At 48.6% G+C, this 69583-nt stretch overlaps 4 protein-coding genes across 6 annotated transcripts in view; 2 read left to right on the top strand and 2 right to left on the bottom strand.

Moving 5' to 3' along the window:
• Positions 1-3487: 3487 nt before the first annotated feature.
• Positions 3488-13372, bottom strand: MATN4 (matrilin 4). 3 transcript variants are annotated; one of them, XM_063110978.1, is made up of 9 exons: positions 13294-13372; positions 11842-12411; positions 9060-9182; positions 8837-8959; positions 8631-8753; positions 6231-6644; positions 5982-6134; positions 3627-3734; positions 3488-3546 (listed from the first exon to the last, which is right to left on the bottom strand). In XM_063110978.1, the coding sequence occupies exons 1-9, from the start codon at positions 13370-13372 to the stop codon at positions 3488-3490; spliced, it is 1752 nt and encodes a 583-aa protein (XP_062967048.1). The 3 variants fall into 3 exon arrangements, with proteins under 3 accessions (XP_062967048.1, XP_062967057.1, XP_062967067.1); XM_063110987.1 differs by lacking the exon at positions 9060-9182; XM_063110997.1 differs by lacking the exons at positions 8837-8959; positions 9060-9182.
• A 1375-nt stretch (positions 13373-14747) lies between these two features.
• Positions 14748-24398, top strand: RBPJL (recombination signal binding protein for immunoglobulin kappa J region like). The gene is made up of 12 exons (XM_063092950.1): positions 14748-14769; positions 15934-16042; positions 17333-17458; positions 18718-18788; positions 18972-19087; positions 19350-19524; positions 21470-21607; positions 22025-22134; positions 22388-22540; positions 23471-23626; positions 23752-23855; positions 23966-24398. Exons 1-12 carry the CDS (start codon positions 14748-14750, stop codon positions 24237-24239), a joined length of 1554 nt encoding a protein of 517 aa, XP_062949020.1. The 3' UTR covers positions 24240-24398.
• A 7394-nt stretch (positions 24399-31792) lies between these two features.
• SDC4 (syndecan 4) lies at positions 31793-51772 on the bottom strand. Its single transcript, XM_063102815.1, has 5 exons — positions 51639-51772; positions 39444-39582; positions 38269-38315; positions 37227-37425; positions 31793-33975 (listed from the first exon to the last, which is right to left on the bottom strand). The coding sequence occupies exons 1-5, from the start codon at positions 51705-51707 to the stop codon at positions 33824-33826; spliced, it is 606 nt and encodes a 201-aa protein (XP_062958885.1). The 5' UTR covers positions 51708-51772; the 3' UTR covers positions 31793-33823.
• A 13523-nt stretch (positions 51773-65295) lies between these two features.
• Positions 65296-69583, top strand: part of SYS1 (SYS1 golgi trafficking protein) — a 4812-nt gene continuing 524 nt past the window's right edge. Inside the window, exons 1-4 of the mRNA XM_063112109.1 lie at positions 65296-65433; positions 65648-65812; positions 67618-67685; positions 68890-69583. The exon at positions 68890-69583 is cut by the window's right edge and continues 524 nt beyond it. Coding sequence (XP_062968179.1) covers positions 65651-65812; positions 67618-67685; positions 68890-69130 — 471 coding nt within the window. The 5' untranslated portion in view covers positions 65296-65433; positions 65648-65650 and the 3' untranslated portion in view covers positions 69131-69583. The remainder of the gene's footprint in view (positions 65434-65647; positions 65813-67617; positions 67686-68889) is intronic.

A 69583-nucleotide genomic window follows, 5' to 3' on the forward strand; every position in this document is an offset into this window, starting at 1 on the left:
GAAAGGCCAAAAACTATGGGAAACAGAGAGCCAGAGAACATAGAGGTGAAATTCAGAAAGGGAGTCAGAGAAATTGGCTGAGGTTGCAGGCCTCATTCTTCCTGCCCTTCACTTTCCCATCCAAGGCCACATCTAGTGTGTGTTACCAAGTATAAGCACAGCTCCATAAGTGACCTCTCTGCCAATCACTGCAGAAAATATTGTCCTTTTTCAAAATCTCCAGGAAACCAGAACAGCTCAGGGCACTGAGTTCCCTCCAGGGGACCTGAGCTCAAGGCTCCGTAAATATGTAAGCTCTCTGTGCCCAGACTTATCCGGCTCTGAAAGCCACATAACCTCCCCGCTTTCCTAAACACTAGGAGGCTCAGGCCAGGGATCTATACTTGGGCTCTGTGCCTTCTTTTGACCTAAGCTTTCTTGGCAGTGTTACTTTCCCCCAGCTATTACTTGGGTTCTTGCCTTCTGTTCTTAGGTTAATAGACATTTGTTATATTAAATTGATGAGTCATTCGTAAGTCTTCTCCTTCTTAGCCTGCAAGGGCTATTCTCACGTGGGATTGTGGCTAGTAATCAAAACTTCTGTCCTATCTAATAGGGTAAAAGAGGGTAAGAGGAAAGCAAGAGGAAAAAGGGAATCAGAAGGTGAGCAAGGGAACCAGTACCTGTCAACACTAACACACACTCCAGGAATGCGTAGGAACAGAATGAACTTCTAGGCTGCGATGGTGGGGCCCACCAGAGTGGGGGAAGGGTGTTAAGGAACAGGATGGTCTTATGGAGAAGGCCACGTTCAAAGGTCCAAGTGCCAGGTGCCAAGTGCCCGCAATTACTCTCGGACCCAGCACCAAATCAGAGCTCCAGGCGCCATCCAGTGGCCATCAGGGATATTGCAGGAGAAATGAGCAGTGAGAAAAACTCTGGAGAAGGCAGAGCTGGACAGCACCATAGAGGAGGGAAGAAAGGAGTCTGGCCTTTGCCTTTGGGTGGCCCCCATCAGTTGAATTCCTTGTTCCAGTCTAACCGTTTCCCCCTCCCCAGGTTCTATCTGGTTCAGCTGGTGTTTTCTCACTGCATGATCTTGGGCAGGCAACTCTGTCCTCTAGGCCTCAGTTTCCCCAACTGTGAAATGAAGGGATTGGGCAAGTTGAGGTCCCATGCCAGGTGCTGTATGTAGCACTTTAGCTCATCTGATCCTGATGTCCAGGTAAGATTTTGATTATCCCCATCCCCGCATGTCACTCCTGGCCACACACATTGATGATTAACTCACCTGTAAAATCCTCCATGGCCACCTGTGGAAATTCCAGCCATTGTTCAAGGCTTGGCTTGAAGATATCCTGCTTTGGGATTTCTCCCTCCTTATCTGCCCTTTGCTCTATTCTGTCATCCCAATTTCCCTCTTTCTGCGACAGTTACAGTCAGGTGGACCTCATCCCCTCCAGCCCTGAGCTCCCCCCGCTCAAGGGCATTTCTCAGTCACAAGTTTCTCCCTCTTCAACCAAGTGTAGCAAGGTGCCAGGCACTGAAGTGGCCACTGGATGGCACCTGGAGCTCTGATTTAGAGCTAGATCCCAGAACTCTTGCAGGCATTTGGCATCTGGCACTTGGACAGATGAGCCTGTCTTTCTCCATAAGACCACCTTAAGAGCTCTTGCTTAAGAGCGAGCACCTGCTCTGAAGACAGTCTTGCTTTAAGTCCTGGGTGGTAGGCAGAGTAATGCCCCCACCTCTCCAAATGTGTCCACATCCTCATCTCTGGAATCTGTGGATATGTTACCTTCCGTGATAAAAGGGATTTTCTAGATTTGATTAAGTTAAAGACCTTGAGATGGGGAGATTATCCAGGTCATCCCAATATAATCATGAGGGTTGGGTCCTTATAAGACGCAAACAGGAGGGTCTGAGTCTGAGAAAGAGGTGTGATAATGTAAGCAGTGGCAAAAGTGATGTGGGGCCATGTGCCAAGGAATTCAGGTAGCCTCTAGAAACTGGAAAAGGCAATAAAACAGAAGCCTCCAGAAGGAATGCAGCTCTGCCAACTCATCTTAGACTTCTGAACTCCAGAACTATAAGGTAATAAATTTGTGTTGTTTTTAGCCACTCAATTTGTGGTAATTTGTTATAGCAGCCATAAGAAACTAATACATCCTGGTTTTGCTTCTTTCTAGTTATGTGACATTGGGAAACTTACTTAACCTCTCTGCTTCAATTTCCTCATCTGTAAAATGGAGATGATAATGGCAGTAATTCTTATCTCACAAGGTTGTGAGGATGCAGTGAGAATACCTGCAAATCACTTAGAATAAAGCCTAAGACTAAATATGTTAGCTATTATTATAAGGACAACTAATACCTATCATTAGTTGAGGTCCTAATATGTACCCGACAGAGTGTCAGGTGTCTTAAGAAGAACTTACTCGATTCTCATCATCACTCTTGGCGGTAACAATTTCAATCCTCTCTTACAGATAAGAAAACAAACACAGAGCAATTTGCCCAAAATCACTCTAGAACGTAAGCATTTTAAACTTTGCAGTTTCTTGCACGCAGCTGGGAAATGGGGGCATTTGTGTTCTTTACTGATAGAGGATTTTCGGGGGGAGTAGGGAGGGGAACAGGAGGTGTGGGAGGTGGCAGAGGGAGGGGTCACAGGCTGGACAGACAGAGGCCCGCTCTATGCTAGGGTTCCTAGCTGATAATATCTCTTCCTACCAGTGCAAGTGGGAGATAAAATAGAGATGAAAATCATCTGTCCGCCCCCACCCGTCCATTCAGTGGCTCAATTACTGCCTCCTTCCTCGCCAACTCCCCACCACCACCACCCCCGCCCAGTCCTAGCAGCTTCTGAGCCAGGTTTGAGACACCACGAGATAGGCATGCCCTGAGAGCGAAGTGTTCAGTTTGCTGGGGGATGGTGGGTGGCGAGCGCAGACGTGTTCAGACCCCAGGAGTTTCCGTTGAGCCTCTCCCCACAGCCTGCATAAGGAGCCATCTGTTCTCGGCTGAATAAACAAGGAGGGCGCAGCAGCGCCGGGTCCCTTGCCCCCCAGCCCGACCCCCGCACAATGTGCCTTTCTCCAAGGAGACGCCACCAGGGCGCCGCTTGAGCGCGCTCCGTCTGGCCTCCCCTCCCCCTGGCGGCACAGCAAGACTCACAAACCGACCCCATGGAAACCAGTTTTCGTTTTCTGTTTTTTTAAGAAAAAGAAAACAAAAAAGAAATCCAACAAAGAACTGAGCGCGGCACGTGGCGAGGGCCTACGGGTCTGGCGCGCGCCTCCCACCCAGGGCCATCCCTTCTCCACAGTCCAGCTGCTGGTCCAGGCGAGGCCAGCTCGAGCGCAGCGCTGGGAGCCCGCCAGCGCCTCCTCCGCGACAGCCCAAGCCCGAAGGACACAGGTCCTACCCGGAGCGGGCGCCCCGACGGCGCGCGAGGGGCGCAGTCCGCGGGGCCGCGCCCCAGCCCGGCTCTGGCCACCAGCGGCCCTCACTTCTGCTTGGCCAGCTGGTTCTCCAGATCCTCCAGGCGCGCCGTCAGCTGGGCCAGTGAGCGGTTAAGGAAGCCGTTGGGGTTCGCGGGGGTCCCTTCACCCCCTCCAGCTAATGCCCTCAGACCCAAAGGATATGGTCCTGCGTCAGGCTCTCGAGCGCCCCCAGCGTGCGGCCCTGGAACTCCACGAGGCTTTCGCATTCGCACGGGCTTCGGAGCTCTGTCCCGGCGCTGATGCCCTCCTCTGCAAGCCAGGCACAGACAGACACAGGAGAATGAGAAACGGAGGCCAAGCCGGCCCGGCCTTAGCACTCGGATTTACCTGTGATTGAGTGTATGGGCTTTGGATTCAGACAGACCGGGGCTGAGTTCCAGCCAAGTAGCTATAGGATTGGAAAACGCACTTAACTTTCCTAAGCCTCACTTTCCCCATCTGTACAATGAATATGAGAGAACCTATTCCTTGGTGGTTGCAAGAATTCAATGGTGTGTGTGTGTGTGTGTGTGTGTGTGTGTGTGTGTGTGTGTGTGTGTGTGTGTGTGTGTGTGTGTGTGTGTGTGTGTGTGTGTTACAACTTACAAGAGTGTTTCTCAAACTTTAATGCTCATTGGAATCATCAACAGAGCTTGTTAAATACCGATTGTGATTCAGAATAGGGAAGGAGCTGAGAATCCACATTTCTAATAAGCTCCCAAGTGATGCTGATGCTGCTGCTCTGTGGGCCACGCTTTGAGTAGAAAGAGTTCAGAGCAGCACTCTCCAGATGAAACTGTGCAATGATGGACATGTTCTATATCTGCTCTCTCCAATGCAGTAGTCACAAGCCACATGTGGCTACTTAACACTTGAAATGTGGCTAGTGCAACCGAAAAATTAAATTTTAAAATTTTAATTAAGTAAGCACAGGCAGCTACTACTTACCTTATTGGAAAGCACAGATCTAGAATACTGACTGGCACAAGTAAACACTTTAGAGTGCATTTCAACTAGACCAGCAGTTTTCAAAGAGTTGTTGCTGGACCAACAGCACCAGCATCACCTAGGAATTTGTCAGAAATGCAAAGTACTAGATCCCACACAGGCCTATTGAATCAGAAAATCTGGAATTGGAGCCCAGAAAATCGTGTTTTTAAAAACCCTCCGGGTGACTCAGATGCAGACTAATGTTTAAGGACCACTGACCCAACTCTATCTCCCCACACATTTTAACATCTCTGAAGAAAAAAAAAAGAAAAAGAAAAGAAAGAAAGTCTTACAATTAAATTTGGCACCCGTTTTTTTTAGCAATATATAAAATAATAAACCCTAACGTCATGGACAGAAAAACCAAGGGTCAGAAAGAGGGGAGGGTCTTCCCAGGGTCACACAGCCAGTTAGTGAAGATCTCAACAACAGAGCCCAGCCTTCTCTTAGAATTCTAGAGCAGGAGGCAACCTTGGGCAGCCACCCTCCCCTGTTATACAGAAGACAAAACTTAAGAGAGGGGTGCAGGTTAAGTGAGCTGTCCAAAGTCACACTGCAGGGGACATAGAGTAAGGACGGGAAGGGCCCTGAAAGAACAGCTAATCCAGTGCCATCTAACAGCTAATCACAATACCCTGGCCAATTATTAGAATTACCCTGGAGAGAGAGAGAGAAAAAGAGGTAAATAGATTAAAATGTGTGTGTATATATGTATACAGGTACACACACACATATATACATATATACACACACATATGTATATATATAAAAAAACTACAGGCGGTCTATGCCCAGCCCAGCTCTACCAAAGCTCTACCCAGCTCTATCTCTGCAGGTGAAGCTTGATAATCTGAAAAAATAGTCACAACTTAAGCCTGGATTACAGCCTAAAGACCCTATGGTAAAAATTGCCCTTGAGAAATTCTCCATACCACCTATACAGCACACTACACATGGTTCAACAGGCTGCTTCTCCTCCACAGTTAGAGTTGGCACCTTTTTCCTAGTAGGTGAATTTCATCTATGGCCTAGGTTGTCCAAAAATATACATGTGTTTGAGTACTTAAAACATGCTCAGTCCTGCCACTTTGCCAAGTCCATAAAGTTGAATTCCAACAAGTTCAAATAATATATGCTATGATTTCACTTACAAATGCTGAGTCTGGTGTGCCTTTTTAAAAAGTTCCCAAACTATTCTGAACATTCAGTAATCTGGAGGACAGGTAGCCTAGTCTAGTGCTTCTCAGACTAATATACTTACAAATCACCTGAGGGTCTTGTTAAAGTGCAAACTCTAATTCATTAGGTCTGGAGAGCAAGGGAAATGCTTCAGCTCCAACAAGCTACCAGGTGACCATCCTGCTGCTGGTCCAGCGGACCTCGCTTTAAATAACAAGGCTCTGTGTAGTGAGCCCATCCCTTGGCTACAACTCTACAAAGGGGTGGGGGTGGGGTGAACAAGAACTGGAGATATCAGAGGCTGGGCAGTGGAGAGAAGGGGAGGAGGCCCAGGCGAGATGTGCTCACCGGGGCAGATGCTGCCTTTGAGGTTCTCCAGCAGATGCGTCATGGTGCTGAAGTCCGGGGAGTAAGACACGTGCAGCTCCGCCGGCTCTGAGGCAATCTGGCGCAGCTCCTCCCCTACCGCCTTGCCCACGCCCACGGCGTACATGACGATGCCTGCATGCCGGGGGACTCAGAGGGTGTCCTGGGCCTCGGGAAAGGTGCTTCCCCCCATGTCCAACCCCAACCCAGTCTGTCCCACGCAAAGCCCACCTTCCTCCTTGGCGCGTGCTGCCCACACCGAGATGTCATCCTGTGAGCGTCCGTCAGTGAAGACCAAGCCGACACGAGGCACGTTGAGGGCACGGGGCCGCGCGCCCTGCGCCTCTGAGAAACTGTGCTCCACCATGTGGCGCAGCGCCAGTCCTGTCATGGTACCGCGCTCCATGTACTCCACCGCCAGCACCGCCTGTTTCACCTCGGCTGCGGTGCCGTAGCGGCCCAGCGGGAACTCGGTACGCACGCGGCTCGAGAACTGCACCAGCCCCACGCGCGTGCCCTCGGGGGACACGTCCAGAAAGTCCACGATCTGGTTCACGAAGCGCTTCACCAGCTCAAAGTTCTGCGGGCGCACGCTCTTGGAGCCATCCACAAGCAGTACAAGGTCCACATGGCCTTCCCGGCACCCTGCACAGTGAGAAGGGCTTGGATGGAGGGTCCCTGACTAGCAGCATCTATCTATCCATCTAGTCCTTCATTCGCAATATAATCGTTTACTGTATAACAGATACCATTTACTGAGTCCTTGCTATGCCTGAGAGTGTGCTAAATAAGAATCATCACCATCATCATCATTATATCATCACCCTTGACATTTATTGAGTGCTTCACACAAACGGGGCACCTACTAAAAGCATCTTTTAAAATACTAATAACAACAAGAATAAGCACAACAGCTACCATTTATTGATCATATACGACATATTAGGCACAATTCTAAGCACTGTACCAGTATTAATAATAGTAATAACAAAAACGTTATTTACTGACAGCTTACCATGTGCCAAGCACTGAGCTAGGTGTTGCTATACAAGAGGTCTTCAAAAAGTTCATGGAAAGATTCATATTTTAATTCCATTTTTCCATGAAATTTTTCAACTACCTGTATAAATTCTCAGTCCTCCCAACAACTTTCAGTATTATCCCCACTTTCTGTAGTCTGAGGTTCTGAAGGATAAAGTGCTTTGCCTCAGATTCGATACAGCTAACTGTGCCAGGACTTGAAGCCAGGTCTGTCTGACTCCAAGCCCATGCTCCTAATCACTCTACAATGTTACCTCCCCTGTTCTGAGCCAAGGACTTCGCTAGACCTTGAAATGGGTTCATCAATAAATAAAACAATCCTGATCCATAAGGAAGCCAGAATAGAGCAAAGCAAGTTAGGTATGCCATATGCTACAGTCAAGGAAAGTGCTAGAAGAGAGGGGTATACAGGGAACCAAAGGTAGGAATATTTCATTCTTCCTAGAATTGTTAAGAAAGGCTACATGAAGGTGGTGACATGCAATTTGCTCTTTGTTATGGACTGAATGATTGTGTCTCCCAAAATTCATATGTTGAAACCCACCCCCTAATGTGATGACATTAGAAGGTAGTGTCTTTAGGAGGTAAGTAGGACTAGACGAGGTCATGAGGGTAGAGCGATCATGAATGGGATTAGTTTCCTTATAAGAGTTGGAGAGAGCTTGCTTCCTCTTTCTTCCATGTGAGGACACAGTGAGAAGACTGTCCTCTATGAACAAGAAAATGGGCCCTACCAGAGATCATATCTGCTGGCTCCTTGATCTTGGACTTCCCAGCCACCAGAACTGTGAGAAATAAATGTTGTTTAAGCCACCCAGTCTACAGTACTTTGTTATAGCAGTCTGAATGGACAAAGACAGTCTCCAGGATAAGTAGGAGTTTGCCAAAGCAGGAAGGGACATTCTAGAAAGTGGGCAATGGCATGTGCAGAGGCATGGGAGCTGGGAAGCTCTGGACACATCCAGGAAGGGGCAGGCCAGTATGACTCAAATGTTCAAGTGTGGCAGGAGACAGGCTGATGTGGTTGGCTGAAGCTAGATTGCAATGAGCTAAGGTGGTGGTTTCAAAATTTTGACCACAACCCACAGTAAAAATAATAATAATAATAATAACAACAGTAATGTTAATACAAAATGACACACTTCATATGTTCACATATAGCTATATTTAAGTTTCATGAAACACTAACTGCATGCAATAAACTCTATTTTCTCTTCCATTCTTTTCTTTTTTTCAACACTGGTTATAACACACTAATTTGATTTCATTATCCACTAATGTGGTTATACCCATCATTTGAAAAACTCAGGGATAAGACATGTGATCTTTATTCTGTAGGCACGGATGAGCCACAGAAGGATTATGAGCAAAGGACAAATGTGATCAAATACGTATTTTTTAAATTAACCTTGGCAGCAGGGTAGAGGATTGAGGGGAGGCAGGGCATGGCATATCCTCCAACATAACCCCACGCCAACACACACACATTCACACCACATCCTTGGGTCACAACAACAGCAAAGACAGGAATGCTCAGAATGTGGGCAATGGGGCAGAAGCAAGCAGAACACCCTCCCACCTATCACTCACGGTTGCAGCTCTTGCCATCTGCCTGCAGTTGCCGCCCCTCAGGGCACAGGCAGCGGTAGGAGAGGCCCTCACTCACACATTGGAATTCACAGCCATGGTCCACACCATTGCAAAGGTCCCGGACTGAAAGAAGAGACCGGTCAGGGTGGACTCCACCAGCTAAGCGTCCCTACCCCTCTGCACAAATGTAGGAGACCCCGCCTCACTCTGACAGCTCCTCCCATCGGGCAGCAAGTCATGGCCCTCTCTGCAGCCGCATTGTGGCCCACCAAGGGTACTAACACACTCATGCTGGCAGCTGTGGTTCCCGAAGCTGCAATGGTCAATGGCTGGTGGGAAGGAAGAAACAGCAAGATGTCACCTTTGATTGGAGCCATCAGAAGCCTCAGTCCAGGGTGCTGGTTTTGGGGGGTGAGGGAGCTTACTCACCCCTGCAGCTCCTCTGGTCTTGCTGCAGTATAAAGCCAGCTTGGCAGCGACAGAAATAGAAGCCCCGGGAATTGACGCAGTGGTGCTCACAGCCATGGGTCCCTTCAGCACACAGGTCAATGGCTGAAGAAGAGATGAAATCAGTCTTTGCCCAGGGCTGTACTTCTCAGCCCTGGCAGAACAACCACTCGAGGAGCTTTTAAAAAAATATCTATTCCTGGGCCCAACCCCAAATATCCTGACTTAATTCGTCTGCAGTGGTACCCAGGCATCTATAATTTCCATAAAAATAAGCCTTCTTCCTATGGGGCCAGGTGACCCTCCCAACTCAAACCCTAGGTGCATCCGAGAGCCAGCATGCCCACTACTGAGCCAGGCATAAGAACGAGAACGTGCAGTTGTAGGCCCCCTGTTCGCCAGATGCTCACTGACTTACAGGGCAGGACCAGTCTCAGCCACTTTACCTATCTGAGCCTCCTTTTCCCCATCTGCAAAATGGGAATATAATGGAAGAGAGCAATTGTTATTTACAACTTCCTTCTAAGGAGGGTGGAGACCTATTGGCCCTGTTGAGCATCTGGACAGTTTGGATGTGCAAAGAAGGCCATGAGCTGAGCTGTGGAATAGGGACAGGAGAGAGGAGTATTACCCTGTACAAAAAAGTGACAATTTGGGCTTCTTGGAAAAGAGATGGGGGTGAAGAGAGGCAAAAAGAGAATAAGAGAGATGGTGTGAAAATGAGAAACTCTGTGGGTTGACACCGCCAGTGAAAAACCCCCTGTTGTGGTCTGACTAAGGACTTTTAGAAACAAGAGTGTCCAATATTCAATTATAATGAGTTTTTTTCTTGTGTATGTGTGTATGTTTAGCTATTTAGATGTAACTCATACTTCTGTTTACTCCCATCTTTAGTAAAAGGGACATATGAACACTTACACGAACACATACAGGCCCTGGTGTGCACACGTGTGTAAACCAAACAAGAGGCTGATATACATGCACAGGACAATAACAGCATTGTGGGGCTGAAAAAAAGACAAAGGACCCATATATCAAATGAATTAAGCATCAGCTCACAGCAAGAGGTGACCACCAGAATGTCAGTCCTTGGGGTAATTCCCAGAGATCTTGGGGAGAGATTTGATTTTCATGGTCATTACATGGAGTTCAAGCCGACCTTTTTAAGTTTTAGAAACAAGAAAACCCCAGCTGACATCTGGGTTATTGGGATCACATGACCTCTTTCCCAGGTTGTTGTGAGGCTGAGAGATAGCACGTGTAATGCTCCTAACACAATGCCTGATACTAACTTGGCACTCAGTAAATGAGAGCTGCAACTATGATCACAGGACTAGATTCACATTCACACCAAAAAGAAAAACCCAATTATGTAAGCAAGGCATTGTGCACCATAGCTTTCAGAAGGTGGAAATGAAAAACCAGATCTTGAAAGATTTGCAGAGGCAGAGAGGAATGGCAAGGAGGGCCCGGGTGAGCAGCACAGAAAGAGCTGAGGTGCAGAGGCAGGAATGAGCAGCAAGTGGCGGAGATCCACCCAACTGAAGACCCCCCAATAATGTCTAAATAACAGAAACTCTAAGGATGTGCTTGTGAGAAGACAAACAAGTTTGAGAGGTGCGTTGGAGCCAGGAAGGAGGCTGGCCTGAAAAAAAGGGGAAAAAAGAGGTAGAAAGCCCACTTAACTGCAGGGTCAAGATTTCTAACTTTGGTCCACCAAGGACTTATGTGACCCCAGGAAATACCTCCTCTTTCTTAGGCTTGTAACATGAACGAGGTGGGCTTTTACTTCCAAAGGCCCTTCCAGACTCATCTGTCTGATGCTGGGGCAATGAGGAGCCAAAGAAGGTTCAGGAGCAGTGAAATTGCAGGGCAGGGGTAGCTCTCACCCAAACAGCTCTTGTTATCTGCTGCTAACTTGTAGCCAGGGTTGCAGGCACAGTGGAATGTGCCCAGGGCGTTGACACATCGGTGTTGGCAGCCGTGTCCCCCCTCAGCACACAGGTTCTTCCCTGAGGATACATAGAACTAGAATCGGCAGGGGACAGATGGACAGAAGCCTCCAACAAGCGATAGCTGGATGGGGATGGGCTCAGAAGCAGGCACCATCCTCAAGTATGGCCTTAGGTGGGACATGAACTCATTTGAGAAGGGCCAGTCCACGGGAGAGGGCTCTGGGAAAGAATAGGGTTTGGGTAGCCCCTGTGATCGGGCCCACAAGAGGGGGCCCCTGACTAGATGTGTCAGTGGGATAGGGCAGGACTACACAGGGGGTAGGGTGGGGTAGGGAGGTGAAGAGGTGCTAAATCAAGGCTGGAAGAATAACTCAAAATGTGACTAAAACAGATCTTGCAGCCTTTGTAGGAGGAGTTAAGATGAAAGTGGGAGGAGTCATGCCCATGTGGGCGGGGAATGACTGAAGCAGGCGCTTCCCCTCAGCTTTAAGGGGCAGGGCTTCTTTGTGTTCAGGGGGCTGGTATTGGAGTTTGACAGTAAGCCTGTGGTAAACCACAACAGCTAGCTCATCCTGGTGGGCAGGGCAAGCTAAATGTTGCTCCTTGTGGACGGAGCCTAAGCAAAAGTGGCCACAGCTGGAATATGACACAATCTGCAGTAGGCTGGAGCAATTGGACTCTACCTGGTGAGCAGAGTAAAGCTGGAATCCCGCAGGGCCACGCCTGATGGGATGGGATTTACTGTGAGGGGAATGGGAATCCGAGCAGCTGGAGAGTCTAAGCCTCACTCTAGCACCCCCCTAACTCACCACACAGCCGGCCCTGGAACTGCAGGCCAAACTCCTGAATAAGGTCGAAGGACTCAACGAGGAACACGTGCTCGTCCAGAGGGGGCGACGCCATGGTGCGCAGAGAGCCCACGTCTGCACGCTGCACCCCCACAGCATAAATTTCAATGCCACGAGCACGCGCCTGCGCTGCCACCTCGGCTACGCGATCCTGTGGCCGCCCATCGGTCACGATGACAGCGACGCGTGGCACGTGCTCCTCCAGTGGACGGGCGCCCTCGGCCACGCTGAAGGCCACGTTCATGGCGTACTGGATTGCCAGCCCGGTCATGGTGCCCTGTGCCAGTGGCACCAGGGCACGGATGGCTCGCTCCATGTCCTCGCGGTGTGAGAAGGCACCAAGCGGGAAGACGCTCTGCACTTGACTCGAATACTGGATCACGCCTACGCGCGTGGCGTTGGGCCCCACGTCCAAGTGGCGGAGGAGGCCCACCAGAAACTGCCGCATCGTCTCGAACTCGAAGGGGCGCACACTACGGGAGCTGTCAATCACGAATACCAAATCCAGGGGCCCAGCATGGCACCTGGGACCTGCAGGGAGATCAGGGAGGACTTTCCTAGTCCAACAAAGCCTCATGTCTAAGGTGACCCCAGAGAAACCCAGGGGAAATGGTGTTATCCCGGCACAACAGCACCTAGCACAGAATGAACCTAGCAGGCTGGCCCCGTGGCTCACTCGGGAGAGTGCGGCACTGGTAGCGCTGAGGCCACGGGTTCGGATCCTATAAAGGGATGGCCCGTGAGCTCACTGGCTGAGCGTGATGCGGACCACACTGTGCGAAGAGTTGCGATCCCCTTACCGGTCAAAAGTAAATAAATAAACCAGCAAACGCAGATTAGATACCTTCACTCATCCAGCATTTTAAGACCTGGGCTAGGACATTTCCCAACCCCCCATCCTACAGCTCTGAGGGCTATTTTGGGAAGTTATCTATTGGGGGAGGGGGCGGGCAGGAGGAGATGTTGCAAACTCAAATGCCTATAGGGGCCAGGCAGGCAACATGAGTGAGTGAACTGGTTGGGTTAGGACCATGGACACCCAAAAGTGGGCAGCTACAGACAAATGTTGCCACGTGGCCATGTGGACTGGCTGTTAGCAGATGCTTGGATTTTTCAAGAGAAGTCCAAAATTAGGATTCTCCTGTGAAATCTCCTGATTTTTTTTTTTTTTACATTTTCAATTAATTTTTCAAAATCGAACACCAAATGGGCAGTTCTGCATAAGCCCAAAACTAAACCACATCCTACAGATGAAGAAACCGGGGCTCAGAGAGGTGAAGTGGGGAACTCAAACCCAGCCTGGTATGTTCCAAAGCCCTGGCTTTTCTTTCCCCAGGAGGCCTACCTGGCTGCAGATGGAGACCCTGCTTCTGCTCCCCTCCTCCCACAGGTGAGGGCTGGGCCCCAGCTCACCTGAGAACTGAAGCTGGGTTTCCCAGGGCTGGAAAAGCAGCAGCAGCATGGTCAGTGGCAAGCAAAGAAGTACCTTCATTTTGCTTGGGGACAGAGAAAGGTGTCAGAGCCTGGATGGGGAAGGAAAATAGTAAAGCAGTATTTACAGGGCTCAGTATTTACAGGGCTCTTATTAAGGCCCAGTATTTCCAGGGCTCTTATTCTGGGTGATGAGCACCTGGAGGGGGGGAGAGAGTGATGAGTTTATTTTGCTAATGTCTCTCTTTTTTATGTATGTTTGAAATGTTTCATAATTTTAAAAACTTTCATCCCAGTGGGATTGCTGGGAAACACAAGAGACGCTTTGTAGAACTGCAGAATAGTAAATAAATAAAAAGTAGATAAGAATATACAAAATGTATAACAGGTACAAAGTTATAGGTAGACAGGAAGAATAAGTTCTGGCATTCTAGGCCTAGACTTAACAATATTACATTGTATATTTCTAAGTAGCTGGAAAAGAGGATCTTGGCCATAATCACCACAAAGAAAGGATAAATGTTTAGGTTATGGACATGCTATCTAGCCTAAGTGAATCATTGTACAATATATGCATGTATTAAAACAATAGAACTGTACCCCACAAATATATACAATTAAAACTGTTTTAAAAGAAGAAAAAAAATAAAAAATATATACAAAATTTAAGAAGAAAAAAGCTTTTGCCAAATGCCAGGCATAGTGTTAAATGCTTTTCATGCATTGTGGCATTTAATCATCTCTACAATTCTGAGACTAAGGCTGTTATTTTTCCCATGATACAGATGAGAAAACTGAAGCTTAGAGAAGTTCAGCTCTGGTACCCAAAGTCGTGAGGCAAGAAAGTGGCTCCGCCAGGATACAGTTCTACACCCATCTGGTTCTGTGAGCCAGTGTTCGGTGCCCTCTTCTCCCGCGAGGCGAAGCTCTGCAGACGGAAGCCATTCCCCACCTCGGCCCCCTCCCCTCCGCACACAAGGAGCTTCTGTGTGACTGTCCTTGGGACCACTCCCGACTCATATACACGCACAAGCACAGACATGCACCGCCCAACCGCAGGCGGCGGGGAAGGGCCGCGCCTGTTCTCGGGGTTGAGTGGGAGTGGGGTGGGCCAGTGAGTGCCAAGACCCACCATGCACCAGCACCCGCGGCTTGGCGCCTCCGTTTCCCGACGGCTCTGAGGAGAGGCCGCCAGGGGGCGCCTGCCCGGGTCTGGCTGCGACGGTAAGGTGGCCGTGGGAAGCCCACATCTGCCCAGCAGGTGCCCCTGCCCAGAGCAAACAGGAGGCCGGGAGCCCCGGGGCCTTGGTGATAAGGCCTGGACAGGTGATATCCTGCGCGAGGGCCAGGGACCAGGGTGTACAAGGTTCCGGGGACGACGGCACTGGACGTGCCTAGAGGGCGGCGAATGAGCGGCCTGGCCTCGGAGCGCGGCCATGGACCCTGTGGGGACAGCAGGTGAGCACTCACCCTCCCGCGGCCCCCGGCGACGCCCCTTGAAAATCACTAAGGACCCCACTGTACGGATGGGAACACTGAGGCCCAAGAAGCCGGCCCGCCGGGCTGCGAAGGCAGGACTAGAGCCTGGGACTCCCGGCTCCACTTCCTCCTGAGCTGCCTGGCCCCTGGGGCCTAGGAGTCACCAAACCTCTTTTCCTTGCATTCCTTACCCCCGCCCCCACGCTGGGGCTGGTTAGCCATTTTTCTGCGGCTGTGTCTTGGCAGAGAAGGCCAGCCGCCCCTCACCCGCCCGCAGCCCCGCCCTCCAGCTCCGTGAATAGACCTATTCTCAGCAAGGTCGGGTGCCTGCCGCTCCCTCCAGGAGGCCTTCCCGTCCCGGATTTCTCTCCGCCTTCGTCTTCTAGGCCTGGTAGAGGAATAAAAATCCCTCTGGCAAGGCCCGAGGGCGGGAGGAGGGAGACTAAGCGAGATGCGCCAGCTGCTGGTGGAGGTGGGAGGGTGGGGAATGCCTTCTCTAGCTTGGGCCATGGCTGAGGCCAGCCCCCCTGGGTAGCATGGGGGTAAGGGCACGAGGGGCCTTTGCCACCCGCAGGGTGCCTACCCGCAGGGGCCTCTGGGCCCCCAGATCTTGATTAATGTCCTGCTCCTGGCCTGAGCCAACATCTCACTTGGCCCTACCACCACCCTAGGAATCCTAAAAAGTCGAAATAGCAACTGCCTCAAGTTTATCGCCTTTCCAACCCCTTTATTCTACTGAGGAAAGAATTAGGACCAGAGAGGGTATTGTCTCACCTAAGGTCACACAGAAACTCGGTGGCAGGGCTGCCAGGAGAACCCAGGACTCCTCTGAGGGGTTAATCCTTGTGTTAAAGAGAAAAATTTGGAGATGCCCGGGGGGCGGGGGGCGGCGGGGGCGGGAGAGTAGGTCTGTAAACAATTCGTCAAGAGTTGGCCGAGGAATGAACACCTTGGGGACGTTCCTGGAAGTCCCTGGAGGGACCCCATTTGTGCGGCCTTCCTGGTGGGGGCTCAATTTGGAAAGGACCCTTCAGAAGTGGTGAAGGTCACTGCAGGTCAGTTGGGGCCACCGTAGGTGGTGCATCCGCCGTTAAATACGGTCGCCTGGTCGGTCTGGCTTGACGCCTGCCTGCTCCCCTGCAGACCCCTCAGCGCCCCCGGGCCCTTTGACTCACCTGAGCTTGCCGGACAGCTTGGAGGCGCGGCTGCAGAGCGGAGCCGACGGGCGGAACCTCCCGGGCAGTTGGACCAGGTAACTGCGTGGGCAGCGTGCCCTAGGTGGGGACTGCCAGGCAGCTGGAGCAAGCAGAGGCGGCGGCCGCATTTAACTCAGGCTGGCGGGTGGGGAGGGGGAGCGCGAACAGCGACCCCTCCCACCGGCAGGGAGACATCCAACCTCCCTTCCTCCGAGGGCTGGGGCGGGGCGAGCGCGGCGCCCCCCGCTCCTGCCACCCTTGGGGCCGCAGATGGTAACTGCGGGGCGGGAATTCCGCTACAGCTGGAGACTGGGACGGCGACACTCTCCTCAGCCGGAATGCATTGGAAGCCTAGAGACACTTTCCCAGGAGAGTCCCACGGGCGGAGCGGTCCTGGCTCCGGCCGCCGACTGCCTGGCTCGGCTTCGGCTTTGGCTTCCGAGGGCGCAGACCAACTCTTGCCCTCAACTGTCCCTTCCAGGACTGAGGAGAGGCCCCTGTCAAGAGGGTAAAGGGCTCAGAAGTTCATGGCTCTTAGTTCCTGGCTCTCCATGGATCCCAGCCTCCTAGTCCCACAAACCTCTACCACCACGGACTCCTTTACGTGGACTCCTTTACATGATCCTTGAAATTATGCAGGCTTCGGGCCCACTCACCCACACCCGTCAAAACCCCCAGGCTGAGAAGCCACCAGGCCTCTAGGCTCTGCCTGGCTCACACTCGCAGGGCCAATGTAATCGGCCTTGATTCCTTGTAGTCAAGAGAAGACACACAGCAACAGTCCCCTTCTCATGGAAAAAGGGGGAGAGTGTTGCTTTGGCCTCAGACCCCTCCTGGGAACATGGCTTTGGGGCCCTTTCATGTTTGCAGGCATCTGCCTGCAGGAAGAGAGAGAGTGCTCTGGGCAGGAGATCCAACAAAGGCTGTTCCCCTGCTGCCATTCCCCTGGGGTGGGGAAACTTAACCAATACCAATTCTGTCAGCCCTCACATTACCTTGTCTCCATCCCAGGCCCAGCACAAGTGCAGCCTTTGTATGACAGCAGCGTCTTCCTAAGGCCTCAGGCTGCAATGGGCCTGAAGCCAGACCCATAGAGTGGCACCTGGGTGGTCCTGGTGGGCTCCATGCAGGCCTCATTAAGCACTGCACAATCCAAGTATTTAGCCCACACCTTGCACCCAAGTCCCCTCCTTTGCCTAAAACTTCTCCCTGCTGACCCTGAGGGGCAAAATATAGACCGGTCCCATTCCCTGCTTCATTTCACTCAACCTGAGTGGTCAGACTCTGTGTCACTTTGCCCCTTGACTCTCCCTGCTGTGGGCCGGATGGCCTGCCGCTACTCCCAGGTCATCCCCAGAGCATGCCACCATCCTGAGAGAAGGTGTGCGCAGGTGCCTGCAGCAACAGTGCGAGCAGACAGTGCGGATCCTGCATGCCAAGGTGGCCCAGAAATCATATGGAAATGAGAAGAGGTAGGTGCCTCAGCAGCTCCTCCCAGGTCTCTGCAGCCTTCAGCCCTGTACACTCTTCTGTCCATTTAGCCTCATCTAGACCCAAGGGTAGGTCTCAGGGCTGAGACTTCAGCTATTGGGCCAGCAGGGGCCTTCTCCCCCAGCCACTACTAGCCCCCACTTTGGTGCTAGCAGAACTTCCCTGTGAATCTCCCATCCCCATCCATTCAGTCTCTCACCCATTTATTCATTCATTCAACAACTGTAGTCTGACTAGTTAGCTCAGTTGTTTAGAGGGTTGCGTTGATAACACCGAGGTCAAGAATTTGGATCCCTGTACAGGCCAGCCGCCAAAAAAACCAAAAAACAAAAAACTGAGTGCTTTCGTGTGCCAGGCTCTGTGGGCACAGGGCACACAGCTGAACAAGACAGATACAGTCCCTACCTTTGTGGCATTTTCACTCTAGTGTGGACAACACAGTAAACTCCACACAAATCAATAAACAAGATATTTCCAGATTATGATGAGAACTAGAAGGAAAGTAGAACAGGGTAATGTGACAAAAACTGAAGAGGGCGAGGGTATTTTAGCTTAAAATGCCATTTAGGAAGTGACATCTGAACTGAGACTTGAATGTTAAAATGGAGCCAAGACATGAGAAAATCTGGGGAAAGCGTGTTCCAGTTAGAAGGATCAGAAAATGCTAAAGACCTTGAGGCTGTTCCAACTGGGCCTGTTCTAGGTACAAAAGAAGTCAGAATGGCTGGAATTAGAGGAGGGAGAAGGTGTCAGAAATAAGTTGGAGAGGTAAGCAGGGGCCACATCATGTGAGGACTTTGACTTTTAAGTCAGTGGAATATTTTAAGAAGAGGAGTAACATGATTTGACTCATGATTTTAAAAAAGCACTCTGGCTGCTATGTGAAAAACAAGTTGAAGGGGAGAGTGGAAACAGGGAGACCAGATGGAAGGAAGGCTGATGCAGTGGCCCAGGCAAAAAGTGACTCTGGGGACGGTTGCCACTAAGGTGGAGGTAGTAAGAAGCCAGTTGATTCTAGATAGGTTTTGAAGGTAGAGCAGACAGGGCTCACTGATGGATTGAATGAGGAGTGTGAAAAGAAGAAAGGCTGGATGTTGATGGAGTTTACCGGTCATGGAGAAGCCTGAGAAGAGGGGGAGGAGGAATCAAGGTTTCTGTGGGGCTTGTGGTCCCTTGAGGTGCTGACAAGACAGTCAGGTGGAGATGGATATACGAGTCCAGCATTCACATGTCTCCGCAGGTTCTTCTGCCCTCCACCCTGTGTCTACCTCGCCGGTCCCGGCTGGAGGGTGAAGCCAGTGCATGGTCAAGGTGAGGGAACACTCAAGTGCCGGAGACCATCTGCCTCCGTAGGTCAGACCACGCCGCGTAGGGCCTGGGAGCGGGGCGGTTCGCAGGAGCAGTCTCGCCGCGCCCTCTGGCGGCAAGAACTAAGCTTGCCCGGCACTGAATCCTTCCTGAGTCCTTCCAGGGCCATCTCGCGTCCCTTTCCAGCCCACCAGCCAGGGGAGACGGGGCCCACGGTCTGCGGTTACATGGGACTGGATGGCGCGTCCGGCAGCGCCGCCGAGACTCAGAAGTTGAATTTCGAGGAACAGCCGGATTCCAGGGTGAGAGGGCATGGAAGGGGGTCCGACTCCTGCTTCCATACCTGCCTCTCCTTTGGAAAGCAGGGCTCCTTTACTCCCCTCTGGAAGCCACGAGATAGGCAGGGAAGGGAGGCCGGGCTTCTGCCTTGAGGCCGAGCCCTAGAGCCCGGGTCGTGGAGCGGGCCTGTCCCCTCCGACGGGGCGGACGTCAGATAACCGGCTGGTTACCCCCGGCGGGGCGGAGGGCTGGGATGAGACGGCCCCATCCCCGCGAGCCCCGTAGGAATTCGGAAGCGCCAAGACCCTCTACATCTCGGACGCAGACAAGAGGAAGCACTTCCGACTGGTGCTGCGGCTCGTGCTCCCGGGGGGCCGGGAGCTGGGCACCTTCCACAGCCGCCTCATCAAGGTCATCTCGAAGCCCTCGCAGAAGAAGCAGTCGCTGAAAAATACTGATCGTGAGCGGGGGCGGGGCCCGACCGCAGGGCAGGGAGGCGAGGTGCAACCAAGTCAAGAGCTGCTGGAGCGGGGAGGCGGGGGAGGCCTGGGTTTATAGGAGTGGGGTCAGAATGAGGGGGGTGGAGTCTGGGGGAGTGGGTGCGGCTTAGGCCCGGGGAAAGGAAGATTTAGAGCCGCAAAAGCGGAGAGGAAAGGGACGGACAAATGCCAGGCTTGAGGGTGGGAGTCGGAAGCCCAGAGCAGACAAAAACGGCCGGCAGGTGCTGAACTAGGAGCAGATTAAAAGTGACGATGAATGGGCGAGGAAATTCAGTTAAAAATAGTCATGGAGTGCTTGCTTTATGCTTGACTCTGTGCTAGGTACTTGATCCCTATAAAACAGAGGAAAGCACACACATAGCGGATCAAAGAGATGATTTGAGATAAGTACTGTCCTGAATGTCAAGTGGCAAATCCCAGGGCTGGGGGCTCTAAGAATACGAAAAAAAAAAAAAAAAAAAAAAAAAAGCTTGAGTAACAATGACACCACCACCACTACCATCACTGGGAGGTAAGATAAAGGGGTGGGGTGGGAGGGGACATTCTTGCGAGCAATTACTTGTATCCTATTTGATGCCAACCATGTCCCTGAGAGGTAGGTACTATCATCGTTCCTATGTCATCGATAAGGCAAATGAGGTTTGGAACATTCACCCATTCATTTAAGAAATATTTGGGCCTATCACATTACAGCGGACTTGGCTAAGATTGCCCAGCTAGGAAGTGGCCCAGCTAGGAAGTGAACTTGAGTCAATGTGACTCTGGTGCCCAGCTCCTGCTCCTCCACCACCCTTACTTTCTCTCTGTTAAAAACCTGGTAGATGAGCTGGCCAGTTAGCTCAGTTGGTTAAAGTGTGGTGCTGCTAACACCAAGGTCCAGAGTTCAATTCCTATACCAGCCAGCCTCCAAAACAAACAAAAAGAGGTAGAATGTCTCAGATCCAGGCAGTGTTCTGGCTGGCTCTTGGTATCAGGAAAGGTCCAGGAAGGGGTAAGTGGTATAGTGTAATGGCTAAGAGCACAGATTCTGGAGGCTGGCATCCTGGGCTCCTGGCTCTGCCACTTACTAGCTGCAGATCTTGAGCATGTTGCTTTCTTAAATGGACATAATATTATCTACATCAGAGGGCTGTTGAGAGAATCAAATGAGCTAATACACCTGAAGTCTTTAGAAAAGTGCCTACACACACTCAATGCTAGCTGTAATTCAATGGACGGGAACTTGGACTAAATATAAACTGAGCAACTATAGTATGTCCAGCACCGTGAGAGGAGAGAGGGAAATGACCCACCCAGTGCTATCTCCCCAAGTGGTCAAAGTCCAATGAGAAAACAAAACTTGTGGCTCTGAGTATGTGCAATAGTCTGGAAGAGATGTCAAGCCCTAGAAATACTGTAGTACTCTTTCCCACCACATGGTCTTTGCTTATGCAGCCTCCTGTGCAACTCCCACCTACTTCCTGCCCCACAGCTGAGCATATGCCCTCCTGTAAGAAGGCCTCCTTCACTTAGCCCTCACCACATCACATTGAAATTTTATATTTATGTCCCACGGACTTCCCTCCGAGACTGTGAACTCTTCCAGAGCAAAGCTGGGTCTTAATTCACCCTTTGGCACCCAGTACCCAACACAGTGTCTGCCACAAAGTAGGCACTTAATGACTACTTGATAAAATTCTGCTGGTTGAACTGAAGGATGCCCAGGTAGCAGAAAGGAGCAGGTAAAGATACAGAAGCAGGACTACAGCAGGTAGTAGATAAATAGCTGTGAAATATCAGTGCCCAGTGTGTCTAGGCCAGCGGGCATATTAGCCAGGCTGGCACAGAGGACAGAGGATTGGAAATTATCTGGCAATCCCAAGTCACCAAGCCAGGCCAGGGCATTGATTCTGCCTTCCCTCACAGTATGCATTTCCTCGGGCTCAAAAGTCTCCCTCTTCAACCGCCTGCGATCTCAGACGGTCTCTACGCGCTACCTCTCTGTGGAGAACGGGGCCTTCGTGGCCAGTGCGAGACAGTGGGCTGCCTTCACATTGCACCTGGGTAATCACATTGGCAGGCCCGGGGCTGGGCACTTCATATGCATTAGCTTATTTAGTCTTCACCGCAACTCCTCAAGGAAGGTGACTTTGCCCCGTGTAACTGAGGCTCAGAAACACAGAAAGACTTGCCCATGATCCCAGTGAATCGGAGACTGATCCAAGTTGTTCTGACTCCAATATCTATGCCCTTTTCCCTCATATCAGCTAAGCTGCCTGCCCCAAGGGGCAGACATGTCAGACGGCCACAAGTGACCTCTCCAGGATTAGAACTTCAGTCTTAGCTGCTCCTGTGAGCACCAAACCCTTCTCCCACGGTCCGTGTGTGATGTGAGGTGGAGCCAGAGGCAAGAAGGTAGGATGTGGGGCAGAAGTTTGGGGCCCCCTAAACCCTTGTTCCTTCCTTTCTTTCACCCTCCAGCTGATGGGCACTGTTCCCAAGGGGACTTCCCACCTCGAGAGGGCTACATCCGCTATGGCTCCCTGGTGCAGCTCGTCTGCACTGTCACCGGCATCACACTGCCTCCTATGGTATGGGAAGGGAGAGTATACCCCCAGGTACATGCAGAGGGTATGGCCCACATGGGAAGGGCTGGAGGATGAGGCCCCAAGGCATGAGGACACCGGTTCTCTTTCTGAGGATATTCAGTGCTTTGTGGGACTGGGCAGAGGTCAAGGGGCAGTGCCCACATGGCTATTAGAGTAGCAGACAGCTGGCTGGAAGGGCAGCCTCGGGGCACCAAGGGACCTTACCACCTCTCTTCCTACTACCCTTCTGTTGCAGATCATCCGCAAAGTAGCCAAACAGTGTGCACTCCTTGATGTGGATGAACCCATCTCCCAACTGCACAAGTGTGCATTCCAGTTTCCAGGTGGTCCTCCAGAAGGGGGTGGCACGTACTTATGCCTTGCCACAGAGAAAGTGGTGCAATTCCAGGTGAGAAGCAGAGAATACTAGCACCAAGCATCCTATAAAGTGAGAACACAGAGAACCATAGAATGTAAGATTATCATCATTGTGATGGTTGCTACTTACTGAGCAATATGCCTCCCATGGAATGTTAGAGTCATGGACTATAAGGACAAATATAAAAGGTAGAAAGATAATATTACTGAGCAATACTCCTTTGCAAAGAATATTAGAATCATAGAATGTTGGGATATAAAATTGTAGAATGCATATAAAAATCATAGTAGGTAATAGTATTGAGTATTATTGAGCAAAGACCATTAGAATCATAGAATGTTAAGACATAGAATTGTAGAATGTGGAAAATAATAAGTATTATAAAGTAATATTACACCCAAAAGAATACTATAAGGGCTGGCCTGTGGCTCACTCGGGAGAGTGTGGTGCTGATAACACCAAGGCCACAGGTTCGGATCCCATATACGGATGGCCGGTTAGCTCACTGGGTGAGCGTGGTGCTGACAACACCAAGTCAAGGGTTAAGATTCCCTTACCAGTCATCTTTAAAAAAAAAAAAAAAAAAAGAATACTACAATAGACTATTAGGAGATAGAATCATAATATGTAGAAAATAACAATTATTATTATTCAGCAATATTCTACTCCACAGAATATGAAAAATTATAGAATGTTAGGGAATAGAACTGCACAATGTTAAAAAATGGAATTCTAGAATCCTAAGAAAATAAGACCATTAGATAACAAACAGCTAGTCCAACGAGCATATTTAACTCTAAGTGAGAGAACTTAAGGGTCGTGTCCAAGCTCACGGTAGGTAAACTGCAGAGCCTGGGACTGGAACCCGGTTCGGCCTAATACGGAAGCCCAGGCACTGTGCTGGGTCCCCCACACTGGGGGCCCCCATCTGAAGCCCCATCGCCTCTGGTCTCCTCCCAGGCCTCTCCCTGCCCCAAGGAGGCCAACAGGGCTCTGCTCAACGACAGCTCTTGCTGGACTATCATCGGCACTGAGTCGGTGGAATTCTGCTTCAGCACCAGCCTGGCATGTACGCGGGAGCCGGTCACTCCGGTGCCCCTCATCAGCACCCTCGAGGTGAATCCGGGCGCTGGGAGGCAATGGGAGGGCGTGGACCCTTCCTGCACCGGGGGAGAAGAGTGCCGGTGAGAGAGGATCCTGGTCGCCCCTCCCCCACACCACCTGATCCCACCCTCCCCCAGCTGAGCGGCGGGGGCGACGTGGCCACGCTGGAGCTCCACGGAGAGAACTTCCACGCGGGACTTAAGGTGTGGTTCGGGGACGTGGAGGCAGAAACCATGTACAGGTATGGATAGGGTGGGGAAGGCAGCCTCCCTTGGCCCCGAGGAGCGAGTGGGGTTGGGGGTACATGTCATCAGAGTCGCTGCAGCTTTAACCCCTGTGCGCGACCCCCAGGAGCCCGCGGTCCCTGGTGTGTGTGGTGCCCGACGTGTCCGCCTTCGGCAGTGACTGGCGCTGGCTGCGCACTCCCATCACGGTGCCTGTGAGCCTGGTGCGCGCCGACGGGCTCTTCTACCACAGCGCCTTCTCCTTCACCTACACCCCCGAGTACAGCGCGCGGCTAGGGTCCCCCGGCACCCCCGAGCTGGCTACCGACGCCGACGCGCTCCTCGAGAGCATCCACCACGAGTTCACGCGCACCAACTTCCACCTCTTCATCCAGACGTAGCGCCCGCCACCGAGGTCCCCACCCGGGCACGGGTCACTCACTCGTCCTTATACGTACATGAAGACAGAACCCAGTGATGCCCTCTTATGTCCAGTGTGTGGGTGTCCCTGTCCTTGTCTCTTCTCACTGCCTCTAAATAAGTCAATCTCTCTCTCTCTCTCTCTCTCTCTGTCCTAGTAACTTCCGTCTGTAGGTATATTTGTGCGTCCCTATCCCTACGTCTTTGTCTCTCTCTGGCTCCCCCTTGTGTCTCACACACAATTTCACACACTCTGAGGAGCCAAGTCCGGGGCATTTACCCCCCAAGCATCTGTACCTCCTCTTGAAGAGAAAACTCATAGATTCACACACCCAGGCATGGGCACAGGCTCCTGAGGCATGGCCAGCTTACCCTGGAGCACAAGGTCCTAGATCCGAACTGGAGCGCCAATCACACCTGGAGCATTGGGTCTCTTCAGACTACTAGATCTCAGCTGGAACACTAGGTCCCACCTGGAGCACTGGGTCTTGCCTGGAGCTTTCGGTCTTACCTGGGGCATCAGGTCCCACCTAGAGCACTGGGTCTTCCTAGAGTACCAGGTCCCACTTGGAGCACTGGGTCCAGTCCTGGGACACAAGCACAACTGTCACCCTAGTTCCTTCTCCCACACGCCCAGTAGGATGCAGTCCTGGCGATCAGTAATTCTTCCTCTGTACTAGAATCAACCCCTATCCAAGGCAGAATCTGATCTGTATGACCCACCTCCCCAAGGACGGAGGTGCCCCAGTGTACCTTCGCCCCCTCACACACAGAAAAGGGCACCTGCCAAGAAAAAGGGACCACAAGTCTGATGGAGCAGAGAGCTACCTTTTTGACCCCTTCTAGAGGAGGAATGGTATTCAGAGTCAGCTGGCATCCCTGAGCCCCTGTCCCTTTCCAGGGGGCTATGTGTCAGCTTTGGGGATGAGTTACCCTAATAGTTATCCCCCTATCTCAAGCAAGGATGCACCCTGGGCCCAGAGGTGAACACAGGATCCCTTCAGAGCAAAGCCTTTCTAAGACAACTCCAAGCAGCACTCCTGGAGGGCTTTCCTGCATGGGTTCCACGGACCTAATCTCAATCCAGCCTTGATCAGCCGACCCATCCTCTGTCTAGTCTGTACTTCACAGGGAAGCAAAACAAAACCAGGCAGGATCCTGGCTTGGGCTACTAGAACCAAGGACACAGACATCACAGGTGCCAGCTACCAGTACTAGCCTCCAGTGGTGCACAATGGGGAGAACTAGTCTAAAATGTGGGTTCTAGGCCCTAACCCCCTGGGCTCTTCCTTGACCTTCTGATAAAGAGCTGGTTTCCTGTAAAATTCCTCCCCCAGAACATGGAAAGAACCATGAGAAAGAAGAAGCTGACATTTTCCCAGAGGGGAGGAAATAGGGTTTGCTCTTTTGGCTCCCCAAAGTCTTGACTAAGATCTATTATCTGCCATCAGCAGGCTGAAACCTACTGAGAGGGACGGGGGGAAAGCTTTTTAAATTCCCCTTGTGGCCCCTGAAGGTGAATCCTGGCTGAGGAATACACAGAATGAGTTGAATGGGAAATGTCCCCCAAATGAGTGCCTGGTCAGGAGAGTTTGAGCTCGCTGTCCCCATGCTGGTGTTGAAGCAGGAAGCCACTCATAAGGAAGCTAAAAGGAATTTTATAGCATATCATATGGGGAGTTGGGCTCAAGGGCCCATCCAGCCCTGGGCTCAAGAGCTTCTTCTTCCATCCCCCAAGGCAGGAGTCCTGAAAACCAAGAACTTAGTTTGCACTGAAAGCCCAGGCCCAGCTGTGCAGCTCTGTCTTCTTCACCCCTCTTAGGGGACCATAACTGTTGGTCCCACCCAGGTACCCACCTGGAGGTCTGTGACCACAAAGCTTCAGCTCTGGCCTGTCTTCTGAATTCCAGCTGCTGGACCTGTCCTTGGAGGTCCTCCTGGTACTTGAGCCTGACTCCATCTAACATCGAACTTTCTTCTCTCTCCACTCCCTTCACAGCAGCTGATCTTCTGTCTCCTTCCCCCACACACCACCCAGTCACCAAAGCCTAAGGACTGCACCTTTCCTTCCAGACTAGAATATGCTTCCTCCTTTCCTCTGTCTCCACTACTGCCCTGACTTCCAGACCCAGGTCAGATGTCACCTCCTTCAAAATGTCCCCAACTCCTCAGGTAGAACCAGCTAGATAATTTGTGGGCCCAGAGCAAAATGAAAATGTATAGCTCCTTGTCCAAAAATTACTGAAACTTTCAAGGCAGGAGATGATGAAATCAATTGCAGAGTCCTTCTAAACACACAAGTTGAATGCCCATGAAGCCAGCCCTGGCCCTTGGCTTCCATCTTGTATTACCACAGAACCTTGCTGGGACCCTGTCACCACACACTTTGGATCAAAGGGCTTTATGTACATTCCCATTGTCCCTTCTAGCTTGTGAATTTCATGTGAAAAGGAGCTCTATCTCTCTGTGTCCTAGGGACACATCAAAATGCCTTGCACATTGAGTTGGCACTCTTACTAAATAATAAATTGCATTGCATTGCATTGGCAGGTGTTTGGATACTACACATGCAAAGTGAAACCAGCAGGTGGCACTGTATCCCTCCTAAGCTTTGAGTTTTCATTTTATTTATAGTTAAAAAAAACCTGTTAGGTTCCTTAAAGGTCCTCTTAACTTTTTCATGCTCTCAGGATCCTTTGGGAGTTTATATACACAATTCTGCTTCCTTCCGTGGAATTTCAAAACACTCTAAAACCCATTTACGGATTTATTTAGTCTTCACATTAGAATCATCTGCCAACCTATAAAAATTTGATATCCAGGCCACACCACCGATCTGTTAGATTAAAATCTCTGAGGGTGGAACCCAGGCATCTAAATTGCTTGCACGGGCTGGCCTGTGGCTCACTCGGGAGAGTGTGGTGCTAACACCAAGGCCATGGGTTCAGATCCCATGTAGGGATGGCCGGTTTGCTCACTGGGTGAGCGTGGTGCTGACAACACCAAGTCAAGGGTTAAGATCCCCTTACCAGTTATCTTTTAAAAAAAAAAAATTTGTTTGCACACTCTCCCATGTGCTTTTAGTGAGCAGTCATGGTTGACACTCGTTGCATTTTTCCTCCTCATTTTATAGATGGGGAAACTGAGGCTTCAAGAGAGGAGGAAAAAGTCACAGCAGATTGATGGCAGAGCCTATCATTGATTTGAATCGTATACTCCTGACACTAAGTCTGGGGCTCTGAGGGTCTCTTAATTCTCATTCTACCATGCTGCTAGGTGTAAATGGAGTGTGTGTGTTGCAGGGGTCGGGTGAGGATAAGGCCAAAATCTCCAGTTCTAATGCTGCCTGAGCTTCCACCGTTAACAAACTGGTCTTCCAGTTTAAGCACTGACCTGGGGGTTCTCTTTCTCTTTTGTTTCTGTTAAGTAAGATTTTCTGCAAAGAGAACTTATTTATAACCACAGTGTGGTTTAAATTCTCAGACACTTTTCTCCCTGGGGAAGATAGGGACTGCTGAGATCATGAACTGTGAGGACAGTGTGGAAGAGAGGAAGTGGCTTTAAGGGAAGTGAAATCAATAAAACATTATCTACAAGGTTTTGCCAAGGGCCAGCCCTGAACATACTCACCAAAAAAGGACCCCTAGTCAGGCTTGGCTCTATTGCAGAACCCAAGACACAAGAGCAGGCAGGCAGGGTAGCAGTGGCACAATAATGCTTTGAGTGGGTGAGGTGATAAACACCTGCTATGGCTGGGTGCTTGCCATCTGGGGGTGGGGGTGGGGGGCATGAAGGACAGGAAACTTTCTGGGGAAGGCAGAGCCTTGTGACCAAGTTCTTTATGAACTCACCATGGTTAAAGAGTACTGGACTGGGGCCCATCCTCTCAAGCTCATCCTTACGCCCCATCTGGCTCGAATCATACTTCTTCTCAACCCTGGCTGGTGTTCTGGCTCACCCTGGGTAGGGGCGTCCTGGACTTAGCTGGTTTTGTCCTGGTATACATACACTGGTAAGCATATATACATACATATACACATATATATGTATATGTGTGTGTGTATGCATGTGTGTGTATATCGGTACTTCAAAAAAATTTATGGAAAGATTTGGGGCTGGCTGGTTTGCTCAGTAGGTTAGAGCATGGTACGGATACCACCAGGGTCCATGGTTCAATCCCTGTACTGACCGGCCTCAAAATTCATAGTTTTTTTCTGTATTGTTTTTGGGGGGGCAGGGGGGACGGCTGGCCAGTACAGGGGTTGAACCCTGGACCTTGGTGTTATCAGCACCATGCTTTTTCAAGTGAGCGAACCAGCCAGCCCTTGTATTGTCTTTTAATTGTTTTTCCATGAACTTTTTAAAGTACCCTTGTGTGTGTGTGTATACTCTCTCTCTCTCTCTCTCTCTCTCTCTCTCTCTCTCTATATATATATATATATATATAGTATTATATATAATTTTCTTCTCTCATTCCTTACCCATGTCCACTTTATATGAGCTAGTTATTGTCATTGTTGTTACTCCAGAAGCACTTTTAGAGATGATTCAAACACTGCACCCTCCCTCCTTTAACAGATAGGGAAATTGGTGGTCCAGAGGAGGTAAGTGACCTTCCCGTATTAGTTTTATGTGTCGCATAAAAAATTGCCACAAAAGTAGCAATATTTATCATCACAGAGAATCCATGGGTCAGGAGTCCAAGCACAGCTCAGCTACTCTTCCGCTCAGGGTCTGCCAAGGCTGTAATCAAGGTGTCAGCCAGGGCTGGAGTCTCTCTGAGGCAGAGTCCTCTTCCATGACCACATGACTGTTGGCAAAATTAATTTTCTTGCAGCTGTAGAGCTCATGGCAGCTTGCTTCTTCAAGGCCAACTGACTGAGTTAGGCCTATCCAGGATAATCTCCCTTTTTACTTATTCAAAAATCAATTCATTTGGGACATTAATTACATCTATAAAATCCCTTCACCTTTGCTAGCTAATGTAACCAAATCATAAACCTAATGGCATCCCATCATGTTTACAGGTCCTGCCCACATTCAAAGGGAGGGGATGACACAGGTTGTATACACCAGGGAGCAAAAATCTTAGGGCCATTTTAGAATTCTGCCTCCTCTCCAAAATCACATAGCAAATTATTGGCAGAGGGAGATCTGTTTGGCTTGTACCCCATGCATATCCCACGCAGGGTCAGTGCTTCTGCTCCCTCAGAAAATTGGCAGAACCATGAAACAAAAATGGCCCAATATTGGTCAGAATTCCAGCTCAATTCCCAGAAGTAATATTGTATCAATCAGAGTTAGCTCTCCAGATAAATTAACCCTGTCTATGGTTGACCAGTTATAGGGCTATAGTAACCAGGATCTAAGATGGCTTCCAGCGAGTCTTACCTCCTGGTACTGCTGTCCTTGTGAAGTCCCCTCTCACAATGAATAGAGCAGACCTGTGTGATCAATAAGAGAGTGTGTGACCACCAAGGCTAGGTCATTAAAGGCATTGTAGCTTCCACCTGGCTCTCCTGGATCTCTTACTCTGAGAGAAGCCAGTGGCCACATCATGAGGACAGTCACCCAGCCCTAGAACGGAGGCCTCCTGCCAACAGCCAGCACCAAGTTGCCAGGAATGTGACTGAGCCATCTTGGAAGTTAGCCTTCAGCCCCAGTCAAGCTTTCAGATGACTTCAGCCCTGGCCAACATTTTGACTGCAATGTTATGAGGCCTCAAGCCAGACCACCCACCCAGCAAAACTGCTCCTGAATTCTGACTCACAGAAACTGAGATAACATTTACGTTGTTATAAGCCCCTAAATTGGGGGATAATTTTACACAGCAATAGATAACTAATACAAGGGCTTTCTGGAGCTAACATCTTACCCAAAAATTGGTGATGAGAATAGCAGTTGTTGAGCACTTACTGTGTGCCAAGCTCTGACATACCCCGCCCCACCACACTGTTGGAGCACAAAGCTAACAGCTGTCAAAAGCCGAAATATGAACCCAGAGGTCCTGATCCACAGTCTCACACCACCCAACACAGCCCTGTCTAACAGAAATTTCTGGAGCAGTACAAATGTTCTATATCTACACTGTGGCTATTGAGCACTTAAAATTAGGCTAGTGCAATTGAAGAACTGAGTTTTTAATTTTACATTTGTTTCTTTTAAAGATGACCAGTAAGGGGATCTTAACCCTTGACTTGGTGTTGTCAGCACCACACTCTCCCAAGTGGGCTAACCAGCCATCCTTATGTAGGGATCCGAACCCGTGGCCTTGGTGTTATCAGCACCACACTCTCCCAAGTGAGCCACGGGCTGGTCCTAATTTGATATTTTTAATTAAATTTAAATAGCCACAGTGGCTGTATTGGGACAGTGTGGATCTAACAGATGGGAGGGCTTTCTACAAGACACAAGCAGCAAGGAATAGAGACCCTATCAAGCCTCATGGGACTCAGGAAAACAGAGTGTAGCAGGGCCTCAGGACAGATTTGAGCTACCACGGGATTTGAGACCAGACTCACCACTTCCGAGGTGGGTTTGTGGGGGCCAAGCAGCCCCAGTAAAGGGGCCATGGGTGACATAAACCCTTCACAGGCAATGTGGTTGTGAGCAGTCTCCAGAGCCTGACTGCCTGGGTTCGAATCCCTCCTTTATTACTGGTAAACTGTAGCTTTTGGCAAGTTAACCTCTTAATTGCTGTAACATGGGGCTACTAATAGCACCTACTTTGCAGAGCTGTTGTGGCGATTAGATGGATCAGGTGTAAAGCATTGAGAATGGGTTCCTGGCACTTGGGTGTGGGATGTGAAGGTTTGCTACAGCTACTACCAATTCCTCTTTGCACCCTTCCCCTCACCCAGTGAAGGACTGAGCAACATGGTGCCAAGGGGAGACCACCAATGTCCATGAGGCTGGAATTAAGGTTCTACTCTGTATAGGCAAGCTAAGGGAAGTTGGCCCCCTTGGTAAAAAGGATCCTACCCACTTCACAGGGAGGTTGTCAGTGGTATTTCCAGAGCCTGCCAACTCCAGTACCTGCAGAGGCCAAGCGGGTGACATGAGAGAAGCAGGTGGAGACAGTGGCATGGCAGACGCCACATCAACAGGTGCCTCCTCTCAGTTACTCCCACTTGTTGCCATGCAGGCTGACAGTTGCCAAATTTTGATTTTTTTTTTCCTGAAGCAAAGCAAAAAATCTGGATTTTTATGAGAAACATCCTGATTTTTACAGATGGCAACTAATTCAAGGATTTTTGTGTCTATTGTTTTAAACATGGTGCCGCCTAAACAAAACACTGAGGTAGGTGCAATATGCCACACAGGCCACCAGGGTGCTTGTTTTGAGATTGTCCCTCTGCTCCAGGCCCAGGCCCCTTCCAGACTTCCTAAATCTCTACTGGCTGTCACCCCATAGGAGGTTTCAAGCGGGTGGGAGTGGGGAGGGTGGATTTTCTCATGCTCCACTGAGATAAGGGTTTCAGAGCTCAGAAAGCTCTGACTTGTTACAAACTTTAAAATGACAAGAGGCAGGTGATCTAGAAATTACCAGATTTTATTATCTTTTTATCAAAAAAGATCAGTAACAGACAACAGTGTGAGAGGTGGCTACAGAAGAGGTGCTCACTCCAACACAGCCCGAGGAAAAGGGCATCGGGAGTAGAAGAGGACCCAGCCAGCTGGGATCTGGAGTTGGGGTGGCAACAGTAGCTAACAGCCACGGGGTGCAACAAGAGAGAGCAATTCCCCCCAGCCCAGCCAGTGGGGTCTGGACAGGGAGGGTCCCAGAAAGCAGGCCCTAGCTGGGGCCTTATCAGCCCTCCCCAATTCCCCCTTCCCCATACCCAGGAGTTAAGGGTAGTCCCAGCAAAGCTGAGGCTGTGACTTGTTAAGCCATTTTAGTTCCCTAGAGCAGTGCTGTACAATAGATGGAAATGGTCTCTATCTGCATGGTCAACACAGTAGCCACAAGTCACATGTGGTGACTGAGCACTCGAAATGTGGTTAGTGCAAGTGAGGGATGAATTTTTAACTTTATGAGATTTGAATTAACTTAAATTTAAAAAGTCACATGGGGTTACTGCATTGGAGAGTGTAGCCCTAGAGCTTGAAGAAAGCAAACCAAAGAACACCAACTGGGCCCCAAGCAGAAGGCAGAAGAAGGTAGAAACCATCTGCCTCAACTATTCCAGCCCAATCAGGAGAAGGCACCAGGAACAGGACAGATAAAGCGGTGCCAAACCACGCAAGAATTCACTCACTCAACCACCCAGCCAACATTAAACTGGAAATATCACACTATTTCCTGAAAAAATATATTTATCTATTTTTCTAGAACCAAGGAAGAATAATATATTACAAGAACATAGACACAAATACCCCACCATCCCCTTCATTATATTTTGGGATCTGCTAGAAAACGATGTTTCAGCAAAAGTTACTTCTTACAGGAAGCAGCCGCAGAAAGGGCCAAGGTCATGAGCAGAGGAGTGTGGAGTATAAAAAAAAAATGGGGAGGGAATTTAAAGAAAGAGAGGAAAGAGGGAAGTGGGAAGGAGAGGCCCTGTCTGAAGCTATAAATAGTAATAAAAAAATTAATAAAAATCATATCTCCGGCTCTTCTCTCACTTTCAAGAAACAAACAAAAACAAACAAAAAAACTGCCATTAAATATAAACTTAGCAGGTGCTGTGGGAATATGTGAGAGAGTGAAGAATATCTTGGCATCGCCACACTCTTGCCCAGGCAGAGAGAGGCTCTGCACGAAGGAATGAACCGTTTAAAAAAACAAACAAAATGCACTAAAAACAGATTTACAAATATTCTACAAATCCAGGGGCTGGCCATTTAGCTCAGTTGGTTAGTGTGTGGTGCTGATAACACCAAGGTCCAGGGCAATCCCTGTACTGGCCAGCTGCCAAAAAAAAAAAATTCTACAAATCCATTTCAGCATGAACTTGTAGCTCTTCTCCCCACCCGCCCTTCCCAAATAAAAAAGGTTGATTTCCAAAAGTCACTTGAAAGAGCCTAGAATGGCCCAAGATATACCACAGAGACTCCAGTAGTGTGATCACAGGTAGTCATAGATGGACAAGTCTCAAGATGCAGATGATTCTAGTTCCTTCTCCTAATTTCTGGCAAAGGGACAGGCTGTGAAAGGGAGGGAGGAAGGCTGCTGGGGGCAGACCTCCAACCAGAACTCATACAATACCCCTGAGCCAGCCCCCTGGCTTCAGAGGAGCTCTGCATGAGGCAAGCGTGGAATAGGCTCTAAGCTGGTTCTAGACTCTAAACTGGAAGCTTAAGAAACAATCCAATCCTAGGCTTCATTTCAGAAATGCCAAGTTTAACCCCATTTTTCTGCTGGGGCAACTGAGGCCTAAAGAATCAAGACGAGCCAGGCAGAACAGGAGAAGTTGATGCCTCTTCTGATACTTAAAAGGTAATCAGAGCTGGAGTCACTGACAAGTCAGTATTAGGTTGCCCTCCCCCTACCCTAATGTCCACCCTTCAAAATCCTCTGGCTTCCCTCCCCCTTAAAGTCCAAGCCAGTGCCCGTGAGGAAGGTTCATGCGTAGAACTCGTAAGTGGGGGCTTTTTTGTAGATGGGTTTCTTGCCCAGGTCGTAGCTGCCTTCGTCCTTCTTCTTCATGCGGTACACCAGCAGCAGGATCAGGAAAACCGCAAAGAGGATGCCCACAACGCCGCCCACAATCAGAGCTGGAGAGGAAGAGAGGGGAAAGGCAGGACTGAGAGCTGTTCACCGGGACCTTAGGATAATGTCCTCTTCCCCCCACAATCAGATCTCCTATCGCCAAAACAACCCTCACCATCACACCACCACTTATGCCAGGTAAGCTGACGCTTCATTTCACCCTCACCTCTCAATTATGAGAAGGGGGTCACTAGGCATTATAAGTCACTGAAGACCACAGGGCTAGAGTGGCAATGCCACTATTCCAACCCAAATCTGCCTGCGTCCAAAGCCCAGGTTCTCTCCAAACACTACACAGACTCTGCAGCAACGCTTAGCACTAACACGGCCAGGAACAAGAAAAATCACAGGCTACGGAAATCCCCTTAGACATAATTATCCTACTTAGCACAGGAGGCCATCTAGTTTTCCCTGGGTGCATACATATCTATACAGGCAGACACTTCCATAGCCAGGTATATACATTCTATATACACACACGTAGAACATATTAATGTCCATACTATTTATTTATTTTTTTATTTATTTATTTTTTTTTTTTTTTAAAGATGACCGGTAAGGGGATCTTAACCCTTGACTTGGTGTTGTCAGCACCACGCTCAGCCAGTGAGCTAACCGGCCATCCCTATATGGGATCCGAACCCATGGCCTTGGTGTTATCAGCACCACACTCTCCCGAGTGAGCCACGGGCCGGCCCCCATACTATTTATTACAGATAATTATGTTCCCACGTAGAACTCAGTAGCCAAGGCCTAGTTTCCACTCCCACCTCTCCCACCTCTTTCACTTATTGGCTGTGTGATTTGGGGCAAGTTCCTTCATCTGCAAAATGGAAATAATAGTACCTTTCTCATATGTTTGTCCTAAGGATTAAATAAATTAATCTACTTAAAGTGCTTAGAACAGTGCCTGCTGCATAGCATATGTACAAGATTCATAAATTGTAAGCTTTGGTGGTTTATATCTCTGTCCCTAGTACCCTAAACTGGGCCTGCACAACAGTAAGTGCTTAATAAGTGACATTCACAGTTCAGCTCAGAGGGCAGCACCTGGCTAGTGTCAGGCAGATGTGAGCTTCTAACTTTAGTTGAGTATCGTTTCTGTTCACTATGCCAGGTGGCCCGAATGACTCATTCCTGTTTGTTAGGGCAGAGAAGTCTCACAGAATCCTTTTGTGGCAGATTGAGTCCCCTAATTCGGCCTTACTTGGGCTAAGGAGATTAATTTTCCGTCCCTGCACTACAAATCTATGCACAGAATGGGGGCAGAGTGGCACAGAGAATCCAAGGAAGATTCTCTCTTGGCTAAAATCCTATGAAAAAGCAGCAACAAAGTGCCAGAAAAAGCACATGTAATATCAGGCATCAATCCCATTCTTGTTTCCATCACCTTTCCCTCTGATGAATCCAGCTCCTCCATTAGGCCCTCGGTCTGTGCTAGGACAAGGTCAAGGTTCATGGACAGGCTCAGAAGTTGACTGTGGTGCTAGGTGCAAATGCCAGGTCTACTACTTCCTGGATTTGTGACTTTGGACAAGTTATTTAGACTTAGTTTCAGGTTGTTGTGGCTACTCAGTGGAATCATATGGCAAAGAGCAAGCACTTAAAGCACTTAAAACTCCTGGGTGCTGTTTAAAAGATACTGGAATGGAGGGTCCCACCTCAACTAGCTGAACAACATAACTTTTCACATAAGGATCTTATACTCGTCAAATTCTCAAATGGAAGATTAAAGAGATGACATGGCTTCAGGTCTTCTCTTTCATGTGACTCAAAGCAAAACCTGTGCAGATCCAAAATATGCCAGCTAGCAGTGAAACTGTGGTTGAAGAAGGATGGAGGGAGGCCTCCCCTCTGAAATACTTCCACAAAACAATTTGAAACCTGTAAGACTAGATGGTCTGTAAGGACCCCTCTCGTTCTGACATCCACCCAACACCCCCACTCCCACCCCACCCACATCACATACAAAGTGGTAAAGGAAAATTACAGGGGACATTGGCTCAGGTACCAGGAGGGCCCAAAGTCATCTGGGGCTGTATTCCCAGGGAGCCTCGTCTGCAAGATGCAGGCAAGGTCATCATCTGTTCTGGATGGAAACAAGACACTGATCTTTGGTACAAGGCTCTTTCTCTATACCTCTAGCCTCCTTGGAGCTGCTGGCCCAGCTAGTTCCCAGGAGACAGGAGTTACCAAGCATGGGCCCAGGGTACCCACTCACCAGGCTGGTTCGCCCAGACTTGCCCTCAGCCACAGTCTGTAAAACCTTAAAATCAATCATGGGGAGTTCCCTTTGACAACCACCCATTCTTCAAGCTTTGGAGACAACACCCAGTCTCAGAGCTGCCGAGAGAGGGAGCCTGTCACCACCCCAGCTGACAGCCTCTAAGCCAGGCTTGACAGAGCCACTCCTGAAGCCTCACCCGGGGCCAGAGTTTTCCCCACAACAGCACGTTACAGTCAAGAGCTCTCACCTGAGGCCAAACATTTAACCTCTTTGGGCCTCAATTTCCTATTCTGTCATTTGAAGATACCCTGTGCCCCACCTACTGAAGGGTCAATGAAGATAACACTAACAAATCAGAACAGTCTTTTACAATTTGCAAAATTACTTCATATTTTATTTTTCATGGACTCATGACACCAACCCAAGGAGTATCATTGTACCCATTTTACAGATAAGGAAACATCCAGTTCAAAAGCTTCTCAGCCAAGGTCACAAGGCTGCCAAGTAATAGAGTGAGGGGAGGGGAAGCTAACCCAATTCTAAGGAACCTCCAAGCTTTCAAGGGAAATTAACTTTTAATAATTAACTCCCAGATGCCAAACCCAGGCTGTGAAAGTGCTTTGAAAAATAAGTGAGAAGTGCTTAAGGCAAAGGAATGACTCAATACCTATTCTTTAGAAGACTTTGATATGCAATTCTTCCTCCCCCTCCTCCAGGCTGCACACAATCAAAGCCACCCTTTAAAGGAGGCACAGTCCTTCAACACCCAGGGCAACCCAAGTGCTTGAAAAAAAGGGGCATCAAGAAACATAATGGGGGCCGACCCCGTGGCTCACTCGGGAGAGTGCGGCGCTGGGTTCGGATCCTGTATAGGGATGACCTGTGCACTCACTGGCTGAGCGCGGTGCGAGCGAAACCAAGCCAAGGGTTGTGATCCCCTTACCGGTCACAAAAAGAAAGAAACCTAATGGGCTAGAGGCATCCCTTTTTCCCCCTTCAAGGCATCTGGTGAGAAACATAGTACCTTACCTGCCAGGACCTCTGTTCTCTCAAAGAGGTTGCTGCCCTGGGCAGTGCTGGACATGGACACCTTGTTGGACACATCCTCATTCCCTTCAAAGAGCGAGTTCCTCTTGGGAATGATCTCGTTCTCCTCCAGTTCCTTGGGTTCAGAGGGAACCTGGCTCCCAGGCCCTGCCCTCTCAGGGATGTGGTTATCTAGAGGCTCCTGGATTGCGGGAAAGGAGGAAAGATACTCAGTGTGTTTGGGGAGGGACCCAAGGCAAGGGTCAGGGACATTTAGGCTGGGAGAGAATCTGGTTCTGTAGTCTCTCTGGCTGAACTGTGTGGTCCTGGAGCAGGAATTGGCAACAAACTCTCTACAATTATGTTGCCAAAATCCTTATCCTCAACTTTTTGTATAGTATATCTGTCCCAAATGGGAAATGAATGTGACCAATGGCCGTGGAGCAGGTGTTCCACACACTGCTGACCGGTGGGTATTCTAGAGTAACCACTCTCTCTGGAGGCAGTTTGCCAAAACCTTAGAAATTGCCTGCCCTTTAAGGCATCAGTTTTGCCTCTGGGACTCTATCGGGAGTTGCTAATCAGAGATTGTGTGTAAAAGATGCTTGAGGCAGTGTTGTAATTTTAGAATATCAAAAAATTATAAACGATTTTTCCATCAATAAGGGGAAGGTGAACTATTATGCAGCCTATAAGAATGACAAGAACATTTAACAATGTGGGAAAATAATCATAACCACTGTAAGTGAAAAATATAGTACATAGACCCTTATATATAATTTGATACCATTGCTAGAAAATAGCTAGCTATAAATGCACAGAAAAAGAGCTGGTGTTGACAGTGACTATCCTAGCAGGGAGGATGGCCTACCTGGGACCCAAAGTTGTGCCTGTTCCAAAATGAGCCCAGGGCCACATATAAAAAGACTTCTTGCAGGTCAGACACCCTCACTTATTCTGCACATGGGGGCTGTATTTTCTGCCCCTCCCAACTGGTATGTTTAGAGGAGCAAGCGGGGAGAGGCAAAGGTGTGTAGCTACTTACCAAGGGTCGGATCACTTCAGGGAAGATCTCAGGGTCCTCTGAGTCATCTGCAAGGTCAGAACGGCTGTGTGAATGTGAAGTCCCCAGGTAAATAACCCCTTCAGCCCTGGCTGGTGGGAGTCCTACCTTACAACCAGTCCTGAATGCTTAAATGTCCAGCAAGTGAGCATTCCCACCCCAACCTCAGTTGCTTCGTCTGTAAAATGGGGCTCCTAAGACTTGCCTCCTAGCTCTTTCACAGGAATATGTGAGCCGATAGCTGGGCAGATGCTTTGTCAGCTCCAACCCTTGCTCTATAAAGTGTGGATCCAGGGGCCAATAGGAACACATACAAGCTGGCTAGAAATGCAGGACTTCAGGGAGTACTGAATCATAATCTGTATTTTAACAAAATCCCCAGGGAATTAAAGTTTGAGAAGGAAGACTCTAATTATAGTATCAAATATTAGATATTGCAATGTTAAATATTTACTGAATAACTATGTGAGGTGATGGTTATGTTAACTTTCTTTACTACAGTAACCGTTCCATTATCTATATGTATCCCATAACATCATGTCATATACCTTAAATATACACAATAAAATTTATTTTTAAAAACAACACACATTTACTGAGTGGTTGGTATGTGCCAAGAGTTTTAACTCAGTTCAGTCCCCACAACACTGACATACTGTCATTATTACTCCCATTTCACAGATTAGGAAATGGAAGTTTAGAGGAAGTTCAGAGTGGAGGTTTGGATTCAGGACTATGTGACTCCAAAGCCAGTTCCTGGTTCCCCACCCACATCTCTACCCACACATGCCTCCTCCCACCCACCCCCACTTCTCAGCACTTTTCCTTTTCAAAGGAAGACAAACATTCTATAGATCCTCCTTCCCCACCCCACCCCCACCAAACGGAGGAGCCCATGAAGACAGTTCAGGAAGGTGCTCAGAAAAGCCAGAGCTACAAATGAATTCAAAGCAACAAACAACTCGCCCCCATTGAGTCTCAGGAATGCAAAAGGTTAATCCAGTTACTCTTGTTTCCCCTTTTCTTGAGGGGGAGGAGGAGCACTATAGGAAAATCCCCACAAAAATCCAAATGTCAAGGCATGGTCAGCTTCCTAGTTGGTGAGGCCACCATCCCCCAGCTCCGTGCCCTGAGCCTGGCCTCCAGACACTCCTTACCCAGATCTCCAGAGCCAGACAGCTCAAAGTCATCAGGTTCCTGCCCAGGCCCCCCCACATCCTCATCATCTGGAAGGGCCCCGGAGAAGTATCGGCCTTCTAGGAGGTCCTGGGGGTCAATGACCTCAGTCTCTCGGATCTAGGATAAAGAAAGGAGACACATCAGTCAACAGGCCCTCAGTACTCTGCAATAGCCTGAGTCCGGAAAGTCAGTGAAGTAGGCATTCAGGTCCTGGAAGGGAACCAGGCCAGGGTCTGGAGACCTGGGTCCGGGATCCTGCTCTGGCCCTAACTTGCTGTGTGACCTCAGGCAAGTCTCTTACCCATTCTGGGCTAATAAAAATAGTAAAGGTGTAATAATCAAATTATTAATATTACTAGGTACCATTTACTGAGCACTTGCCGTGTGCCAGGCCCTGTTCTTAATAACTCTGAGGGTATGTTGTTAACTCATTTTACAATAGAGGAAACTGGGCATTAAAGACTTGACATCATTCTCGTCTGGTGACACAACTGCCAGGTGGAGGAGTGAGGACTGCACACAGGGCTACCTTAGAGCCAGCGGTCCCCCTGCTCACAGGCCAGCCCCAGGTTCTATGATGCAGTGGCAGCTGATTCACACATGGCAGGGAGTGGACTGCTGGCTCTGGTTCTGCCCAGTCAGGGACACCTTTCCCAGCTGAGTCAGACAGGGCTCAGACAGACAGGGCTGGCTCACCCACACCCCAAGACAGCTTCAGGTCAGGACACTGCCCAGACCTACTGACTCAAGAGCATACTCCTGTATTCAGTCTTGTCATCCAGACATCTCCCACAAATCTGTTGTGCTTCCAGCATCGTGCAGGGCACAGAGAGGCACCATCCCTGCCCTCACAGACTTCAGTACCTGTGTCACTCAGCCACCACCCCATGGAGACCCAGCTGGTCATGGCCAAGTCTTAGGTCCACCCCCACCAAGCAGCTTTCAAAAGGCAAGCATCAAAGGTCTGGGGAGGCAAAGAACTTTCCCAGGGCCCTACAGTACATCAATTACTCTGCTCCCATCCCCTACCTCAGCTGAGTGGAAAACAACACCTCTCAAGGGCATAGGAACATTTGGATGTCCACCACCTTTCTCCAGTTTCTGGGCTCAGGCTTCTGTCTGCCCACAGAACAGCAGCCCTGAGCAAGGCTTGATATCTCATTAATTAATCCAAACATTAAAGTGCCTACCATTTGCCAAAAGAGTTGGGGTTTTTTATTAAGTTCAGCACACCACTCCTTCCTGCAAGACAGTTTCATCTTCTCCAGACCACATAACTGCAGGAGGTGGAGGTCTACTTAATGTCACAGAATATCAGCTGTATACCCAGGGAGGTCCTGTCCTCCCCTTTCAGAGAATTTGAGCCCGGAACAGGGTAGTGACTTGCCCAATGTCACAGTGAGTTAGCTACATCACTTAGAGTACAAAGTGGCCAGCTCTCTGATTCTGACTGCCTCAGGCTGCTCTTCACCCAGCTGAGACTGCCAGTGACACAGGGGAGTCTGAGAAGGAATGTCCATTCTTAGGACAAGGCCGTGTCATCGCAGGAGAGTCCCAGGAAAGCCACTTCTGAGACAAGGCTCTTCCTGTACTCTCCCCACTGGCTTCCGGGGAGAGGCAACAGAACATGACTCACATGCCCTCTCTTCTACCCCCGTGGGAGCAGAATGCTGGATTCCCAGAAGGGAGCCAGGACAGGGTGGGAGGAAGGCAGTGGGTAGACATCCCTCTTTCCCCCGGGGGTAGGAGAATCTCTGCTGAGCGCTTGACACACATGGGGCTGGGGAGCCAGAAAGGGTTAAGCCCTGGTTAGAGATGACTTCATGGCTCGGGAATCAGGAGCTGTTGAGCTGCTGGTGCTGGAATTCCAGCCCCCGCATAAAGCCCGTGCCTGTGGCTTGGCAGCACAGGAGGAAGGCTCCTCTGTGGTTGCGCAAGTGCCTGTACCTAGGGCGGGGTCCCTTTGCTCCTACCCCCGTCTCCTGCCGCAAATTCTCCTGGGGCCCAGAATCTGAACCAGTGAGACCTTACCAAATGGCAGGCCTTAACTAAGAGGGTCTCCTTAATAGACCCTTTTTGCAGAGGTGGAAACAAGTCACTTGTCCAAGGCCACACAGGCACGAAGTGACCACACTGGACCCTGGTCTCCTGGGCTTTTAGCCACATACACATAAACACATGGAAGACCACAGCCTATCCCAGGCTAGAAGAGTCTGTTAAGTGAGTCAAATCCAGCAGGGAAAGGTATTGTGGCCACTTGTTGCCCTGGCCTGGAGACCAGGCTGGCTGTGGGGAGTTGGAGTTCAAAGTCCTGAATCCTAGGGTTGGGATTCCAACATGCGCTGTTTCGGGCAGAGAGACCTTTCCCACTCCTCTTGTCCCCAGGAGCCATGGAATGTTGTTTACACATCCAGCCTTTCTTTTAGTATGTGAAAGTGCTAAGGGGTGTTTCAAAACAACCCATGGATTAGCGCACTGATTTGTTGTTAGTAATGACCTCCATTTTACCTTAGAGAAACGAATGCTAAGACGGTGGCGTGTGATGACCGGTGGCGTGTGATGACCATGCAGCCAAGTCAGTGGCAAAACTGAGGCTGAAACCAAGATTTTTCCCCAGTTCAGCCTTCTTTGTGGCTACCAGTTCATCCCTAACCCTCCATTTTTATACCAGGTTCCCAGAGAAGATAAACAATTAGTCTGAGGTTACACTGGGGATCAGTGGCATGGCCAGGATTAGACCCTATTCCAGAACTCTAAAAGTACGGAGTCTTCAAAGGCTGCATTAGGTGAGCCTAGGAGATTTCCCTCTTACCAAGTAGAGAGGCTTGGAAAAAGTTTGTGAGACAGTGCTGATGGGAGGACATAGGGAATTAAATCCTCCCTGAGCTCTAGAGGCCCCCTCTCTGTCTCTTTCCAGCCCCTTCCCTGCCCAAGACCTCTGACAAGAGGGAAACTCTCAAGACAGGACCAAACCCATGGGATTATGGGCAATCATCCTTTCTTTTTTTTTTTTTTTTATAGGTAAGGGTTGAGGCACCCATAGCCCTTGCTCTTTTCAGACAAGGCCCATTCAATCTGGGGTGGCTTTGAAGAACCAGGCCTACCAGCAGCCAGGCCTAGCTCTGACCAGAGAGGGGCCCCACCCTGCTCCTGGCTAAGGATGTGGTCTGTTGTCCTCAGCTCACCCAATCTCTGCCCAGGCACGTGTGTTCGCGTGTGTACACGTACCTTCTCTGGGCCCCACAGGTCTCCCTGCACCTTTGTCCCTTTCATAGACACACAACAGAAATCACCAGCTGAATAAAAGTGTCTGATCCTGAGGCCCTCCTGGCCCTGTGTTTGGTGGGCACCTGAATTGGTGCCTGGGGGTTTAAAGATCCTGGATTCCTCCCCACACTATCCAGGGAAGAGAAGGGGTAGGAGTTCTTTTGTTCTATAGGTACTAACACCTGCCAACAGAAGGTATGAGGCCAGCAAGCCCAACCATCTCATTTTTTTATAACCTAGCAAACAGATTAGCAGACAAGGGACTTTGCCAAGGTCACCCAAGCAGCTGGCAACAGAGCTAGACTTAAAACCTAGGTCTCCTGGCTCCCAGGCTGCAGTTTTCTTCCCTCCCCTAAGGGTCTCAGTAACTCCACAGGCAGCAGCTGTCACTCCAGTTAAACTGCCCATCTAGTCCTTAGGCTATAGGCATGAAGCTTGGAAAAGATCACCAACCCTATCCCAACATCCCATGGCTTCTGTCACCCCAGGAAAAGCATGGGGGCTGGGGTGACTAACAGGAGGATCTACTACCTGCCAGGCACCATGCTGGGTTCTTTCTCTATATGAGCACACTCAATTGATACAACAGCCTGGTAATGTGCTCTACCCATCTTGCAGATGAGGAAAGTGAGGTTCAGCTGAGTCACTGATCAAAAGTCACACAGCTAAGCGCCGTCCCGTGGCTCACCTGGGAGAGTGTGGTGCTGATAACACCAAAGCCACAGGTTCAGATCTCTATATAGGGATAGCCGGTTAGCTCAGTTGCGAGAGCGTGGTGCTGACAACACCAAGTCACCAAGTCAAGGGTTAAGATCCCCTTACCGGTCATCTTTAAAAAAAAAAAAAAAGTCACACAGCTAGAAAGCGACAGAGTGGGATTCAAACCTAGATCTTTCTCAAGTCCATGCCCTAACCACAACCGGGCTTCTCACTGCCACTCACTCTTCACCTCTCCACCCTAACCCAACAGCCCACAACACTTTGCCCAGGCCAGGGCTCCAGGACACCCCTTCTCCTGTCTAGGAGTAAATAAAGGTGAAAGTGATATTGCTTAAACAAAGGAACAGAAACTTGGCTGGGGCTCCAGGGAGGAGTTCAGGGTCAGGGCTTGGTTAACTGTGAACTAATGAGAGCCCTCCCTCACCTGGCTCCTCCCCAGGGGAGGAAGGGTCAGGAACATACTTGACCCTTCTTTCAGGAGGTGAAATGAGAAGGGTAATAACTGAAGGAAAAAAATGAAAAAGAAAAACGTTTTTTAAAGAAGTAAACAAAACGGAAGGGTAATAACTGGGCAAGCCAAATTTAGGGGGGAGAAGGGACAGTACGTACCCTGGGCCCCAACTGCTGGACCCACCACAGTGATTCTGGCAGAAGATCCCCAGCGGGGTGCACTGGCAGTCACCATCCTCTCCTACCCCACTTCTGCAGGATCAGACATTCTCCAGAAGGGGCAAAACCTGGGGTCACAATCAGGACTCTACCACCAGGACGGCTGTACATAAAGGCAGATCCATAAGTACACCATAGTCCTGCCGCTTCCTAACTATATGCGCCTAAGAGTTTATTTCAGCTCTTAAATCCTCAGTTTCCTCTTGTGTAACCAAGGCTGGTAACACCTTCAAGGATGATGAGGATTAAGTGAAATACATTAGTGTGTACAAGGGACCCAGCACATGGCCTGGCATACAGCAGGTGCTCAATGAGTAGTAGCTACTATTAACCCCTACCTGCCTTCCTTCTAGCTAAGGGGATTTGTGCTCAAAGGGTCAGAAACCTGGGAAAACTTGTAGCAATTCCATAAAAAGCTGGTTGGAGGATGAAGAAGTGCTTTACAAACTGAAAAAGGACATAACTTATAATGGGTCATTCTTTTGCTTCTGAGACTAGAGACTTTTCAACAACCAATCAGGTCTCTCCAGACTGTGCAAGAGAAAAAGACTCAGAGATAAACAGAGGCCTGTCCAAGGTGACACAGCTTTTGAGGACCTGTCCTAAGCAGAGGCAAAAGAAAGACTATTTGTATTTTTCCAGAAGGAGCAAACGGCATTGAGCAGAGACACCTGAAATTCTACTTGGACCTGGATCCCCAAAGTATTTCCTGCATTGCCTTGGGGACCAAAAATAAAAATCTAGAAGTCAAAAAGAAACCACAAATCAATCCATAGTCTGGTGTTCTGGTACAGGAAGGGTTAAGCCAGGTCTGGGGGTGGGGGTGGAGTGAGGGTTCAAATGTCTGGTCTGCCCACTTCAAGGTCGGGTTACTCTGAACACAATCAGGAGAGAGCCAGGCCTGGCACTGCCAGCAACCAGCTTTTCACTCAAGCCCCAGGGCAGCCCATTCCCACAGCAAGGACTCCAGGATCCTAGGGTGTCAGCTAGAAATGGTGGGTGGTAGGAGAGGGAGGAGAATGCTAGAGCCCCTGGACATCCCTCTGCCAGGAGCCAATCAAGCACCCTTATCACTAACTCCCTGGGTGATCTTGGGCAATTCCCTCTCTGAGCCCCAGTTTCCACACCTATAGAAGATGGTCTCAAGGAGACAAGCCTCCCTCTGTACTGAGGCCTGGTAACCAAGCTGGGCATTGCTCCGATTACCCGATTACCGGCGGTGACAGTGGGGAGGGGGCTGCCTCCCTCAGGGCCTCAGAGACAGAGGTGCATTGAAGCTGGGCCTTGTAATCTAGGCAGCGGATCTGAAATCCCTGCTAGATCCATGGGCCAGGGAGACTCTCAGGTCATAAACAAGCCTCCTGTTTTCTGAGAGCTGAGAAGAGTCTAGGCTGCAGCCTGTCTCAGCTGATTAGATCAGCCCAGGGTGCTGGCTTCCTGCCCCTTCCCATCCTCCCCCACCACCCGGGGAAGCCACTGTTCCAGACCAGGTCAGTCAGTCCCACAGACATTTCCCAGCTGGGCTTCCCCAAGGCAAGGAGTGTCCCCACTCCAGGTGACCAGTGCAGCCATTCGCCACCCCTGCCCTCAGGCCCAGAGGTTTGAGTGGTACAGCCAGTCCCTGCAGGCGCAGCCACTGACCGCCGGGCTTCACCAAGTCACTGTTTCCACACATACCAGCCTCTCCCTGCCTCCCCTTTCCATTACCCTAGGTGTCACCTGACTAGCAGTCTCTTGTGCTGTGCCAGAGAAAACTGGGGCAGCTGAGCTCCCCAGGCTGAGGGAGGAGATGCAGGGTAAGACTGAGGGGCACTATTTGAATAGGAGTCTGGTCTGAAGGGGGGGGGAGAAACAGGAGGCGTGGAGGTGGGTGGGAAGTAGGGAAGTGAAATGATCACAGCTGGAAAGAACTGTTAAGGTCAGAGTGATCTTTTGGGGGAGTCCTGGAACCCTCTGAAAAGGATTAAAAGGTCTGAACCCTAAGAACTGTAACTATCAGTTTACATTTTCAACGTGTGAAGCCAACCTCTGGCCAGGTTAAAAACCCTTGTCTAGCTGCTAATAATAAACTAAACTTAAGCCAGCACTTTACAAGTTTGCCAAACACCAATTATGACCCTCAAGTGACACAGGTGTTTTATAGAGGACACTGGGGCTTACCTCAGCAAAGTGACTTATTAACTAACTGTGTGTCCCTGGGTAAGCGGTAGAGCTGGGACGCGGACTTGGGTTTTCTGACTGTGAAACGTATTCCCTTTCCAGTCACCCAGCCTCCAGCAGACTGCGCCAGAGATGGGCCTGTGAGGTGCAGGAATGTGCCCAAAGGTCACCAGTGAGTTAGTTAATGACAAGCCAGCCCAAGAAGTCAGGCTTCTTGCTCTCCTAGGGTTCAATCAGACCCCAACTGTTGACATATGTGTTCTCCTCTCTCTCTAGAGCACCATGCAATGAAAACATAGGAAAACTGGCTTTTCAGAACACTGTACCTTTTCTGTCCACCATCACCCACCCCCGCCAAAGCCCAGAGTGCTATTTGCAATCACTCGGCCTCTTTAAGACTAAAACTCTGCCACTCCTCCTACAGAACACTGCCCCTCCAACACAGGAGAGTGACTCAGAGTCTTGGGCAGTGTCCTGAATGGTCTGGTACCCGTGGCAAACCCCCCTGTCTCTCTCCCTCCAGGCCGCAAGCTGCTTAGCATGGGGTTCCTGCAGATCCCCACAGGAGAGGTGGGGCTGCCTGGAACTGGTTCTTGTTTAAATATAAACCCATCTGATAATTAGCAAACAGCCCACTTCTAAGATAAACAAATAGGAGATTTGGGCTCCATCAGCCCCACCCTCGATTTCTCCCTTCCCACCTCGCAGCTGTGGGGTTAGACATGGGGGAGCGGGGGAGAGAAAAGCCTTCCAGGGGCCCTAGGTGTTGAATTCTAAAAGGGATAGGACCACCTGCATCAAGGTGGCCTGGGCAAGGAAGGGGTATTGCCACTACGAAATGCCACCTCCCTACCAGGTATGAAACTAGGTACGCTCATCTGCAGCCTTTTCATCTCCTAAGCCTCACCACAGCAGAATCACAATCTTCAGAGAGGCTGAGTGGCATGTCCCAAAGTCATGCAGCTAGTAAGAGGTGGACTTCACACCTCTGGAGTCAGGTCTGCCTAACACCAAACCAATGTTTCAATGCCCTATGGCCAGCCCAGGAAGAAAAGGGGGCAGTCAGAAACATCAGAGAATCCTGGGGTCAAACCAAATCTGAACTGTGCCAGCTTTGCTCCATGAATCCAGACCAGTGGCAGTTCACTTTTACTTTGTTGGGGAAAAAAAGTAATACCTGCTCTGCAGAAGTCTAAAGACTGATTTTGAGGACTGGTTGAATCCTGAGCAATGTCAAAGGCTACACGCAGGCAAGGGGCTGCGAAGATTCAGGACCTAGTTCAAGTATTTCCTGTATAAACTCTCAGGGCCCTGGACACTGAGACACTGACTCCCAAAGGACAAGGTAAAACTCTCAAGCCATTGCAACACCCCCAGCACAGCTATCCTATTAGCCAAGAGGTCAAAAGGAAATGGGTGACTCAGGCAGGCTATGCTAGTTTGCAGTGACTCAGAGTCCTGTCCAGCCCCTTCCCCCAATTTTAAGCGTTCATTTGGAAATCACACCCACCCATCCAGTCCAAGAGGCTGAAGGACAGATAGGAGCCAATTCCTCCCAACAGGGAGCTGGGGCTAGGAGCCCAGCCTGGCTTCCCCAGCTCTTCATTCAGCCTGGCTCAGCACTCCAAGTCCTTGGAAAAGCCCTCTGTTTCTAGGAGCTGGGGATGGCAGGAGCTGAATGTCCCCCCACAACACCCAACCCCACTTCTCTTCTGACACTGGGACTTGTTTAGACTCTTTACCAAGTAGGCCAAGAAAAGTCCCCTTCCCTGATCAACGGGCTCTCATTTTAGAGTTTGGAACATTAAGACCCAGAGACACGGCATGTTTGCTCAAGGTCACCCAGAAATGCAGTAGTAGTACCCAAGGTATCTATCATCAAACCCAGCAAATTCCCTCCTCTGGAATGTTCTCTGAGGATGCTCAAACCAGACACCTTGCACATCGTCAGACCTGGTTCTGACCTTGGCAAACCACTACACTCTTCTGAGCATCAGTTTCCTGTAAAAATAGAGTTAATAATACCTTCCTCACAGTATCACTGGGAGACATTCATACTAGTAATAAATAACACCAATGCACCTTCTAGAATGAAGTTACATGCATAAATTTATCTATTCATACAAACATTTCCTGGAAACTATGGGACAGCTATTTCACTAAAACAAATAGAACAGAGTTCCTGCCCTAGCTGTGTGGATGGAAGGGGCTGGGGAGAACAGGACTCAGATTTTAGTGGAGTATATTAATTCCCTCATGAACCATAAGTTTCTTCCAGGGAGGGAATACTTTAGATGTCTTTATGGTTTCCACAGCCCCTTTCTAATAATAGGTAATTATTAATCAAACAGAGCTGGAAAGGGCTCTGGAGGCCATCTTGCTCAAACGCTTTATTTTAAAGATGGGGATGTCAGCCCAAAGAGAAAAGGACCTCCTCCCAACCTCATAGAGCTTTCCACAGCATGGCCCAATTATTTTCCTCGGTGTTTGGTAACTCTCTGGACTCCCAGGAAGTCCCAAGAGCTCTCACTGGCCACTCAAGGGCACTAGAACCCCTTGGGCTTCCGCCCCCACCCCTACTTCTGTGCAATCAAGATGAGAATCCTCAAGCAGACCAGAAATATCTTTAAGCTGAAGTACACCTGGTGGATGGGAGACACTTCCCCAGATTGCCTGGGCCTGGTGCCAAGTCAGTGGGCTGTGCCCCTAGGCAGCAACACTTTGGGGAGGGGGGGAAGGGAAGATCAGCTCCCTAAACAAGGCTGCCTTTAATTGGCCAGGGAGGGAGTGGCAGGAAGGCAAATCAGGGGAATGCTCCCAGCTGGACAGGAAGAACTGGTTTAGGATGGCAAGCCCCGCCAAACAGAGAAGAGGGCAGCTTGGTGCTCAGCCTGGGTTCCCTTCCCAAAACCTGTGGCATCAAGGGTGGGGAGGGGCACCACCTGAGAGGAAGACAAACCTTTGCATTAAGACTAAAGTTTGGAGAGGGGACCTAATAGCACTATTGGAAAGGGGGACTACTAGTCAGAGATTCTATTGGCCTGGATGTTCTCGGCTCTCTGCTACCCTGAAGCAGTACCACTTCACCCCTCTCATCTGGAAAGTGGCATACTGTAATCACCACATGCTAGGTTTTTTGGGAGGACAAAATGAACCAGATCTGGCATATGGAAAGTGCACTATAAATCATAACTGCTGTTAGCAAAATCCTTCTTCCTGGTCCTCATTTTTCTCCATCTGCAAAAAGAAAAAAGTGGACAGATCATTTCTGCAGGCTATGCCAGTTGTGACTATGTATGATTTTCCCAGCCACAACCTAGGCAGAAAGAATTGGGGGGGGCAGGTCAAAAGGGGAAGCCCTGTGCCCCAATTAGAGGCAGGAGGTGTGTCACATTACCCAGGAAGGGGAGAGCTGAGATCAGGATGAGAGACTGACACTTCTTTCAGTAAGCAGCTGCCCAGCTGACTTCTCCTCCAGCTGATGGGTCACCCTATGAAGCACTGACGCAGCCCTCTTCCCCCAAACCACATCCTTCTTTCAGACTGCCCCTGGGACACAGCTGTCTGCTCCTCTCCCTGAAGCACCTGCAGGCTCAGCAGCCCCTAGGCTGACACTGTTATGTGACGGTCTGTATGGTGATCTCTCAACCTCCTAGGTCCTTTCCTCTTTCTCCTCACAATGCCCATGCAGTGTTCCTTCGGAACTGCTTGACTCCAACACATCCTTCAGGGCTAGTTTAGAGCACTGCACCAGGGAGGCAGAAGACTTGGATTATAGTCCTGGCTCAGCCACTAACCTTTTGGCAATGTTGCCGTGGGTTTGGGAAAGTCATTCCTCACTCTGGGCTTCTGTTTCCTTCCATCTCAGAATTCCTTAAGGACTTCCAGCCTAAAATCTCAACAGATTCTAAACCAGTTTTGAGTTTCCTGGGATGGGACACAACAGCAACCACTAAGAGTAGCATAAAGACTACAAGTTAAGATAAAAGTAGGAATTTGGAAGCCTGGCTGCCTAAATTTGAATCTGACTCAACCCCTGATTAGCTGTGTGACCTTGGGCAAGTTACTTAACCTCTCTAGCCTCAGGACCAGTTTAAGAACAGTAAACAAACAGTAAGTAGCGTTAGTATCAGAATTAAGCTAGTTGTTAGAGCCATTAGAAAGCTATTAGAACTTTGCCAGGCACACGAAAAGCACTATCATCACTGCATGCTTGGAATTGTTTGGGGGAGTATTGCTCAGGGTCTCATTCATTCCTCAACAAGAGCATGCCAGGCAGAATTGACTTTCCCCTAAGTAAATTCAGAGGAATATGAGCCCCAGGGCTTTCAAAAAATAAAATAAAACAACATTAATGATTAAACCCCAGGAACTAGCTCCCCCTAAAAACTGGGGTAAAGGCCACAAAACTCAGGCTCCTAGAGGGCAGATCGCCTCTCCCAGCAATTCCCACACCCCCAAGTTCCCGGAGGAGTTTGCCTTCCTCCTCCCCAGCTGGCTGCTGGAATGGAGCTCCTGGTGGCCCAGGCCTGTGTAAACTATGACAGGGACCAGTGGACGGTGAGAAGGAAAAGTTTCTCTGGGTTCACTGAAGCCATCTCTCCCCAAGTCCATTTTACCCCATTCAAGGTGGGTGCTTCAATTTCTCCATCCGCAGTTCAGCAGAAATGAACACTCTTCTTGCAGAAAGCAGGGACTCAACTTCTAGCCAAGTGCTGAGCCTAAACCATCCCTCCTATCTGCCCTTGAAAGATCAGAGTCCCAACTCTCTAGGGACCCTAAAGAAGCAGTAGCCACGGGGAAACTGCGACTCAGAAGGGGCAGACACAGTGAACGGCAGTGCTGGAGCCAGAACTGAGGACAGGACTCAGCTCTCCACTCTCCGGTGTGTGAAATAGGGCCCCGCACAACCCTAAAACCTTTTCCCTTCTGAGTACACGCAGCCCCCCTCATCCCTAGGCCATCTCGAGTCCTAAAGCTGCCCGCTCTGGTCACCCAGAGGGCAAGAAGGACGATTCGGCGCTCCAAGCCTGCCCCAGGATCACCAGGGAAGGGGCGAGGGTGCAGGGGCAGAAAAGCTGACACCGGCTTAGTCACGTCCGAGCCTGGAGCCCGCGGCGCGGCTGAGGCCAGAGGAGGCGGGAAGAGCAACAGGCTGGAGCGCACGGTGCGCGGAGGAGCCACCCCGGGAGCCTCCCTGTGACCCCGGCGCAGTTTCCAACAAAGTTTCCCCGGCCTCGGTGTTTAGTAGGGGGCGGCGCAGCCCCCTGAACACCGCCTCCTCCCCCACCCGCCCCCCATCCGAGGCTCCCCGGAACAAAGGAGACATCGGCCTGCCCCACCCCGCGGAGACCTACCGACTCGGCGGCGGAGGCTGGGACGCCTACGAAGAGCAGCAGCAGTGCGAGCAGGCGTGCGGGGGCCATGGTACCGCGGACTGGAGAGGGCGCGCAGGCTGCGGCGAGTGGCCCGGGGCGGGCGCGCGGCGAGTCTTATAGCGGCCGGCCCCGCCCCACCCCGCCGCCCGCACCCCCGCCCGCAACCCCCGCCCGCACCCCGCCTGGAATTCCCCAGCGAAAGCTGGGCCTGCGGGCCGCCGAGCCGCTGCGGACCTGGAAACCCCGAGGGACGGGAGCCGCCCCGCGCGCGCGCGTCACGCTCTGGCATCCCCTAGTCCTATCCTCCCGGAGCTCCGACCCCTTTATTTATTTGATCCACTGCTAGGCGGGCCCCCAGACATCATTGTGTCTGACCCCATTGTGTAGCTGGGAAAACTGAGGCCCAGGGACGGGAAGGACTTGCCCAGGGTCTTCAGTTTAGACAAGCCTTCAGACTGAGCGTGCTCCCCTTCGAAGTTACCGAAGACTGTCCGAATGGGACAGGAACACGGGTAGGTTTTAAGACAGGGGTCAGCAAACGTTTCTGTAAAGAGCTAAATATTTTAGGTTTTGCAGGCCATAAGATCTATGACTTGGCAACTATTCAAACTCTAGCGTCATAGCTCAACAGCAGCCATAAATAATACTTAAAGGTATGAGCGTCGTTGTGTTCTAATAAGACATTATTTATCGACGCTGAAATTTGAATTTCACATAATTTTCATGTGTCATGAAATATTGTTCTTTTGACCTTGTTTCCCCCCAACCATTTTAAGTTGTAAAAATCATTCTTAGCAATGGCTGAACAAAAATAGGCTATGGACAGACTTTGGTCTCAGGGTGGCTGACCTCTGTTGTAAGGGATTCATTGTCCATATTTTGAATTTCCAAAAAAGTTTGATTTTTCTGAGAGCTGATCTTCAAGTTTATCTCCATTCTCAGATCAGCTTTTAGCCTGTAGAAAAGACAGTTGTGTGTCCCCCTATCCTTGCATACTCCTGACAGTGCATTGGGGGGGCACTGGGAGTGGGGAGATGGTAGAATTCTCTAGGGCCCCAAGCATAGGTACTAATGGAATCATTAGGGGAGAGTTTCCTATGATGATCAGTCGAAGTACCAAAGGTGCCTAGCCCTGTCTCTCCCTGGCTTACATATATCTTTCTAAGGGTGTGACGTGGCTTTAGACCTAATGTATTTTGGCTTCTGTTGGCATATTATGAATTCATATACTTTGTGGAGTGGAGAGTTGGGAGTGACTTTTCCTTATCCGTCCCTTGATTATTCTCAAAGACCAAAATTCTCTTGAGGCAGAGAGCCTTGACAGGAAAGCAAGCTTCAAATGCTGATCATGTTTTTCCCACATTTAACGATAAACGATTACAATTTGTGTTAAAGAACACGCTGCCAATATTGATCTCACCATCACAACTTGGGCAAAAGTGGTGACGGACAGCTTTGTACCCCATGGGTATTCATAACCAATAAAAATAAATAAATAAAGATAAGCTATTATTTTCAGGTATTCTTAATACGCTTCCTTAGGATTCAGAAAGAAACTGCAAAAATGAACGAATCTCATGCCAGAACAAGAAATCCTTTTGTAAGTCAAATGGTTTGCAATCTTCACTTTCCACAGAATTGAAGGGATGCCTAATCTAGTTGTCAGTAGACAGATCACTAAAAATAATTTTTGATGATAGATTACTAAGTGATTTTAGTTATCTGTCATCATATTATTATAACAAAACTCCTTTCATTCCCACCAACTTTTTAAGTGAAAAAGGTTTTTCAGCACTTACAGCTAGTGGTGAGCTGATTTGACAATAGGCTGGGGGAGGCTGAGAGTGCTAATTTGTACTATCTGCCAATTTCTGTGGTGTAAATACTCCCTCCACTGCTGATTTTGAGCTACCACTGAGATGTCACTGAACACAAGAGTTGGGGAAAAAAAGAGCAGTATTTATTTATTTATTTATTTATTTATTTAAAAGATGACCGGTAAGGGGATCTTAATCCTTGACTTGGTGTTGTCAGCACCATGCTCACCCAGTGAGCTAACCAGCCATCCCTATATGGGATCCGAACCCATGGCCTTGGCGTTATCAGAACCACATTCACCCGAGTGAGCCACGGGCCGGCCCAAAAGAGCAGTATTTCTACCGTACAGACACAATAGATGTAAATAACCTCAAAAGCATAACAGCAAAGTGTAGTGAGACAATTAGGAATTGATGAGTTTTGAAGGCTTATTTTCTTTGTTTTTAATATAACTTATTTAACTGTAAGTTTATATAATCTAATTTTTAGTAATGGTTATATTTAACAACTGGCTCACAAATTTCCAAACATTGATTCTTGCGAACCAGTTCAAACTGGCTTTAGCACACTACTGAGTGACAGCTATAAAAACATGAAAAACAGGAATAAAACTATTGCAAAAATCTTTCATTTTAGCACAGACAATATTCCCCCAGGTTTAAGTGAACTAACTAGGAAGAAAAAATTGCCCCATCCAACTCATTAAGACAGGTATTTCCAACAAAATTGTATGCTTTAAATATGTGTCGTTTATTTTATCAATTCTACCAACAAAGCTGTTTAAATTGTTGTAGGCTTTTAAAAATTGTAATATATTTACATTGTTTTAATCACTTGAATTCTACTGATAATTCTAATGATAGAAAAATTTAATACCTAGTCTTATGGTCACAGAAATTAAAATAATAATTTAATTTGCATTTATATTTTCAGGCAGAGAAATATGCCTTTTAAGCATAAAAGTATTTTTAAGCATAAAAATAATACATTATAATAAAATTTTGTGGTGGAACATGGAGTGGAAATTTGAGTTCGAGTAGAAAAAGGAATGAGGCAAAATTCCTGACTATTAGAGAAGGGCCTTGTCATGTATTTTTTAAATGGATGGTTGTAGGTATCAAATTGCGAGGGTATTTAATTAGACTGGATACATTTAAAAGAATGATGTAAGTATTTTATTTTTAAGTGTGGGATTTACAATCTGCTGGAAATTACAACCTTTGTAACTAAGCTTTTGGTAAAAAATGTTAGCTGTCAACTAAAAATCGTCCCAGGGAGTACCTAGCTTTTAAATAATCATTTAGAAAGTACACTAGCAAAAAAGACTGAAGACGGGCAATTTAGACAGTTAGTGGAAGCTCCTCTATAAAACTATGCCAGTCCCCTGGAATTAGGAAATTAATTTCTTCTTTTCCAAGTTCTGAAATCTTTCTGAAGGCATGCAACCTGTATGAATATAGGTATTTGTAGGTTTTTAATCTGGGTTCCTTGGATCAGGGGCAGGCGATACATGAATATCAGTACTCCTATAGTGTATGTATCTCTACGTAAATTTTTCTGAAACAAGGAACATTAGGTTCTTTGTCTAGATCCACAAAACAGTTCTGACCCCCAAAGGGTTAAAAACAACTTGATGAGACACTGAGGTACTTTAAGAAATTCTATTGGGTTCTTTTTTGGCTCCCAGAAAATAAAATTCAGTAGTCAAAGGACTGAAGTCAGTAGGACTGAAGTGGAGTTCCCCATTTCCTGCATGGGGCTGAAGTTAAAACAAAAACCCAGTTAACCAAACAAAACCCACATAGCTTTTAGGGCCACAAGTTCCTTATTAAAATCCTGGTATAAGCACTTGCCAGTTGGTGGAAGGTTTGTGAGTCACTTCGCTCCTCCATAAAATGGGCATAATTCCTTCTTGGGGTAATTAGGAGAATGAAATAAGGTGAAGTGGCCAGCACATAGACTGCTTTCACCTATGTGGGTTCCCCCACCCCCTTCCTTATTTTCTACCCATGAGAAGGAGTGACTCTGAGGAATGTCATAGGCCGAACACTTTATATCCTCCCCCTAGCTTCACTTCAAGCAAATGAAAGTGATTCAGGGCATCAACAGGCAGCCCCCTCCCATGGAGCTCAAAAAGGAGCTAAGACCCAGCTTACAACAGAAGCGAAGCTGCACCTCCCACTTTTCTCAGACCTCCTAGGCCAGAGTTAACCCAGGCTGGTGCACACCTCCTGGAACATCCAGAGACACCAAGCCCAAGGTGCTACAAGCAACCTTAAATGCCTCCTTAAATGCCCCCTTCTCCTGGAAGCCTTCTCGAATCCATCACCCTCTCCTTCTAGCTCTCATCTCTCCCTCCCCTGAGACTTCTAGTACTCCATCTGTCCCTCCCTTTGGGCAGGCACCCCTTTCTTGCTTGTTAGTTAGAGGTAAAAAGCAAAGGCTTCAAAGTCAGAGAGATCTGGACTACAATCCTGGCTATGTGACCTGGAGCAAGACACTTTACATCTCTGTGCCTCAGTTTCCTTATTTGTAATTTGGAGTGGGTCATTATAGTTCTTAACATTGTAAAAGAGTGGAGATATGGTGCTTAGCACAATACTTAGCACATAAATGTTATCTATTTTTATGATCAAAGACATCTCCCTGTAACAGTCTCAAATTATTCCTTTACCCAGTAGTTCTTCACACATAGTAATCACATCACCATTTCCAGAGCAGCTGACAGATTGGGCTGTGGGGCTCTCTTTCCCAGAACAGTGCCAACCCTCTCTGGTCTTCCTTACTCCATGCAAATCTCTTTGTAGTTCCAGATAATGACAACCTGGAGTTTCCAGAGGCCATGGAATGTCCTTGCATAACCACAGAAACTGGGAACACTAGGCTCAGAAGGGTCCTCCCAGACCATTCAATCCAACAGTAACCCCATTTAAGATAGGCAAACCAAGGCCCACGGAGTGAGTCAGCATCCACTGGAAGTATATAGAAGAATTCTAAAAATAGACCGTCCAATTACTCTTTCCACTTGCTTTGCCTTATTTTGTCCTAACATTTTTCTTATCTGATATCACCTACAGTATTTATCCTTTTACTTGTTTATCATCTGTTTCCTTTGTAAGTTTCATGAGGGCAGGAACATTGTCTTGTTCATGGATGTATCCTCAGCACCTTGCCCAAGGTCTGGCACAGGTTGATGATCAGTAAATATTTGTTGTATGGATAATTGGATGAATGCCATTTGCATGTTTTTCCTTAGATGCTCAGACCTAGCAATTCACTCATTTGGTCATTGTGGGGAAAATAGAATAATTTAGTCAGGGCCCCGGCTGAGGTCTGGTTGGGGGTGGGGCAGCCCATTTCTTGTAAGCAAGTTGTGTGTGGGTGGAGTTAGTGTGCATGTGCACCAATCTATCTTTTTAGTTTTGTTGCTATTGTATGTTCTTCAGTTTGTGAAGCAGAGCTGGCTGGCAGAGCTTGTGTCTAATAATAGAACATGTTTACTCTGCTGGCAGCTGCTCAGTTTTTCTTTGGACTTCGCCGGTAGGAGTGGAGTTTTTGAGTTTCTCTTTGGACTGCCTGGGTATTAGACGTGTGTGTGCTGAATAAAGACTATTCTTTCTTCAACCAAGGCTCCAAGGACCTTTTTGCCAGTTACCTAGCTCATAGACCTGCATGTGAAGGGTTTGTTAATGGGCTTGAAGGGTCTATGAGCTCCAGACCCAACCCTAGCTCTACAATCATTTATCCAACAAACATTTGATGAACAATTTGTGTGTGAGAGGTTTTTTTGATAAATGCTGGTGAACAAAATACTGTCCTTGTTCTTAAGCAGCTCCCCAATTAGTGGACAATAGCCACCAGTTATGTAGTAGGCTAAGAATCTACTATATGCTAAGCTCTGGGCTAGCAACTTGGTGTGCATCTTCTCTATCTTAGCCCAGCTCTTGCAATTGTAAGGAAACATGCCTCCCTCAGGACCACTTAGGAAAAAAGAGCTTAGGAGTTATTCAGAGGATCAGGAGAGCTGAAGACGAAACCTGAAAGGAAAACATCAAGAACTGAGATCATCCATGGGCTGGCAGACTTATCTCCAGCTCTTTAAGGCTGTATGGTCTTTATTTGAGGATGTCTCTTCTTTTTTCTGGATACGTGCCTCTCTCTTTCACTGATTTACTGGTTCTCTCTTCTAGTCTGAATTTGGGGGGCAACCAGTCTGATGGGCTTGGCCAATAGCTGTCATTGTTCCTTGAGTACCTGAAGCCAGACTACTTCCTGGATTACTAGTTGGCCTAGAATTTGAACATCTTCTAGTTTCTAACATACCCTGAGCAGAGGGTATATTTTATTAGAAGGGAGTGTTGGACATCATCCTCACCCTGACCCTGTGAAGTCAGTAGTATCATCTCTATTTTACAGATAAGAAAACAGGCTGAAAGAGGAGAAATAGCAACAAAGCTGTAACAAGCTTCCCCAGCTGACCTGCAAACCTGTGATTGAGAAATACATGTTACTGCTATTTGCCATTGTGATTTGGGGGCTGTTTGTTATGCAGCAAGATCTAACACAGCATTCAAACCCAGGTTTCTATGAGTCTGCCTTACCATGATGTTCCACTGAGTTTGTAGCCCTGATTCCTGTTCTCCCTACAAAAATATTTTTGAAGTGTTGTATTCTCAAAGGAGCAGAGAAGAAGATGCTGGAAAAGAGGTTGAAAAATGTTTCCCTGAGAGCCTCCTGCACACTAAGCTCACACTTCCCTTTCAGTCTACAATGGATGGCAGTTGGAGAAAGGCACAGATCATAACAATTCCACCCATTCGAAGAGTGCTATATGACTTTTCAAACAGATTTTGTCTATGTTATTGCATTTATACACCCCAAAAAGTCCCAGCAGGCAGCCAGGGCTGGTGCTATTGCCATCATTTTACTGTTGAGGAAACGAAAGCTCAGAGAGGTGAAGTGAGTTGTCCAGGTTATGAAGCTTCGTCTAAACCCAGATCCCTTGGTTTCTAGCCCTGGGTTCTTTCTATAATACACTGTTGCCTCTGAGTCCTTGATAGACACCATCATCTGGGCACTTACTATGTGGTAGGGACAGTGCCATGTGATTCATGTGCCCCAGCTCCTGGGTCCGAAGTGCAGTGAGGACAGCAGGACACTTTGAACCTCAGCCATCAATGCACTTTACTAGTCGTTCAGCTGAGCTCCCTTTTCTTCCTGGCTTTCCCTGCTCCCTTGAGGTCCTTTTCCCTAATCCAACATCTGGTTAAGGTGGAGATAGTGCAACTCTTTCCCAGAGGCCACAGAATCTGCTCTTTGCAAACAGCAATATCTGTTGTAGAAAAGTAACAGGGTAGCGAGGAAAAGAACATAGATTGAAGCCTGGCTCTGCCGTTAGATCTATGGGCACCCATGGTGATTCCATTCCCATGTCTAGGGTCTCCGTTTTCTCCTCCAATAAATGAGAATCATCACATGATGACACAGAGGCTGTTAACAAACACTCTGCTTCCTTTGCCTGGCACATCCCTGCCCCAGCTCACTCCACTCATCTTTCAGATCTCAGTTGAAACTCTACTTCCTCAAAGACATCTTTCCCTCAGGCCAAGTTATGTTCCTTCCCAAATTCTTTTCTGTAGCTTCCTTTACAGCATTTAATGCAATTGATAGGTACCAATTATTTCTTTGTTTTCTTGCTTATTGTATATCTCCCCTAGTAGACTGTAAACTCCCTGAGAAGAGGGACCATGTCTGTTTTGTAATCAGTTTGTATACCCAGAGCTCAGCACAGTGCCAGCTATGTAGTAAGCACTTAGTAAATATTTACTGATGATGTGAATGAATGAATGAATTTGCTTCCCCTCTTCTTCCTCCTCACTAGGAGTACTCCCCCAACTCCCTTCTTCTGCTCATCTCCCAGGGATATCATAAGGTGATAATGAACTGGAAGCTTGAAATTTGGAGGCAAGGAAATTAGCCTCCACTCGTTCCTTTGCTCCTTCAGTCCTGTCACACTGGCCTCCTTGCTATGCCATGAATATGCCAATCTCATTTTAACCTCAAGGCTTCGCACTTGAGCTCTCCCTATCTGAAATGTTCTTCCCAGATATCCAGTGGCTCCATCCTTCACTTCAATCAAATCTCTGATTAAATGCCATGTCTTCGGGGAGGTCTTTGCTGAACATGATTTCTGAAGTAACTCCTTTCACCCTCCAGTCTCTATCCTTCTCCATCCCCAACCCCCATTTTTCTTCATAGCACTTCTCATTACTTGATGTTAAATTTTACTTTTTTTTTTTTGTGGCTGGCCAGTATGGGGTTCCGAACCCTTAACCTTGGTGTTATAACACTGTGCTCCCACCAACTGAGCTATTGGGAGCCCTAAATTTTACGTTGTTGATTGACTTGTTTATTGTCTATTTATTCACTTTGTTTGTAGGTATACCCCCTGAACCAGTTCCTGGCACATAGTAAATGCTCAATGAATATTTATCAAATGAATGAATTATGGTTAAAAAAAAAAAAAAGGTGAAGAAAAAATCTTTTCTTCTTAAAGCAAAGCCCTGAGCCCTTCAAGATCATGGTGGGGTCAAGAATCAGGGCAAGAAAACTTGAAGGAGTGAGGCAACTGTCTGAGAAAATCTCACCTCCCTCCTTTCTCTCCAGGGTGTCTTAGACCTGGATAACTAATACCTGGAAAGGAGTCCTTTATTCAAGAAAAACAATACCAGTTACTCAGAGGCCCAGCCACAGACTGGCATCATCCACCTTCTACAAAGACATGGTTTAGGGCCAGCCCGTGGCTCACTTGGGAGAGTGCGGTGCTGATAACACCAAGGCCATGAGTTTGGATCCTATATAGGGATGGCCGGTTCTCTCACTGGCTGAGCGTGGTGCTGACAACACCAAGTCAAGGGTTGAGATCCTCTTACTGGTCATCTTTAAAAAAAAAAAAGACATGGTTTGCAGAAAACCACTGACAGGCACAGAACACAGAAAACCAATTCTCTGAACCCCTCTTGTGCAAAGGAAAGAAAAGGGAGATTGGAGTGGAAAGACACATGCTCCAGATGTTTCTTTTTTTTAAACTAACTTATTTTTTATTATTATTTTTTTTTACATTCTAAGACGTTGTTGTGGAGCAGCTGGGGGAGGGGGATGGGGAAAGGAGAGGGAGATAGGGTGGGAGGAGGAGGGAGGGGGCGTGGTTGAGTCCTGTGGCACCCCACTCATTCCTGCAGGGGAGCCTAGGTGGCTTCCAGTGGTGGCTCGGTCATGGCTGGGATGGATGTGGATGTCAGGGTTGTGTGGCTGAGGCCCTCAGTGCCCCCCCCTCCCAGGCTTGGGAACCTGGGGTGCTTCTATGGCAACTTGGTGGGCGTCACTGGGCTGGATGGAGCCATCAGGGGGCGTGACTGAGGCCTTCAGCCCCTCACAGCCCTGTCTGGGGAAGCTTGGGGTGCTTCTGCTCCAGATGATTCTCAACTGACAAGATCCCCATACGCCAACTGTGTACTCAGTGTGAGCCACTTCCTTCTCTGAGCCTCAGTTTCCTCATCTTTAAGGTGAGGGAAATGTTTATACCTACCTCCTTGGGGCTGTTGGGACAATGAGATGAGGTCATGTAGGTGAAAGCTGTATGTAAACTGCAATGTTCATGCACTTTTATTGCCCATTGGGAAGAGTGTGAAGTCAGACTGGCCTGGGTTGGAGTTCAGCTCTACCACTCCCTGGCAATGTGGCCTTGGATAAGTGGTGTCCCTTGTCTGAGACTCAAGTTCTTTGTCTGTTAAGTGGAATGGGAATATTAATAGTATCTACAACTAACAGGCTTGTTTTAGAAATTAAATAAGAATTAAGTGAGATAATATACATGTCTGGCATGCAGTAGATACTTAGCAAACGTTCCTTCCCAAACACAGACACACATACAGCCCTTAAAACAGTTTGGGTAACAAAGTGTTCCCAGTCTGGAGGAAAAAGCAGGCAGCCAATGAGCTCTCTCTCCAGCTTCCTTTCTAAGAGAGGAACTCACTGGCCAGAGACCAGGATGGTCACTGATGTGGAGGTCAGGCAGCCAAATGCTGGCCTCCCACATGGAGTTTCCAAAAAGCATGAGCGCAGCGTTGCATAACCTGTCCTGAGACACGTGTCTCTGCTGAGGCGATTTCATCAAATATTCTCCGAAAGGGAACATGTGAGCAGGGCAGAAGGGCAGCTTGGGGAGGAAGAAGGGAGGCAGCTGGGGAACCTTGAAAGTGGGGGTGGGATCAGGAAGAGAAGGTACTACTTTTATTGAACTCCTACTATGTGCCAGATAGCAGGTTAGCTCTGTCTGATACCTAGACAGGTTCTTGCCATAAATCTGAGAGACTGGGTATTTCCACTCCCACATTCCAAGGAAAGAAATAATAACAATAATTAACATTACTAATGTTTACATAGAGCCGACTGCATATCAGGCAGTGGGCTAAGCACACATTTTTTTGTATGTATTTATTTATATATTTTTGTGGCTGGCCACTACAGGGATTCGAGCCCTTGACCTTGGTGTTATCAGCACCATACTCTATTAAATAAATACCCTTAGTTATAATTTATTTATTTATTTATTTTTTAAGCACACATTTGATCCTCAGGACAGCCTATGATATGGGTACTATTCTGATCCCCATTTTATAGAAGAGGAAACCAACTGAGAGAGAGATGAAGTAATGTCCCCAAGGTCACCTAGCAAGACAGTAGTAGAACCAGGATTCAAATCCAAGCAGGACTCCAAAGCCCATAGACCTATGGCAGGACATTTCCCAAGGGATTTTGGAAGTGAATCCAGAAAGTGACCCCAGCAGGAGTTGTCCTTATATGCCCACAGTGGGGCCCCAGTATGGGAGTGACCTAAGTGACCAAGTGGCCAGAGGCACTCCCCTCCCCTCCTTTTGGAGGACAATTTGTCCCAGCTTGGTGGCTGGCTGTTCATCACTCTGCCTCTGACCTAAAGTTTAAAATTTCATTCATAACTTTGGAACCACAGACTTGGCAGCTTGGAAAAGGCCCTTAGAGACCAGCTATTCTGGTCCAATCTCCTCAAATTACAGATGGAAAAAAAGCCCTGAAGCCTGATGAGTGCCCTGAACATGCCAAGGTCACAGAGCAGTTTTCTGTTAGACAGAGGAGTTGGTTTGGGGTCGACTACAGACATCTTGTCTATAGTTACCAAATGTGGCTGCACCTCTGAATCACTCGGGGAGCTCTTTAAATATACAGATTTCTGTACTCTGCTTTTGGAAATTTCGGTTTGCAACAAGGCCTAGGAATCTAAATATGTAATATATTCCTCAGGTGATTTAGATGGCACAGGGCCACAGACTGCATTTGGAAGTTGGAGTCCAATGCCCCTCTTTCATTTGATTGTTTGGGAAACTAGGACTCAGCAAGAGACTTGAACAAGGTCACATAGCAAGTCAGTGGGGGCTCTAGCTCAGGCTCTGTGGTCTGAACCAGGCTGACTGTGGTCAAATTTTGAGAATGGGTTAAGGAGGCTGGCCAAGGGAGTTGTCACGGTTTTCCCCAGCTCTTGGTTTCCTTGTGAGATTCAAATTAAGACACAGGTTGGTGCCCATTTCCGGGGCTTGGCAAGTTGGGAATACAAGAGCTGAACTCCCAAAGGGAAAAGGAAACTGCAGGAGGCGATCCAGCAGGCCTCATGGAAAACCCCAGAGGCGAACTTAAGGATGACATCAGACACCAGCTATCCAGCCAGCTGTAACACTGCAAGCACCAGGCAACCAGAGTTTTTCATTTCAGGAGAATGAGTGGGGAGGACTTTCCCTGAGGGGGAGGAGATGAGGTGGAGTTGGCCCAACTGTGACGTGAGAGAAGTGAACTCCAGGAAGAGCCACACATTCCAGCACCTAGAAGGAAGATGGAGCTGCCTGCAGGAAATTAAGTCAAAACTCTCTGGCACTTTTCCTAAACCTTTCCTCCCACTTTCCCTAATCCCTCACCCCAGGGCTACCTGAGCAGAGGGATTCACTGCTCCTTTTCCACTTCCCACTACTATACCACTTGACTATTTCACTGCCTTCCTGCCTTCCTTTTCTTTTATTCTGGAATGGAATCATGGTGTTTGGAGTCCGATGTTCTGAATTTGAATCTTATGAGCTCTCTGACCTAGGTAGAGTCACGTCTCCTCTCTGAGTCTCAATTTCCTCACCTATAAAAAGGGGGATAATATCTACCTTTTTCGATTGTGAGGATGAAACAAGATCATATAGGCACTTAATATATAGAAGATGTTTTCTCAGAAACAGTAGATCATATGAGTAATCAGTAGATCACAGAAATTTGAATATGTACTTTTTGAACTGAATTGAGGTGCTTCTAAGGATGGTTGAGCTGGAAAGCGCCTCAGAAATCTTTGGGCCTTAATAACTCCAAAACTGGAGTCCAAGTAAAATGTTTACAGTATCAAATGATAAGGGAAATTACATACTTACTCTCGATAGTCTCAAGTTTCTTTACTTTTGTCTGGAATTGTATCAACTCAAGGTGATAACATGGCTATCACATGCTGTTCAGATATTCTGATTGGCCGTTACATGGCTCTTTGATAAGTTTTTTTTTAAATGGGAAAATAATAGTGGAGGGAAGGTTAAATGCTGGAAGACGTTAATCTTGTCCAACTCCTCATTTCATAAACAGGGAAGCTGAGGTTTAAAGAAGGAAGTGGCTTGCTGATCACGCAGCTAGTAAGTAGTAGAGCTGGCTCTAAAACCAAGGTTCTTTTCCTAGAACCCTTCTTTCCACTCCAAAGAGGGGGAACCTAGGATCAATGAAGTTGAAAGGTTTTGGTCTGCTGGAACAGGAATACAGCGAGTCATCAATTTGCTGTTGCCCTTTCTGTTCTTGACTCAGCCAGCAAATATTTACTGACTGACCATTATTCCAACTCAGAGAAGGCAGAGATAACAATAGCTATGGCAGCAGGTAGGGTTAGAATTTGCTCCCAGGTATGACTTCAGAACCTGCGCTTTTTCCCATTGGATACCCACATTATAAAACACCCACTACTCTGCCTTCTAATACAAGTATAATTAGACTGTGTCATTCTAGGGCAGGGACTGCCTCATTCATACGTGTCCTAACCTTCCTGGCAACAAGGAAGTGCAAAATCAATATGTAGTGTTGGAAACACCTGAATTATTTTCTTTCTTTCTTTCTTTCTTTTTTTTAAAGATGACCGTAAGGGGATCTTAACCCTTGGCTTGGTGTTGTCAGCACCACACTCTCCCGAGTGAGCCACGGCCGGCCCCGAAACACCTGAATTCTAATCCTGACTTTGCCACTAACTCTACGTCCTTGAGACAGTATGTTGCTTTCCTTCTCTGGCCCTTAGTTTAATCATCTGTATAACGGGAACAGTGGCAAAATCATACGTGGAAGGGCTTGCAGGCTCATTTCAAGTTATCCAGACTCTCACTAGGAAGAGAAAACATTGGGAATCCAGGCTGAAAATAGAGTCAACGTTTATCAGTTCGTTAATTCCCCAACACTGTTTCTCTGCCTTCGGCCGGCCCCCTTCCTTCTCCCCTAGTCGCCGTCCTTTTTTCCAAGATTTCCCTCTAGAGGGCAAGCAAGCACCTCGGCTTTCGTGCCTCACTTCCGTTCGCCTTCACTCTTCACTCTGCGCATGTGCAGAGTTCTCTTCCTTGTTTCCCGCTTAGGCGGTTTAGCCAAGCTTTGCACCCAGTACGCCTGCGAAATCTCAGCCCCGCCCCCCTCGGCCGCCGGAAATACTTCCTTCCTACGTAGCCGCTTGTGCAGCTACAGTCGCGGGAGCTTTACCTCTAGACCGGTAAGGCCTCTCTTCCGTGGTCCTGTCTGTCAGCATTGTTTCGGGAGCCTGCCGGTGAGGCCCGGCCACTCTCGGACGCTTCGATCCTTTTGCCCGCCACCGGTGAGTGAACCCGAGAGAAGCCTGTTTACGAGCGGGGGCCGAGCAGCTGGGATGGGCAGGATTTCCCCTCACTCTGAGAATGGGTCTGTCCGCCCCGTTCTACCCACAGCTCCCGGAATGGGCTCGGCCCCTTGGCCCCAGACCCTGCTCCGGGGCGGGGCAGCGTTGCCATGGCGACGGACGGCTGGCTGAGGCTCGGCATGTGTCCCTGCAGGGCATGGCGGGCCAGTTCCGCAGCTACGTGTGGGACCCGTTGCTGATCCTGTCGCAAATCGTCCTCATGCAGACCGTCTATTACGGCTCACTAGGCCTGTGGCTGGCACTGGTGGACGCGCTGGTACGAAGCAGCCCTTCGCTGGACCAGGTGTTCGACGCCGAGGTAGGGTCCCTAGGTTGGTGCGGTTGGGGTCTCGGCCTTCTCAAGTATGCTTTGCGGTCTTACACTACTGAGCTCTAGACCTGGCTGGGCCACCTTCTAGCTTTGTGGTCCTGGGAAAGGATTTCATCTTTCTGAGTTTCAGTAGCCCCATCCGTAAGATGGAATGACTGATAACAGAGAGGCAGCTTAGTTCAAAGGAAAGAACCTGTATGTTACAACGAATACGCCAGAGACTTAGGCAACTCTGATACATCTCCTTTCTGAGACTCTGGGAACGAGACTTGACTTCTCTGAGCCCAAATTCTCAGGTGCCACACTGGGGAGAGGAGTGGATAAAAGAGCATTCATGGGGGTACAGTGGAAACTGCCTGGACTTTGGGGTTAGACAGGCCTCCGTTTAACTCCTTTCACTTACTAGCTGTGTGATCTGGGGCAAGTGTTGTCACTTTTCTGATTTGTTTTCCTGTCTGCACAATCATGAGGTTAGTAGCAGAGAGGTCATGAACTGCAGAACACAAAAGAGCCTGTGCTTTGGATTCAGAAAGGCTTAGGGTCCAATCTAGACTCAAACATACCAGCTTTGGGACTTTGAGCAAGTTGTTTCACCTTTCTGAGCCTTTTCTTTTCTGGGAAATGGGCACAATAATCTTGCCATGTCACCCTCAGCAAAATGTTATGAGGCCCAGAGGGCCCTAGGAATAAGAAAATGCTTTATAAAGTGAATGGAGGCCTATAAGTCGTTGCTTCTGAGAGGCAGCTGTGGTGTGTGGAAATAAGCACAGTTCTTGGAGCCAGGAGACCTGGGATGGAGTCCTTGCTCCTACTGCTTATTCTCTGTGTAGCTCTTGGGCAAATTATCCAAAAGGAGGTAAGAATAAAAGAATGATAATGGCTTTGTGAGGTGTCTGTAAGGGTAATAAGAGATGGATATCAAAGGCCTTTCTTTGTAAGCTGAAAGTGTGGTGCAGATATTTGTTATTCAGCAGTATTATGTTAAGGGTAGTTGAGGTTGTACACCCACCAGGTGCCCAGTAGTAGCCTCTTAGGAGTCTCTGTGCTCCTGGGAAGGCATGTGAGAGTCCTGGGCCTTGTTAAAGAGCCAGATGTAGCCTAAATTCTAGACCGGGGTCAGCAACTTTTTTCCTAAAGGGTAAGGAAGTAAAGATTTAGGTTATGGGGCCTGCCCGTGGCTCGCTTGGGAGAGTGTGGTGCTGATAACACCAAGGCCACGGGTTCGGATCCCTATATAGGGATAGCTGGTTGGCTCACTTGGGAGAGCCTGGTGCTGACAACACCAAGTCAAGGGTTAAGGGTTAAGATACCCTTACCATTCATCTTTTAAAAAAAAAAAAAAAAAGATTTTGGGTTACAGCTACTCAGCTCTGCAATTGTAGCACAAAATATGTAAGTGAATGGGTATGGCTGTGTTTCAGTAACTTTATTTATAAAAGCAGGTGTATGGCCTGTGGTGCCATTGTTTGCTGAACCCTTTTTTAGACCTTACTCTTGCTGTTTACTTACTGTATCACTTTGGGCAACTTAACTTCTGTGAGCTCTTATGTCCTCTTTTATAAACTGAGAATAATAATCCCTTTCCACCTGCTGTTAGGATTAGATGAGATACAATAATGTATATCTGTGAAAGCACCTTGTTGGAAATAGGCTACCATACAAATGAAGGGAGGTATTGTCTTCTGTGCTCTGGGAAGAATGCTTGTTCCTTAGGAGGCCTGCTGGGATCCTGTAGCCTGGGGCTCTGCCAAGTCACTTCTCCAGCATATTTCCATCTGTGATTCCCCCCTCAGATGCTGGGCTTTTCCACCCCTCCAGGCCGGCTCTCCATGATGTCCTTCATCCTCAACGCCCTTACCTGGTGAGTATCACCAGTTTTGCTATCCAGCTTTTGGGGAATTACACTGGAACTAACTTCTTAAATTTGGATGTGAGATAGCCTGGCTCTTCTTCCTGGGAGTGGTGGACTAAAGTGAATGGCAGAGGCCAATTCTGGGACCAGCTTTATCATGGGGATCCTTCCATTGCTGTTTTGGCTTAGCTGGAAAGCTCTTATGTTACTATGTGTATACTGCCCGAGAGACAGCTTCCCTCTCAGATTCCTGCCCTGACGTGGAGTGAGGTGAGGAAAGGATTAGACTCAAAGTCAGGAGAATTGGGTTCTATTCTTGGTTCGTGTACCAAATTACTTCCCTCCTCTCTGGGCCTCAGGCTTCTCATCTGTACATGATGGATTGGACTGGATAATGTCTAAGGTCACTCATGACCATTGTCTGGTGAAACGCAGTTTAGCATAGTGATCAAGGTCTCAAGCTCTACAGGCAGACTCACTTGGCTTTGAATCTCAGCTTTACCACTGGTCTTGTGACTATGGACAAGTTAATGTATCTAAGCCCCAGTTTCCTCATCAGTGAAATGGGGCTGATAATTACCTATCTCATAATTGTAAGGATTAAATAAATTCATAAGAAGTACTTAGAACAATGTCTTGCTCATCATTACTATTCTTGACCTTACACTGGAGGTTGATAACCGGTGGGCTGACTTTGATCTAAATTTGTCTCCCAGATAGGTTCTGTTTGGCTTACACAAATGTCAGCCCATGCAACATTTTTTTACTTAGTTGAAAATCAGGATATTTTATGTAAAAATCCAGGTTTCTGAATTCCCCTGAATAATGGAAAGATCACTTGATTCCAGGCCAGCCTTCTAGCATGACAAGAATTGCCTAGATGCAAGTAGCTGTTGTCCCCACTTTAGCTAGAATATGTATGCTTCAGGGTGCCACAGACCCCACCAATCCCTAGGATTTCCTAGTGACAGTTACCATTTATCATCAAGCTTGTACTTTTATTTTCTTCTACTCAGTCTGATTCACTCCTGGACATTACCTGCCAGGTTGCTCTAGGCATCTAATATTGAAACCCTTGCTTCACACTTATCTTGCTCACTTCTGACCACTGTGTTATCATTCTAATTGTCCTCACCTCACCGCCCCCCCTTAAAATAACCTAATCTAAGGCCAGGACAACCCAGTGACAACTCGCTGCTGTCCTCTCCCACAGTGCCCTGGGCTTGCTGTACTTCATCCGGCGAGGGAAGCAGTGTCTGGATTTCACTGTCACTGTCCATTTCTTTCACCTTCTGGGTTGCTGGTTCTACAGTTCCCGTTTCCCCTCGGCGCTGACCTGGTGGCTGGTCCAAGCTGTGTGCATTGCGCTCATGGCTGTCATCGGGGAGTACCTGTGCATGCGGACGGAGCTCAAGGAGATCCCCCTCAACTCAGCCCCTAAATCCAATGTCTAGAATCGGTCCCTTTGGATACTCTGCTGGCACTTGGGCCCCCAACACTTTGGGCTGCTGAGACCCTCCGGATGAGATCCAGCCCAGGTCTGAGAGGAACCCTGGAAATGTGAAGTCTCTGCTGGTGTGGGAGAGATAATGAGGCCCCATCAAGAAGGCAGTAGCAGTCAGGATCACAGCTGCCAAAACGACCTCTGTCTGCTGAAGCCTTGGTATCTGGGAGGTCAGGAAGGGGACCTCCTGAGAGTAATAACAGAATTGGAACCATGTCACTCTCGAGCCACCATAATTGTCACCAGCCTGTTATTTTAAAAAAGAAAATAATCAAGGATATCTGATGAGAGTAAACGACTCTTCTAGTCATCTGTCTTATCTCCCTGGGACAGCTGTTACCTTTGCATTTTGCTGAACCACAACGATTCTGTTTGAAAAAACATTGGTCTCTGGATCTGTGGC

This window comes from Cynocephalus volans, chromosome 1 (genome assembly GCF_027409185.1).
Source record: "Cynocephalus volans isolate mCynVol1 chromosome 1, mCynVol1.pri, whole genome shotgun sequence".
Classification (NCBI taxonomy): domain Eukaryota; kingdom Metazoa; phylum Chordata; class Mammalia; order Dermoptera; family Cynocephalidae; genus Cynocephalus; species Cynocephalus volans.

Coding starts and splice junctions, on each gene's coding strand:
- MATN4 (XM_063110978.1), bottom strand. CDS start 13,372: ATGAAGGTACTTCTTTGCTTGCCACTGACCATGCTGCTGCTGCTTTTC. Junction 9,183..11,841: donor GTTCCAGGGCCGGCTGTGTG/GTGAGTTAGGGG, acceptor TCTCTTCTTCAG/CCATTGACCTGTGTGCTGAA. Junction 6,645..8,630: donor AGATGGCAAGAGCTGCAACC/GTGAGTGATAGG, acceptor CTCACTGTGCAG/GGTGCCGGGAAGGCCATGTG.
- RBPJL (XM_063092950.1), top strand. CDS start 14,748: ATGGACCCTGTGGGGACAGCAG. Junction 16,043..17,332: donor CTCCCGGGCAGTTGGACCAG/GTAACTGCGTGG, acceptor CGCTACTCCCAG/GTCATCCCCAGAGCATGCCA. Junction 19,088..19,349: donor AGGAACAGCCGGATTCCAGG/GTGAGAGGGCAT, acceptor CGAGCCCCGTAG/GAATTCGGAAGCGCCAAGAC.
- SDC4 (XM_063102815.1), bottom strand. CDS start 51,707: ATGGCCCCCGCACGCCTGCTCGCACTGCTGCTGCTCTTCGTAGGCGTC. Junction 38,316..39,443: donor GTCTGGCTCTGGAGATCTGG/GTAAGGAGTGTC, acceptor CTGACCTTGCAG/ATGACTCAGAGGACCCTGAG. Junction 33,976..37,226: donor GAGAACAGAGGTCCTGGCAG/GTAAGGTACTAT, acceptor CTTCCTCTCCAG/CTCTGATTGTGGGCGGCGTT.